Here is a 72,089-nt window from a genome sequence, read left to right on the forward strand (position 1 = left end):
ATCCAGATTGGAGTTTGCTAAAACTTACCTGAGGAACCCAAAATCCTTTTCGAAGAATGTGCTGTGGACAGACAAAACAAAATTACAGCCTTTTGGTAAAGCTCATTATTCTACTGTTTTCAGAAAAAGAAATGAGGCCTTTAGGTGCAGTCCAGTGTGTTTTTTTCTGCACGAAAAATGCATTTAATATTATTATACAGTATTTATAAAGCACCAACAGTTCGCTCAGCGCTGTACATCACAATGGGAGACAGAACATGCGACAGTACAATAACAATACAATATGATACACGAGGGGTTCGAGGGCCCTGCTCCTTGGACCTTACAATCTAGGAGGGAGGGGATAGTCATACAGGAGGAAATAGCTGTGGGGGATGGAGTGGTAGGAAGACTGGAGGAGGTCGGGAATTAGCAGGGGGTGGGATAGGCTTCTCTGAAGAGGTGGGTTTTTAGGGTGCGCCTAAAGGAGAGGAGAGTAGGTGATAGTCTGATGGATTGGGGTAGGGAGTTCCAGAGTATGGATGACGCCCTGGAGAAGTCCTGGAGGTGGGCATGGGAGGAAGATACTAGGGAACTAGAGAGAAGGAGGTCTTGTGAGGAGCGGAGAGTGCGTGTAGGGTGATACTTGGATATTAGGTCGGTGATGTTGTTTGGGGCAGTATGATGGACCGCTTTGTATGTCAGTGTTAGGATTTTGAATTTGATCCGTTGGGCAATCGGAAGCCAGTGGAGGGATTGGCAGAGGGGGTGGCGGAAATGGAGCTGTTGGTAAGGTGGATGAGTCTGGCTGCCCTATTCAGGATTGACTGAAGTGGGGATAGCCTGTGGTGAGGCAGGCCAGTGAGGAGGGAGTTGCAGTAATCGAGTCGTGATATGATGAGCGAGTGGATGAGCTGCTTAGTGGTTTCTGGGGTTAGGAACGTGCGTATTTTGGCGATGTTGTGGAGGTGGAGTCTGCATGAGTTTGTTAGTGACTGGACTTGGGGCTGGAAGGATAGATTGGAGTCAAGAATGACACCAAGTACTCTGGCCCGGCGGGGCGGGCCTGATGGTGGCATTGTTGGACGTGATGGAGAAGTCAGTGCTGGGTGGTGTGTGGGCTGGGGGGAAGACTAGGAGCTTGGTTTTGGAGAGGTTCAGTTTAAGGAAGTGGAGTGACATCCAATCTGATATGTCGTTTAGTAGACTTGTGATTCGGGCAGAGACTGATGGAGTGAGGCGAGGGGTAGAGAGATAGATTTGCGTGTCGTCGGCATAGAGGTGGTAGTTGAAGCCGTGAGAGTGTATGAGTTGACCAAGGGAGGAGGTGTAGATGGAGAAGAGAAGGGGCCCAAGGACAGAGCCTTGAGGGACCCCAACAGAGAGGGGGAGTGAGGGGGAGGTGGTAGCACTATAGGTAACACTGAAGGAGCGTTGTGATAGGTAGGGAGAGAGCAGAATCTCTGAGGCCAAGGAAGTGTAGTTTTTTGAGGAGGAGGGGGTGGTCAACTGTGTCGAAAGCCGCGGGGAGGTCGAGGAGTAGGAGCACTGAATAGTGGCCATTAGCGGTTAGCAGGTCATTGGAGAGTAAGGCGGTTTCGGTGGAGTGTAGGGGACGGAAGCTGGACTGTAGGGGATCAAGGAGGTTGTTGTAGTTGAGGTGGGAGCTTAGGCGATTGTAGACTAAGCGCTCGAGGAGTTTGGATGTGAATGGCAGCAGGGAGATGGGTCTAAGGTTGTTCGGGTTAGTGGGGTCCAGGGAGGGCTTTTTAAGTATGGGGTGATGTGCGCATGCTTCAGAGGGGAGGGGAATGCGCCGGAAGATAGGGAGAGATTAAAGATGTGGGTGAGGGAGCGTAGGATGGAGTAGGAAGGAGGTCGTAGGAGTTGTGAGGGGACAGGGTCACGATCGCGGCGTCAGACCCCAGACCTTCTCACCAAACTCGTGACCGAAGCACTAGCCGATCTAAAACCGCAATGTCACGTGCGTAACAATGCCACACCCAGCTGCACCCTGCACAACGATTTTCCAGCTAATTGGACCACAATCGATGTACCGGCAGCTTGAACGATTGTTACTGGGTCAGGTTAATTAGGCAATTAACCCTTCACACTGCCACCACCTCCTTTTTGTACAGAGAAAGAGGAAACTCGGCAATCTCAGCAATAACACTATAATGGTTGAGGTAATCGTCTGTATAACCCGGTTATACAGAGGGTTAAACAAACACAGTAGCGTTCTCCTTAGAGGCAGGAATTCGTAAATTGCAATAAAGCGCTATAGAAACAGTTCAACACTTTCAGAAGGAAAGATTTATTACTAAAAGGTCAAACGGGTGCAATAAAAATATTTACAGAAAAGAGGTAACTAAGATATATATATAAACATACAGAGACCAACAGCACAGCAAAGAGATATCAGAGAGAGGTGAAAGGGTTAAAGTACTTGCCAAAGTCCTGGGTTAGCAGATCCAACTTTCAGAGCAAAAAGGCACGGGTCTCCCCAGGTGGTATTGATGTTAAAATGGGAGACATCTTCAACATGCAAAAACCTATTTTAAAAAAACCAACGCAAAACCACGGTGACCAATGAAGGGAAGGAAAATAATAATAGAAAAAAAAGAAGATGGTTCAGCTATTCCCCACCACCCGTCCCACACACAACGCAGGGGGGGGGGGCCTCGCCGAGCTCGGGGAAACACCAGACGGGGGACAAACCAATCATCATAAAAATAACAAAAGAAAAAAAAAATATACACTTTATCTGTCCAGCAGCAAAACGAACTGGGAGGACTCGGCTGTGTTCAGTCATAGAAAAGGAACCTGATCTGTCACTACGGATTGTGGAGGAAGTTACACTCCCTACTGCTGTGCCAGCTGCTCCCCCCCAGGGGGGGTGACAAATAGAGTGACCCTGCCCCCTATAAGGAGGGGGTTCCCTGTAAAGAACAAATCATGTCTCCCCAGTTTGATTCGCTTAAATGCCCATACACTATACAACCTAATTGACCAAGCTGGCCATACGTTATAAAACCTAACTGGCCATGCACAGTGTTTCCATGTATTCAAGTTACCCTGGTTCACACCAGTGCAGTCAGTTTCAGTAAGTATCCAGTGTAGAAAAAAAGTAGAAAATGCTGCATTTTGGGTCTCCTCAGAGGTCATGGGTCTTACAGCAGGACAATGACCCAAAGCATGCATCAAAAAGCACCCATAAATGGTTTCAGACAAAGCAATGGAGAGTACTGAACTGTCCAGCAATGAGTCCAGATCTCAACCCCATAGAGCACCTGTGGACAGATGCTAAAGCAGCAGTTGGGAAAAGGAACCCTTCAAATCTGAGAGATCTGGAGCAGCGGGTGAAAGGAGAGCAGTCCAAAATTCCAGTAGAGAGGTAAGAAACTCATCGTTGGTTACAGGAAGGGATTGATTTCAACTATTTTTTCTAAGGGGTGTGCTACCAAATATTAAATTGAGGGTGCCGATAATTTTGTCCTATCCATCTTTGGGGTTCTGCATGGAATGTGTCAGATTTGGTTTTTTGTTTCTCCAATTTTTTTGCCATACCAATACAAACAAAATAAATAAACATGAGAATGACTAAACATTTGTAATTGCAACAATTTGCTGGGTGAAGTGGGGCATTATCTGACAGATCACCTTTTTAAATATTGATTACATTGCCTTTTAAGGATAAACATCAATCTAGAATACCATGTAAGATAGCCAACCTCGGACTTCCATCATGATGACGTCACATAGCCCCACCTATGACGCATTTTGTCACATGATGTATGACTTCCTCAAAAGAAAACCTAGATGATTTAGCTACATCCAATTTTGTCATGGTGGGGGATTATATATGACTGCAGGATGATGCAGCAGTTTGATTTTTATCCTCTTGATGAAGCCCAGTGATAATCTTGTATCAGAATTAATAACATTTTTATTTTATTTGGGTTCTTATTTTTATTATACTCTGGGCACATACATACTGTATATACATCCTGACAGTTTTTTTTAATTGTGGTCATGATTGGGAGGATTTGGGATTCAGTTTGGTCTGTGTCCTCGGTGCAGCTCACTTATTTAGCTGACTGCACCATATAAAACAGAGATATCACGAGTGGCAAAGACAAGTTCTTACAGGAAACATAGGGTGGAGCTTGCTCATGATGTTGTCATGCACTCCATGGGCCGGGAGTGGTGCCAGGCGGCATTGCCCATATTCTGTTAGATTGACATGCTGAATATACAGTATGCTTTGTGAATAGAGCTTTTTAATAAATTGTTTGGTTTTAGTTGATACTGGGTCATGGGATCTTTATTCCTTCCCCCTGAGTGACATGTGGTTCTGATCGAGCTGATGATATACTGCAACTCCAAAGAGTGTTCTGGAGCCATCTATGTGATGTCAAGTGCCAGAGGTGTATCCTAGGCAGAGGTTGCTGTGCTTGTGGGTTCAATATATCCATTCTACAACAACCTCCTATAATTTAGAGGTCTGTCTGTTTGGTAAGGAGTTTGTATTTCTGAAGGTGGTGGTTCACTAAGGAAAGTATCAGTAGTAGTTGGAATACTTCACAAGCACCAGTCTGAAATGATTTATTGACTGAATGAATTTATGTATTTTGAATTACTTATGCACTATGGCACTTTGTTGAACATTTGGGGTGTATGAAATTTATTTTCATCTTTATTTGACGCTCATGAATTGGTTTATGTATTTATAGATTTTCATGTCATATAAATAATTTGAGTTCATCTTGATATATTTAAAATAGAGTGTATATATTTTTAACATATTTATTGTTTGATTTGATCATGTATTTGAGCACTTAAGTTGAACATTTTTTATGAATTTTTTTTTATTTGATATAATTACGTTGAGTTGCAAACACATTTGGTTGAATTTTAAGAGACAGCACACCTATTCTGTATTATAATATGGTGCCAGGATTGTGTAAATTCCTAATCATCCTTTACTTGGAAATTCAGCATCAGACCAGAAAGAGGGGGAGACAAGAGAGCTGCTGAGTGGAGTTATGAAGTTCCGAGAAGGTCAAAGACAAGGTGCTGACCAGTAAAGCCCATTCTAGTTTTTTTTTTTTCCAATACTGGTTGTGTAAGAAGGGTAGGTACAAAAGAGGTGGAGCCTCTACAAAGAATGCCTGGCTGGAACTGGCTTTAGTACATTCAAAGTAACAAACCTGGATTTAACATGCAGATTAAAAAGTCATAGTAATTTCAGCACTCTTGTACTGCATACTAGTTCTATGTGGCATGCACAGCAATGAAGAAGTGGTATAATTGTGTGTATTAGATTTAGGCCATGACAAAAATATTGGTATTTTTAGAGTGGATACATTCACAGTAGGGGGTCAATTATGGCAATATGGTTCCCAAAACAAAAAGTGCTTACTTGGTCACACACATGCGCACATGGTAGCAGACCACTAAACTGCCATATTTGTCACAATGCAATACAGGGGCAATTGGGATAATAAAGAAGTACACCTTTAGTAAGGGCATAGCAACCACAGAGTACCTAATTTACATTTGTGTTTTTGTGCATTTAGCCATGTATACAGTACGTCCATACAGCGTCTAGAAGTATAAAATTCTTCATCCATTTTATCCACTAGAATACTTTTACACATACACATGTGTATTGTCTTGGAAATTCGCTTTAACGAATTTCTCCTTACCGTGAGTACTCGCAGTTGGATGCGCAGAAATCCCCCATAAAGCTGTGCGAATCTCGCTTACCACGACTGCAGCTAAACGCCACGATTCCTGCCCATCCAACTACTTTTAGCTTCTGTTGAGATGTGGGGGATGGAGCTCCGTTACCCTAGAATGATCACACGACACTCTAAGACTGCTGTTGGAATTCACATAAGGGCAGTTTTCATTCTCCCCTTTGGTTTTATTACAAATACACACACGCCCCCCCTAATGAATAAGGTCAAACCCATCCCACAGAACAATGCAATGGGGAGTGCCTATACACAGGATGTACATTCCGATTGGAGCATAGCCTTTCCTATTATCTATCACTGGTCCTCCCCCATGAGCCTTCTGAGGTCAGCAGACTTCCTCCCCTTCCCCCCATGAGCCCTCTATGGAGAGCATATCTCCTCCCCTTCCCCCCATGAGCCCTCTATGGAGAGCATATCTCCTCCCCTTCCCCCCATGAGCCCCCTATGGAGAGCATATTTCCCAGCTCCTAGCAGTATGTCCATTCCCTGTACAAGCATCCCCTAGGAACATCAGTCTGTACCTGGATGGGCCCGATACGATCTTTATTAAAACACATCCATCCGGATACAGTTTCAGGTCGGTAATGGGTTGTAAGATATGCATAAGCCTACACGTGGAGTTCGTACCGCTTGGCGCCTTGCGTTACGAAGTCCATGTGGTACTATGCTGCTGATATGTGGATACAGGCCCGCGGTCTACTGCCAGCGGCATTCGCATCGAATGCCGTGGTGGTATACACACCGGTCTATAAGCGCAGATCCGCCATCTCATCCATTACTGAGCTGAGTACTGTAATACATACATTGTACATGCGCATGGCCCAATTGCAGCCTTCAGAGCTTTAATTAAACCACAGGAGAGACATATGAATAACACTCATATATGACACATTTAAAGTTCAACCAACAATACAAAATTTCCATGACATTCCCTCCTGTTTTATCATATTCTCCTCGTGTCCCTTCTTGATCTTCTTCAGTTTTATGGGTGTAGTCTCAAAACCTCAAAGAGTTCCTGTAGTTGTCCCTGAGAATAAAGCTCCACGGGGTACCTGAAACAACAAGACCCGACGCAGACTCAACGCAAACAGGCTTGATTGAAGCAATGATCCTCAAGAGCGTTGGAACCTTCACTACAGGAAGGCTCTTGCAAAAACCACAAACAGACTTGTGGTATGAATAAGGCTTGTGATCCCACGGTGGTCTGGGGAGATCCAGCAACAGATTCTCAAATTTATTTATTTATTATCGAGTTTATATAGCGCCAAAGGGTTTGCTCAGCGCTGTACAATAGAGGGGGGACAATACATGAAACAGAACAGTAACATCAAACAGTACACAAGGGGTAAGAGGGCCCTACTCTTTCGAGCTTACAATCTAGGAGGGAGGGGGTAGAGGCACAGGAGGAAACGGCTGTGGGGGATGGAGTGGTAGGAGGAAGGAAGGGCAGCGGCTGTTAGGTGATGGTGGGGTAGGCTTCCCTGAAGAGGTGGGTTTTCAGGGAGCGCCTGAAGGTGAGGAGGGAAGGTGACAGTCTGATGGATTGGGGTAGTGAGTTCCAGAGGATGGAGGAGGACCTGGAGAAGTCTTGCAGTCGTGCGTGGGAGGAGGAGACCAGGGAGCAAGATAGAAGGAGGTCCTGTGAAGAGCGAAGGGTACGGGTAGGGTGGTACCTGGGAATCAGGTCGGTGAGGTAGTTAGGGGCAGTGTTGTGAATGGCCTTATAGGTCAGGGTGAGCAATTTGAATTTAATGCGTTGGGCAATGGGGAGCCAGTGGAGGGAGAGGCAGAGGGGGGTGGCAGAGGTGGAGCGGCTGGTGAGGTGGATGAGTCTGGCCGCTGAGTTCAGGATGGTCTGAAGCGGGGAGAGCCTGCACTGGGGTAGGCCGGTGAGGAGGGAGTTGCAGTAGTCAAGGCGTGAGATAATCAGGGAGTGTACTAGTAGTTTAGTGGTGTCTGGGGTAAGGAAGGAGCGTATCTTGGCGATGTTCCGGAGGTGGAGCCTGCTTGCGTTTGTAAGTGATTTGATATGAGGTTGAAAGGAAAGGTTTGAGTCCAGAATGACGCCAAGGACCTTGGCTTGCTGGGTGGGATTGATGATGGTGTTGTTGGTAGTGATGGAAAGGATGGGGGGGGGGCACGGGCTGGGGGGAAGACGAGAAGCTCGGTTTTGGAGAGGTTGAGCTTGAGGAAATGGAGCGACATCCAGTCAGAGATGTCGTTTAGGAGGTGAGTGATGCGGGCGGAGAATGTGGGGGTGAGGTGAGGGGTGGATAGGTAGATTTGAGTATCATCTGCGTAGAGGTGGTAATTGAAGCCGTGGGAGTGTATGAGTTTGCCAAGGGAGGAGGTGTAGATGGAGAAGAGAAGGGGTCCAAGGACAGAGCCCTGGGGGACCCCAACAGAGAGGGGGAGGGAAGAGGAGGTGGTATCGTTGTAGGAAACGCTGAAGGAGCGTTGGGATAGATAGGATGAGAACCAAGAGAGAGCGGTGTCTCTGATGCCAAGGGAGAGTAGTTTATTAAGGAGGAGGGGGTGGTCGACTGTGTCAAAGGCCGCGGAGAGGTCTAGGAGGAGGAGGACAGAGTAGTCGCCTTTGGCTTTGGCGGTTAGTAGATCATTGGTGATTTTGAGGAGGGCAGCTTCGGTGGAGTGTAGGGGACGGAAGCCGGACTGTAGTGGGTCAAGGAGGTTGCTGTCAGTTAGGTGGGCGCTTAGGTGATCGAAGACCAAGCGCTCAAGGAGCTTGGAAGTGAGTGGCAGCAGGGAAATTGGTCTGAGGTTGTTGAGGTCAGTAGGGTCCAGGGAGGGCTTTTTGAGTATGGGGGTGATGTGCGCATGTTTTAGGGGGGAGGGGAAGACGCCAGTAGAGAGGGAGAGATTGAAGATGTGGGTAAGGGAGCGGATGAGGGAAGAGGGGGGTGACCGGAGGAGTTGAGAGGAGATAGGGTCCAGGGGGCAGGTAGTGAGGCGGGCTTCTGAGAAGACTCTGGTGACTTCCTCAGTGGTAGTAGGGCTGAAGGAGTGCAGTGATGGGGGGGTTACGGTAGGCAGGGCCTTGGGTGTGGTGGGGGGCAGTGCCGTTGCGAGGTCAGAGAAGGGGAGAGATGAGGGGGTGATGGAAGGGGGGAGGCTAGATGGGGAGGTAGATTGCAAGTTGACTATGTGCTTGCGGATTGCGTCAATCTTGTTGTGGAGATGAGTGGCAATCTCGTGGGCGGTAAGTGAGGTACTGAGTGGAGGAGGGGGGGGAGAGAGCAGGGAGTTGAAGGTGGAGATGAGTCGGCGAGGGCAGGTGGAGAGGGTGTTAATCAGGTTAACGAAGTAGGCCTGCTTGGCGGCGTGGAGGGAGGAGGTGTAGGTGAGGAAGGCAGATTTGTAGAGGGAGAATGCATGAGGGGACCTGGTTTTGCGCCATAGTCTCTCCAGCGCATGACTGCGACGTTTGAGGCATTTAGAATGGTCGTTCTGCCATGGTTGGAGCGGTCTGGGTTTGATGTTGCGTGTGGTTAGGGGTGCCAGAGAGTCTAGGGTAGCTGATAGTGAGTCGTTGTACGCGGTGGTGGCTAGGTCAGGACATGACAGTGGAAGGATGCTGTCGTGTAAGCGGATGGCAGCCGAGTGGAGGGGGGCCGGGTGCAGGTTGCGGAGGTTGCGGCTGGTGATGGTTTGGCGCACTGGGGGGGGGAGTTAGGGGAAGGGGAGATGGAGAACATAAGGAGGTGGTGGTCGGAGAGAGGGAAGGGGGTGTTAGTGAAGTGGTTAAGGGTACAAAGGTGGGAGAAGACGAGGTCCAGGGTGTTCCCATTGATGTGGGTGGAGGATTGAGTGTATTGTGTGAGCGCGAAGGAGGAGGTTAGGTGGAGGAGTTATGAGGTAGCTGGGGTGTTGTCGTTGATGGGGATGTTGAAGTCCCCGAGGATGATGGTCGGTAGCTCAGAGGAGAGGAAGAAGGGAAGCCAGGCGGCGAAGTCATCCAGGAAGCGGGCTATGGATCCGGGGGGCCTGTAGATCACTGCGATCCTTAGGGGGGTGGGTGAGAAGAGCCGGATGCAGTGAGCCTCAAAGGAGGAGAAGGTTAGGGAGGGGGGGTTAGGGAGGACCTGGAAGGTGCTCAGCGGTGATAGGAGCAGGCCGACACCACCACCTTTGTGACCGCTCAGTCTTGGTGAATGGGACCAGACGAGACCTCCATGGGAGAGTGCCGCAGGGGAGGTAGTGTCAGTGGCCTGTACCCAGGTTTCGGTGATGGCTAGGAGGTTGAGGGAGCGGGAGATAAAGAGGTCATGGATGGCAGTTAGTTTGTTGCAAACCGAATGGGCGTTCAGAAGTGCAACCGAGAGAGGGGGGATGGATGCGGGGAGGAGGTGCACAGGTATGAGGTTGAGAGGGTTGCGGTGGCTGGCGGGGGCAGGGGGGTCCCTGGAGGGGGGGTTCCTGGAGGGGGGGAGAGGTGGTGAGGGGCCAGGGTTTGGGGAGATGTCCCCAGCGGATAGGAGAAGGAGAAGGGTGAGGAGGGTGGCATGGGAATGGGAGGTGTAGGAGCGTGTGAGTCTGGTAGTGGTGGCACGTGGGTCGACTGGGGAGTGGAGTACCAGGAAGAGGTGGTGAGTGCCGTAGTGGGGAGAGGGCAGAAGTGAAGGGGCAATGTAGAGCTCTTTTGGGGGGGTGAGCGGGTAGAGGGAGGCGATTTTTGGGATGGAGGAGAGGAAAACGAGGAGAAGTGCAGGTGGCATTCTGGGGTGAGTGCAGTGCTGTTCGGGTCAGGGGAGGTGAAGGGATACGGGTCAGGGCGAGGTGATGTGGAGAGTCTGTATCACCGTGGAGGAGTCCACTAGAGTCCTTCTGTAGCTGCAATCTGTGGGTGCAGTATGCTGGCGTCCGAGGGGTCATCAGTGGGTCCGGTGGATCGGCGAGTGGAGGGGTCATAGGGTGCGATGTCTGGGGGTGTTGGTAGGCACGACGACTGGTGATGCTGGTGGCTCGGTGACTGGAGATTCGCTGGGCGACGTCTTGATTCGCTGGGTGGTCCGGGTGTTGGGTGTCCAGAGGTGGTAGCTGGGTGCCCGGTAGCTGGGTGCTGGGTGTCCAGGGGTGGTAGCTGGGTGCCCGGTAGCTGGGTGTCCAGGGGTGGTAGCTGGGTGCCCGGTAGCTGGGTGTCCAGGGGTGGTAGCTGGGTGTCCGGTAGCTGGGTGCTGGGTGTCCAGGGGTGGTAGCTGGGTGTCCGGTAGCTGGGTGCTGGGTGTCCAGGGGTGGTAGCTGGGTGTCCGGTAGCTGGGTGCTGGGTGTCCAGGGGTGGTAGCTGGGTGCCCGGTAGCTAGGTGCAGGGTGTCCAGGGGTGGGCCCAGAACCGATGTGTGGGTTGGGCAGCGGAGCAGCGATCAGTGGGCCTGAGCTGGTTCCTGGTGGTCAGGGATGGACACAGGGCTAGTGGGGAGGGCCCTGCGGAGGCTGGCAGGTCTGTGGGGATCGGTGGTGGCAGCTTACCCGTTCTGGTGGTGCTGCCGTGCAGGTATCCTGGGGTGGTCCTGGGCTGCTGTCAGCTTGGTGGTCCTTGCTTGCTGTTCCTGGTGATCCAGGGTAGTCAACGAGGACCCAGGGCTGATGGGGAGGGCCCTGGGCAGGCAGGCAGGTCGGTGGTACCCGGTGGGCAGAGCGGAGACGGTCCGGGCGGATGTCCGGCGATGCGGTCCGGTCGTGGCTCGGCTGCGCCAAAAATTGAGGCCCCGGCTTCAGGTGCGCGGGTAGGCCGCGATTCCCGGAGCTCCGGGAAAAGGTCCAGAAGCCTTCCCTGGTGGTCGAGCTGGGCCGGGAGTGTCTTAGGGGCCCCGCTGGGGTCCGCTGCGGGCCGGATGGCAGCGGATTGGGGCTAGGAGCACAGGAGCTCCTAACGCATGTCTGCTCCCACCGCCATCTTGTTGACATCTGCAGACGGGGCCACACAAGGCTGGTCTCGACCCAGACAGTTTTCCAAATCGCAGACACAAACCATGATGAGGCTTGAAGCTTGCTTGGAAGTCTTGGAGAATGTGGTCTTCAGAGAGATAAATTAGAGGGAAGCCAGGACGTAATCTGTAGAGAAGGTGGTTGGTTGGTGAGGTCTTCCTCCGATCAGTGGTTGGAGTGGAATCCCAGGAGCGGGCATGGAGATGTGGTCGTCTGCCCGAGCTTGGCTTACACGGTCGATGAGGCAACAGGAACATCTCACCGCGGCATATAAGAGGCAGAGGAAAAAGAGAAGCATCAGGACATACACTCCCACTTCCTTCAACCAAGATCCGATGGAGAACAAGAAATCTCCCAATCCTCCCAAACCCTTGAACGGATTCCAACCCTCACTAGCTATAGCTCTAGCTTTTCCCTGTAGTTCACTAACTTTGTCCATATGGGCCTGGACCTTGTCATCGGTGTCTTCTATCCAAGTACAACAATCCTCTCCGATGAACTCACAGAACCCCCCTTTGGCGGCTAAAAGATAATCAAGGGCCATCTTCTCCTGAAGCACTAAAATTCCCATCTGCCGTTGTTCTTGGGCAATTTCTCTGACAGCCTCTACGGTCTCGTTAAACATACTATCCACGATGACAGAAAAATTGTTCAGGCGCTTCATAAGTTCTATTCCCCATCCTGTCCATGAGGGGAACCAAGCCCATGCCTGGTCGCCCTCAGAGAACAGCTCCCTGCGAACTCTCCCTGCCATCCTTACCTTCTTGTGGACCATCAACTCTTCATGATCCATCACTACATAGGATGCTGGGACTAGCTTTATGAGGGCACACGAATCTTTCGCGTTCTGGGGAAATGTTCTATAGGCTGCCGAACCACACAGAAAATAGTATGGACCTGTCAGAGCAGAGCAGGAGGAGTTCCTCGTTCGGCCTCTGGCACTGAGCAACAGTTGCACAGACTGGGGGATTGCTCCCTCAGTCTGCACATCACATCCGTCCTTCCAACACACGTGGTCTGGTCGGTCAGTGTGGTTACTCAGAAGGGAAGTCTGGTTAGTCAGATTGACAGTTATACCTCCCTCGCAGGTGGTAGTCCCAACAAACTTGTTACCTGTGCCAAAGCTGATGTTAAAGCACACCTGAGGGCTGCCTAGCTGTCCAGTTACCCATAATGGACTGACGAGGGTCCTACAGGAGCTAGAGCTAATATTGGTGCTAAAACTGATGTTACCTGCTAAAAATGTGTCATTAAGTTCTACCGACTTCCGGTTCCGGCGCCGGATGCTGTAACACGCGGGACCCGCGGCTCCCGGGATCCCGGCTATACAAATCCCGCTAACTGCCTCCGGGTCCCCGCTCTTCAGCCCTCGGGTGTCCCTTACCTTCTGGCAGTGGCCCCGGCATGGAGCGGTACCTTCTGCCGGCGCAGTCCGGCCACGAGTCGGCGGCTAGAGCGGAGGGGTGCGGCTCTCCCCCTCCTGCAGCCAAGATGGCCGACGATGCCTGTCACACTATGGACACAGGCAAGGAGCGAGATCACACTCAGGGAGCAGTTATAATGGAATCTCCCTCCAACCTCCTCACTGCCTCTGCACTCCCTTTTGGCACTGACTGCCTTAATGAGCAGTATAATATGATAGCACAGGCAGTGTCTTATATCTTGCTCCCTAATATCACTCAGGCTGTAGATAGAGCTGTCACAATGGGCATGGAACAGCTGAGAAAGGATCTATGCGATCATTCTAAACGATTGACTGAGGCTGAACAGCGTTTATCTGATTTAGAAGACGAAGTCCATTCAATGCAAGCGGGTACATCACAATCCAATAGTATACAGCAAAGTATTTTGGATAAAATCGAAGATTTGGAAAATCGATCACGTAGGAATAACCTACGCATTGTGGGTCTTCCTGAATCTTTTAATACTGGATCTCTCCCCGATTTATGCTCAACACGGATCCCGGCGGCATTAGGCCTATCCTCCTCCTGCCAGGTCGAGAGAGCTCACCGCCTGGGGCCTCCGTCTACCGAGCGCCGAACGCCACGCTCAGTGATTGTCCGCTATCTCAATTATGCTGACCGCGTAGCGATCCTCACCTCTTTCCGTAACTCACGCTCTTTGCAGATTGAGGGTCACAAATTACTGCTATTTGCGGACTACTCGCAGGAAGTGTCGCGTAAACGGAAAGCATTCCAACAAGTATGTGCCACTCTTTATCAGAAAGGAATAAAGTTCACATTGGCGTATCCGGCCACGTTACGGTTCACTGCACCATCTGGGGTCTCTAAATCTTTTGTCCATCCTGAAGAAGCCCACCAATATCTCCGAGATCACCTAGCCGAAGGGGATCCGGCATCACAGCAGGCGGGTAGAAATTTTGGGCCCAGAGATCAACGCAGTCCCCGCAAAGACCCACCTAAACGTCAACGCATCATTCCATCGTCCTCTAAAGCTCGTCCGCCTTGAAGGTCTAGGAGGCCATTGGTCTCTACATTAAAGCTTCAAGCTTTTCTCTTGATCCGATTGGCTCTGATGAAAGAGCTTTCTATTGGTATTCTTATTTTTGAATGGTATTTTTTTTTTGCATACTGAAAGCTCACACGTTCTAAAGTCTGAGCCTGTTCGATTGTTCAGCGCTAGATGTTCTATGTATTATTTGTTTGGCACAAGGCCTTTGCATTGTCGCCTACTTCAATGTCATGTTTTATTTACATATATGCCTGAATTTTACTTCATCCTTCCTGCATTTGCCTTGTTCCATACATCAGCGGTGCTGCGGGGGAGGGGTGCTGAGGCCGCTGTCGGGAGTTCATTTGAGGGACGCCCTCACGTATCCTTAGTATTTATAACTTGGTCCCAGGGGCAGGCTCCTCTCACTGCTACTCCCGGTCACGCTGATGTTGGTGGATACAGCATGCGGAATGACGTGAAGTCCTTTATACTGTTGTGGTATATTATATGTTTGGTATTTTTGTTGGGCTCTACTAGGGCCCCTGCTCTTGTCTTCGCTTTCTCTCCTCTTTTTTCTCTCCAATTTCACTTTTTCTTCTTTGGAGATCTCCGTCGTCTTCTGAGACCAGATTTACACCACCCACATCTGCCTAATGAAGCAGTGCTAATTGTTTCTACATCTCTAATTGGTAAGTCCCATATCTTCTTATCACATACCTTATCCCAGCTAGAATGACACGTATTTTTTCCTGGAATGTTAAAGGCCTCAGATCCCCTCACAAACGCATGGCAGTACTAAGACATTTGCGGCGCTTACGCGCGGATATAGCTCTACTCCAAGAGACTCATCTTACACAGCCTGACTTTGTCCGTATGCGAAAACTCTGGGTGGGTCACGTCTTCGGCTCCTCCTCCCTTAATAATAAAGCAGGGGTACTTATTCTTATTCACAAGAGACTTAATCCTGAATTGGTCTCTGTGGACGCAGATGCCGAAGGCCGTTTCATAGCAGCACATGTCAAAATAGGACCCCAAGAGTTGGTCCTTGCCAATATATATGCTCCTAACTCCCCGACGAGGCAGGTTTTTCAGGGCCTGTCTTCACGGCTGGCACCCTATATCCACAAGCCGCTTGTCATGGGAGGTGATTTTAATTCTGTTATGCAGGAGCAGGAGGATAAATCGCAAAGTGTTGACCGAGACTCTCGCTCTACTCAGCCTCCCCGTCCAACGCCCACATTACTTGGTAATTTCGTTGAAGCTATGCAATTTACTGATATATGGCGCTTGACTCACCCAGATGGTAGAGATTATACTTTCTATTCTCCCGTTCACCACTCTTTATCTCGAATCGATTATATTTTTTGCAACCCCACAACGTTGCAACATGTTGTATCATCTACTATACATGACATAGCCATATCGGATCACTCTCCAATTTCTATCATGATAAACTTCTCAGATCCTACACCGCACCCTAGGATATGGCGTTTCCCCTCGTTTTTGGCAAATAATCAGGAGCTTTCCCGGCAGCTACAAGATACCTGGGCAGATTTCCAATCTACTAATGCGGCTCATGTTTCTAATCCAAATTTATTTTGGGATACGGGGAAGGCGGTATTACGCGGTAAAATTATTGCTTTTACGTCCGCATATAAAAAAAGAATTCTGCACCATTTCACGGAGGCTAGTAACCTTCTTAGACTGACTCAGCGTAGGATGACGGACTCAAATACGCAGGACAATAGGACAGCTTGGGCGGACGCTAAGAACCAGTTCAACACTTGGGCGGCAGCACAGGAAACACTTCATCACTCATACCTTGACCTACAGTATCACAGGTTTGGTAACAAACCAGGCAAATTTTTGGCGCGCATGTGTAGGAAGCCTTTTACCCCCACGCAATTCACCTCTTTAAAGGATTCTCAGGGGATACTTAAACAATCTTCGGAAGAGATTATATCTATTCTGGAAAATTTTTACGCAAATTTATATGGGCCGGACCCTATAGACCAGGCACGGGCGCACTCCTTTCTTGACAGCGTACATCTACCACAAATTGATCCAATAGCACTGCAATCTTTAAATGCCCCGATATCGCAGGCGGATATTTGTCTAGCTATTAGTTCCTTAGCCAATGGTAAAGCTCCAGGCCCGGACGGGTACACTTCTGAATTTTATAAACTTATGGATAAAACCCTCTCTCCTACTCTACAGCTGGTATATCAGTCTATTCAGGAGAGCGGGATATATCTGCCATCAGCTTCGCAGGCCCACATTAAATTAATAGCAAAAAAAGGCAAGGATCCCTCGGACCCTGGTTCTTATCGACCGATTTCTCTCCTTAATCTAGATGCAAAGATTCTCTCCAAAATAGTAGCTAACCGTTTGGCCATCATTTTGCCCACCCTTATTCATCCTTCTCAAGCTGGCTTTATAAAGGGGCGCTCGGCCACCTCAAATATCCGCAAAGTGCTCACAGTTTTACATCAGGCTAAACATAACCCATTACAGGATCTAGCGATTGTTTCCCTCGACGCTGAAAAAGCGTTTGACAATGTAAGTTTTCAATGGCTTTATTCGGTCCTCACTAAATTTGGCTTTTCCGGACCATTCACGCGTTTAATTCAGGCTATGTATTCCGCCCCGACAGCTCAGGTAGTGGCGGCAGGGAAAATATCCAATCCCATTCCATTACATAAGGGTACAAGACAAGGCTGCCCATTGTCCCCCCTGCTTTTCAACTTAGCTTTAGAACCCTTAGCCCGCTTCCTGTTGTTTCAATCGCGACTTCATGGCATTCAAATTGCCCAACAGGATCTTCGTCTAGCTTTATTTGCGGACGACATACTAATATTCACCTCCAACCCGACTCTAGACTTACCGTACATTCAATCCGTTTTCGCAGATTTTTGATGCTGCTCGGGCCTCCGTATTAATTTTGCGAAAAGTGAGGTTCTGCCGTTATATCACGCTCGACTCCCTGAGTGGGCTGGCGACTCACTCTTTAAAATTAATACAAACCATATCACTTATCTAGGTATTAAAATTGGGAAATTAGCCTCGTCCCTTTATTCTCTTAACTATTCACCAGTAATTCAAAAAATTTTATGGGAATTGGAAATGTGGAAAGAACTGCCATTATCACTTATGGGTAGAGTCCACCTCTTCAAGATGACGAGTTTTCCGAAGCTTCTGTATCCTCTTCAAACTATTCCTCTCCTGCTCAAACATACGGATATAGTCAGGCTGAATAAAGCGATTTCTAGTTTCTTATGGAGGGGGCGCCATCCGCGAATAGCTATACATAAGTTGTTTCTTCCTAGATGTGAGGGTGGTCTGAGCCTTCCCAACATTAGGCTTTACAATCTATCTTGTATTTTACGGGTGTGTGTAGATTGGATCTCCCGTTCGTCCGTGTTTTCTAATTACCGACTCGAATCTGCCATGGTGAGCCCATATGATCTGTCGGCCCTCCTACATTCTAATTCTGCCTCACTTCCTCCGCATATTAAGCACAATCCACTCATACGGGACACCCTCTTCACATGGAGGGAGGTCAGACGTAGACTAGGAGTTTCTCCCTGGCTGTCTCGATATCTTCCTATTCATCACAATCCTTCCTTTTCTGTCTCTCAACAGTATGCAGCTTATGAAAAGTGGTATGACCAGGGTCTTAGATTTGTAAGTCAGTTGTATGACTCAGCAACAGGATCCCCCCTTCCGTTCCAACAAATTCTCAACGCGTTTGACTTACCTTCCCATCATTTTTTGTATATTTTGCAAGTTAGGAATTATGTGAATTCCATAGTACAAAACAAGTCTTCTCGCTTTTGTTCTACTATGATAGAAGTCCTTGTAAGGAATCAAAAATACAACATATCCAATATATATGGTCAACTATCTATGCACTATGCAAAACCGCTGGATTCTTATACTTCCATCAAAACGTGGATACGAGACTTTGACAATGCCTTCACCGCGGAGCAATTGCTCACAGGTTTTAATACTACCTGTGCGTTCAATATGAACGAATTTTGGAGGGAGCAGCAATTCAAAATTATGCACCATGCCTATATGCCTTGCCTGTACTCCCGAACAGACTCATTGATCTCTACATGCCCGCTCTGTGGTTCATATAAACCATCACTTCATCACAGATTCTGGAATTGTCCACGGGTCTGTGTCTTCTGGAACCAACTTTTGAACTTTGTGCTTTTCGTCACTACTCTCCAGTTACCTAGGGACCCGCTGCTTCTTCTCTTTGGCAATCTGGAAATATCAGTGTCTGCTGCCTCACACTGCCATCTTGCTTTGTTCAGAGCAACCAAACCATGGCTATCCATTTGCTTGATGGCGGCGAGAAGGTCTATTTTGAAAAAATGGGTCTCCAACTGTCCACCTACCATCTCAGACGTCAAATTGGAACTCAACTTTCTACTTCGATGGGATCGGCTTGGTCTGCATATAGCTCCTTCTACAACAGGAGTGGAAAAGTTCAACCGCAAGTGGGGTCAATATGTTTCAAAAGTTCTCCCAAGTCCAGAGCCCCAGCACCCCTCTCATGGTTCTCTAAGCTAGATGTAAGCTAGTTTCCAGGGTATTCCTGATGCATGGTGTTTCTATTGCTCAAGGGGTCAAATGATTGCAACATTATAAATGCTGTGTACCTCTCAGAAATCTCTTTTGCTCTCGCTTTGCTCCACTCCCACTTCGCCATTCTGGCTTATTAATCTCTCTCTCATTTTCCTGGCTGACCTATATGAAGTGGTCCCCTACTAGCACATCTATATACATACTGATGCGCTGCTTCTCACTATACTTTACTATCTCATTATACTTTACTATCTTATTACTTTATCAGTCTATTACTTTTTTATCCTAATCTCTTTATCCTGGCTTGTTTTCATGGTCCTCTGGCCTCAGACTTTTGGTACATAATTTCTTGTACTCCAGTTCTCCTTTTTTTTTTTTTTTTTTTCTTTCCCTTTTGGCATATTCTTTATATGCTGGCTTTTCCAACTCCCTGGTCTTATGTTCCTACTGCTATATCTCTATCCTATGTTTTTTACTTTCTTTTTTCACTTTTTACTCTCATGCACGATGACCTCCCTATCGGTCGATATGACAAATGGTTAACATCGCTTATTCTTTTGCTTTACGTATGTTTATATATATATATGTGATTTTTCGAAAACCTGCATACTTTAACTTCAAGCCCTTGTACCCTGACATATTACATATGCTATATTTTCCAATAGATACTCTTCTTTCCAAACTTCTCCATTCCCTCTCGGATTCTTTCGGGGCTTCTGTAATATGTTTATGAGTAAAATGTTATCCTGGAATTTATTCATCTGATTTGGCATGTTGCCACGCTATGAATACTGACAAACCTCATCGTTGGTTATTTTGTGTGTACAATAAAACCCAATAAAGCTTCTTTTAAAAAAAAAAAAAAGTTCTACCGACAAATGTCTACGTGGGGGCTGACCAGGGGTCCCTTGCTTTTTCATGCCGACGCGGATGTCATATAGGGCATGAACAGCGGCCATTGCGGACATGTGATGACTGGGTGGGGGCTTAGAGCATACCCAACAGTTGGTTTTGTTGGCGGTTCTTGCTAAACGCAGATGCATTTTAAATAAAAGGTTGGGGTATCTGCCGTCTTTTCCTCCGTTCACACACATGTAAGACATACAAACAAAAAGAAAAAGGAAAATGACACCCCTCATTCTCTGGTGTAGCTGAAAAGCTTCTTGCAGTGGCTTGCGTGCACCCAGTTGTCTCGTCCCTCGAGCTTGAGTGAGGTAGGTGTCGTCAGCTGGACTTGGTATGGTCCGGTGAACCGTGGCTCGAGTCCGGTTCTTTGATGTTTCTTTAGGACGACCCAATCACCTGGCTCAATAGAAAGAACACCTGTTATTGCATTTGGATCGGGGAGCAATTCGCGAACCCGATGGTGCATCTTCTGCAGCTCCCGTTGCAGAGATTGCACATAACCTGTAAGCTGTGAATGCAAAGACGACAACTGTTGAGGAAAGTACAACCCTGTTTTGGGAGGTCCCCCAAACAACACCTCGTAGGGTGACAGCCCATGTGGTTGCCGAGGGGCATTCCGGATGGAATAGAGGGCAATGGAGGGACACTCAGGCCAAGGTTTTTGGATATCGGCCATGATGTTGGAGATCCTGTTTTTAAGGATTCCGTTAAGACGTTCAACCTTACCGCTACTCTCGGGGTGATATGGGGTGTGTCGTTGCTGACTCCAGTTCCACCAAAGAAATGCAGTCGTGTCCTTTGGAAGAGAGGTTAGTAGTGGACAAAGAAGACATGTTAGCAGAAGAGGTGTTAGTATTGTTAGTCGTGTTGCAAAATTCAGCACTGTCGTTGCTGTCCTCCCCCCCCTTCTCATCTTCCAACACAGGAAGAAGAGAAGCTGGGTTAAGAATAGTGCATCGTTTGATAGTGAGGTTAGTAGGGGTTAGGAGGGCTTTCCCCTTAGAGGGGTACCTTGCCTTGGATGTCCTGTTTTCGCAGGACCGTTCTTGCTGCACTGGTGTCGGTGAGGCAAGGGAGGGGATATTTTAATTCCTCTAGAAAAAGATGGATCTGGGCCGACACCGATTTGTAAACTTCCTATGAGGATTCATAGGAGTTACTTACCATGGTGGTCACTGGGGCGGAGGACTCATCAGGAATGAACTGCCACTGATCTTTAGGTAATTGGGGACAGCTCCTCCTCATGTGCCCCGTTTGGTGGCACTGGAAGCACCTGGGAGGGGGCCTATCCTTCCTGTGACCCAGATCCCTTGGTTTTTCGTGTGGGGTCTGAGACATAAGAACTTTGGCCTTGTCCTGTTTTCTTCTATCCATTTCCCTCTCTATTGTCGCAAGAGTGGAAAGGATAGCAGGGATAGACATCTCATTATATTCGGGTCGGGCCAGAACCAGCCTTTCCCGAATTTTAGTATCGATGCCTTCCAAAAATTTGGCCCGCAACAGAATGTGCGTCGCAGTCACCTTTACCCCTTCAGTTGGAGCATCAGGTCCAACTTCCAGATCCGCATCCAGTGCCGTCTGTTTGAGACGGCGCCAGAAGCAGGCGCTTTCCTCATTAGGACCCTGGGTGAGCTTCATCATGTCCGTAGTAGAGGTAGCACCATACATTTCTGGAAGCTTTGCCTTTAGCTGTGTACAGAACTCTTTGCCCCCTGAAGTCATCTCTTCATGAGTGGTTATAGAGCACCCTGCAATCAGTGCACTGGCCACTTCCATGCCCATCTTCGCCCGCAGGATCTGTGCACAATCTGACCCACTCATACCATAGCTGAACTGGTTTTGTCCAAACATTCGAGCAAATCCTCTCGGATTGACTCGATAGTCCGGGAGCTCAGCCAGAATAGTGCGGATCTCTGCCGGGGTGAAGGGGACATGCCAAACTACCCGTTCCCCTAAAGTCCGTTCCCCCCTGTGCATTGGGAGGACCTTCAAAATGCTGCACCCTGACTGGATAAGCCTCAGTCCGGGAAGAGTGCAAGGGCTGGCCCAGCTTCATCGGTGGGCTTAGATTAACCACCTCGCTTACTGCACCTTCAGGTTTGAGGTCCCTCAGATCAGGGTATAGCTGGGGGGCAGGGGTCTGATCAGTGGTTCGTAGCGCTTTGATGCAATCCGCTCTGTTTCTTAACCGGGTGTCTATTCCCCTTGATTCACAGATAGTCTGCAAATCGGTTGTTGAGAAGGCTTCATAGTTGGAAACAGAAGGAGCTGGGGTGAAGCAGGGAGAAGGGAGAGGTAGAGGCTGAGGCATAGATACAGAAGACACGGAAGGTACGTCAAGAGTGACGTCACTAACAGAAGAGACAGGTGCAGTTATACTTATCTCAGCCACTGTTGGTTGTTCGGGAACCCCAGCAGACCCTGATCCTGCCTGCCTTAGTAGAGTCAGCCCTGAAAGAGCTTCCTCCACCTCTGACACTGGATCCTCCTGTTTTATTCCCTCTGGAGGCCAGGTATACATCACCTGGTTCTTCCGGACAGACACCAGTTTATGTATGCCCTGCTTCCCTAATTGGATTGACCTGTGAAGCCATAGCTGTGCGATCTCTAGTTCTGACGCCTGCATCCGTGGTTCAAATTCAGAGATGAATTTTTCCCACCTCCATGCGTCAAATGTACCTTCCCGGGGAATTTCCCATCTGGTACCCTTCGACCATTTATTCCACCTTTTGAGGGGTTCTGTAGACTTCCCCTCCAAACTCACCTTCATCAGTTGTGCAGCTGTCCTTACCCTGAAGAGGGCTGGTTCCCCCTCTCTCTTCATGGACTGACTACTGCCCATCGTGACTAGTCACTGGTATATATCCCGCGTCCGGGTACCTGTTTACCCTCTGGAGCACTCGGTGGGATCCTACAGAGAGGCCTGATTCCACCACTTTCCCAGCACAGCGTAATTTATGTGATTCTTATCGATCACCCGAAGCGCATCAAGTGGCGGTCAGACTGAGAGCACACCTCCCACTCCCACAGCGCAATTTATGTGATCCTGACCACCCAAAGTGTTTGTGGTAACCAGGCTAAGCGTTACACTTCCCTGGACCGCCCACTCGCACAGCGCAATTTATGTGGTTCTCATCACCCACTGTGTTTGGCAGGCCACACCGCACAATGATGAAAGTGGCTTTTCTCTCCCTGCACACAGTAGCTAACACAAGTCAAAACAAAAAGAGGGGTTCTTGGATGTTACTTCGGGGTCACTGGTTCTCCCGACACCTGCTAACTGACCTTTAGGAAATTTGTGTAAAGAAAAAAACTTTCCTAATACACACAGAAAAACCCATTTTCAACCTGAAAAACCGTTAAAAAGGACAAAGTGGATCCTTATGAAAAACACATTTCGCAGTAAAACAATTACACAGAGGTGAACCGAAAAACTGCGCCAAAAGTAACCTTGTTGCTGATGCAAAAATCACTCATACCAGTGCCGCTAAACGATCCACGTTACACACGCAATCTTCGCTGCAACCACCTAAAACCGTTTACACAAAAAGTCTGCTGGACGTGAAACACGTGATGCAGCAGCTTAAAACAAACCCGCTTTACACAAGAAAAACATAATCACTATACAAGAAATCTATGTGCAAAAACCCAGACTTCACCGCGCTCACTAAATGTGGAACACGTGAGGGAAAAACTCGCTTAACATACTTTAAATTGGCTGGCAATACGCAAATTTAAAGCTAAAAGCAAACAAATTAACCTGTAAAAAATTTGGATTAAAAACACAATATGGGTCAAAGCTGCATACACATTGCATAGAGATTACTGCACATGTGGTAGTCAACAAAATGGCCACCAACAGGGAACACATGTGGTAGTCAACAAAATGGCCACCAACAGGGAAAGCACATTGCATAGAGATTACTGCACATGTGTTAGTCAACAAAATGGCCACCAACAGGGAAAGCACATTGCAGACTCTAGCCTCATAAATTGCCTCTAACCTCTTACATAAAACAGACTTTTGGACAGAACATACACTGGACAATTACACAACAATATGCAGCACACATACAACACAATTTGGTATAATCACAGAACAGACATAAAACACCAACATATCACACTAACATGCACATGTAACAGAAAGGACCCCCTGCTGCATGCTTGCTGGGAGCAGTAGTACCACAAAACACTGCACAGACTATATACACACAAAAATCTTACAACAGTTAACAATTAACCTAAACCTTTCAGCACTGTAATAATTACCTCACGTGGAGGGGGGTAAAGCAATCACCACAGTACCTACAACCCGCAAATACTTACCTAACACTATGTAACAACTTTTACCCGCTAAAACATATACCCTTTTAATTTTTGGTTGGAAGATTTTTAAACTTGACCAAATCCAGCCAACCAAACCCACCCCTCTGCTGCTCTCCGCAGAGACAAACCCTTGTCTTTCACCCACAAATCAAGATTTTAGGACAAAACTAGGTCCTTGCTAAGCGGTAATTCTTGTTAGCTAACAGAGAGCGAAATCAGCCACACGAACGCACAAAAAGCGATCCTCTTAATGGCAGAGAGACCTGAAATGTGCCGGCATACTTTTTGCTAGTTCATGATGGCTCATTCCTCCCTTGTGCTCGGTTAGCTATCCCAGAATACGCGTTAGTATCCACCAGGCTCGCCAAACTGTCTTGGAAATTTGCTTTAACGAATTTCTCCTTACCGTGAGTACTCGCAGTTGGATGCGCAGAAATCCCCTATAAAGCTGTGCGAATCTCGCTTACCACGACTGCAGCTAAACGCCACGATTCCTGCCCATCCAACTACTTTTAGCTTCTGTTGAGATGTGGGGGATGGAGCTCCGTTACCCTAGAATGGGTGTCGGCAACCCGCGGCTCCAGAGCCGCATGCGGCTCTTTTTCATCTTTGCTGCGGCTCCGGAGCACACTGCCCACCAGGTGACAGGCAATAGGGTTTCAGTGGTCGGCAAGACGCGGATCGCAAGCCACATGCGGCTCTTCTGTGTGCCGGGCGCCCGCTCCCCTCCCTCCTCTCGGGCGGCCGCCTCAAAAGTCAGGACTCTTAATCCGACCCGCGGAGCGTGGAACATTGGCTGTCAGGATGTAGGCGGGGCAGCCAGGATGTAGGCGGGGCAGCGTGACGAACTCCTCTCCTCTCACAGTCCGCCCTGAAGACCGGAACACAGCGCGGGAACACAGCGAGAGGAACGCGCGGAGCAAAGGTAAATGAATTGAGACAATATGGGGAATGAATTACTATAGGGGGGATGAATTACTATAGGGGGGATGAATTACTATGGGGGATGAATTACTATAGGGGGGATGAATTACTATATGGGGGATGAATTACTATAGGGGGGATGAATTACTATAGGGGGGATGAATTACTATACGGCGTAGCTACTCAACGTGGTTCAGCTCCGCCTCGCCACGAGTACAGTGCCTGGTGACGTTGGGATTTGTTTTAAATGTTGCAATGGTTTTGCGGCTCCCAGTCTTTTTTTTCCCTTTGGAAACGGGTCCAAGTGGCTCTTTATGTCTTAAAAGTTGCAGACCCCTGCCCTAGAATGATCACACGACACTCTAAGGCTGCTGTTGGAATTCATATAAGGGCAGTTTTCATTCTCCCCTTTGGTTTTATTACAAATACACACACGCCCCCCCACATGAATAAGGTCAAACCCCTCCCACAGAACAATGCAATGGGGAGTGCCTATACACAGGATGTACATTCCGATTGGAGCATAGCCTTTCCTATTATCTATCACTGGTCCTCCCCCATGAGCCTTCTGAGGTCAGCAGACTTCCTCCCCTTCCCCCCATGAGCCCTCTATGGAGAGCATATCTCCTCCCCTTCCCCCCATGAGCCCTCTATGGAGAGCATATCTCCTCCCCTTCCCCCCATGAGCCCTCTATGGAGAGCATATTTCCCAGCTCCTAGCAGTATGTCCATTCCCTGTACAAGCATCCCCTAGGAACATCAGTCTGTACCTGGATGGGCCCGATACGATCTTAATTAAAACACATCCATCCGGATACAGTTTCAGGTCGGTAATGGGTTGTAAGATATGCATAAGCCTACACGTGGAGTTCGTACCGCTTGGCGTTACGAAGTCCATGTGGTACTATGCTGCTGATATGTGGATACAGGTCCGCGGTCTACTGCCAGCGGCATTCGCATCGAATGCCGTGGTGGTATACACACCGGTCTATAAGCGCAGATCCGCCATCTCATCCATTACTGAGCTGAGTACTGTAATACATACATTGTACATGCGCATGGCCCAATTACAGCCTTCAGAGCTTTAATTAAACCACACGAGAGACATATGAATAACACTCATATATGACACATTTAAAGTTCAACCAACAATACAAAATTTCCATGACAGTATACTTGTACGCGGGTTTACAAAAAATACACCAAAATACTAATTTCAAACACAGAATTTGGCTAATATGTAAGTGTCTCTAAATGCTGTCCTAAATTATGGGGATAAACAATGCTATTTTCATTGACACATTGGCTATGATAGATTTACATGTGGATCTGTAAAAAATTCAACCTAATACAGATCTGAACGCAGCATTTTTTTGCACCCAAAGTGCATGAGCCCTTAAAGATCATTGTCTGTCTGCAACAATTAAGTGATTGCTAGCTCTTCAATTGTTTATTGCTTAGCTACTGTTTTTATTTTTTAAAAATATGTTGCAGCTTTGCACTCATGTATTTTATTTTTCTTTTATTCTGCTTTCTTTACCTTTTGTATTGTTTTTTTTGTTATATATATATATATATATATATATATACAGTATATGCAGCTACGCCCTGCAAATGGCCATGACACCACTATTTAGATGTATCTGCCAGTGTTAGCAGGCCATTGTTTGCACTGCTTGTTTCATGTTATTTTGCATATTCAGATACCTCACACCTGCTCTGTTGTGTTTGTTCCCCAAACATGCCTCCCTAGCCAGTAGTTTGAGGTATTATGACCCTTATGGGTACTGTGATTGTTGAGTCTTCTAATCTTTAGCATTGTATATCTTGCACAAATGTGGATACGGACTTCTTTCATTATATTGTCTTTGTAATTGCAAAGCTCAAAATAAAGATTACAGTAAAAAAAAATTTGTTGTAGCTTAGGGTACATCAGGCAGTTGTTGCTGGCTATCCATTCAAGAGCTCAATGCATTATTTGAAAACCTGTAAAAACACAATGCACCATAAATAACACATACCTGCAACCCCTTGCTGTATACCCATATAACCAAATTTTTTAAAAATATCAGAGATAGAGCCCTTAGGCATGGTTTGATAGAAATGAGACAGCAGCAGGATGGTATGTAAGTGTAACCAAGTAGAATAAGGTGAAATGTGAAAACACAATAAAGGAATGTGCTTTGATACACTAGAAATTCAAGTGTATCTTCTTAGAGGCACTTCATAAAAAAGACCAGAAACAGGGCAGTGCTGTGAGTTGATTGAAGAAGAGGACTTAGACACAAGGCACTGTTTTGTTACTCTAAAAATAAAAGCATACCATTGCAGAGCACTACAGAAAAACTGACTAGCAGGATGACAACAGTTTATTGTATTCAAGTAGAATAGTCAAAATGGTGTAGGCACATGCAAGGCATGTGTATTTTTCACAATAAAATTGCAGTGTAGTATAACCAATTACAGTTGTGAAAGAAAAAAATTAAGAAGAGGCAGGACATTACGTGTTTTGCTGAAATAGGTCCAGACATGTAAACACAAGGCAGGTTTTTTGTCAGCAATTTTCTTTTTAAGTGGAAAGAAAAGATGCTAGATAGACTGAGCACACCTGAGGGCTGTAACCTGGAAGCCGTTCTGCAGCAAAGTCCATCACTCCTTGCCATATGTGCTGGTGAATACCAATACAACAACCAAAAGTATAAGCATGGAGACACAATGAAGTGAGAACATGACCAAATGCTGAGATAAAGGCCTTTCAGGCCTGTCAATTGCTTTTTTGGCAAAGAGAAGGAAAGGAAGGAGAAGGAGGAGGTGCCAGGAGGTGGAGATGTTAGCAACAGCAAGAACATGAAGGAAAATGTACTTTTCTTAGTTAAATGAATGTAAAATAAATTAATAGATTTTTTTCAGTAAAATTGCCAGTAGGTGCCTTTAAGTCTTTTGTCTTTTTTGGCCTTTATTACATTTAAAAGTCAGTTTCTCAATCACAAAGCTTCTCACTGCGCTAAACGACCTCTCTGGCGTGACATTTGCAGCAGAGCAAGCCAGTACCTCAAGTACATATTGAGCCAACTCCAGTCAGTGGTATATCCTAGACAACCAGTTGTCCATGGTTTTACCACCTTCAAATGTTTTAGTTACAGCCTTACCATATCTGCCTGTGTTTGCTTGACCAGACAAGAGTGGCCTTAATAGATTTTTTAATTTTTTTTTAAAAAAAGTAATAAGCATTTTAAAAATTATAAATATTTAGATTCTGAAAAGTTTAAAAAAAAAATAAAATAAAAATAATGAGTGATGGTGAGTGGGAATATTTTGAATTATAATGAGTCAGTACCGCACCACTGCTCCTCCGGGTGTATATGAATAACCAAACCAGTAAATGTGATAAACAGAATACAAAGAAAAGTCCACATACAGTGTCAATATAAAAAGTCCACATGTACAGTTGCAAGAAAAAGTATGTGAACCCTTTGGGATTACGTGGAGTTTTGCATGAATTGGGCATAAAATGTGCTCTGAACGTCATCTAAGTCACAACAATAGAAGAACATAGTCTGCTGTACATAATACTACACAAACATTAGATGTTGCCATGGTTTAATTGCACATAACATGTAAACATTCACAGTGCAGGGAGGAAAAAGTATGTGAGGTCCTAGCTTAATGACTTCTCCCAGAGCTAATTGGAGCCAGGAGTGAGCCAACCTTGACTCCAATCAGTGTGATAATATTGGATGTGTTGCTGACAGCTGTCCTGCCCTTAAAAAACACACACCTGTTGTGGGTTTACTGGTTTCAAGAAGCACTGTCTGATGTGAACCATGCCTCGCAGAAAAGAGCTCTCAGAAGACCTACGATCAAGAATTGTTGACTTGCATGAAGCTGGAAAGGGTTACAAAAGTATCTCCAAAAGCCTTGATGTTCACGTGTCCACGGTAAGACAGACTGTCTACAAATGGAGAAAGTTTAGCATTGTTGCTACTCTCCCTAGGCAAGATCGTCCTGTAAAAATGACTGCAAGAGCACAGCGCAGAATGCTGCATGAGGTAAAGAAGAATCCCAGAGTGTCAGCTAAAGACCTACAGAAATCTCTGGCACATGCTAACATTTTTGTTGACACATCTACAATAAGGAAAACATTAAACAAGAATGGAGTACATGAGAGGACACCACGGAGGAAGCCATTGCTGTCTAAAAAGAATATTAAAACACGTTTGAAGTTTGCAAAAGAGCACCTGGATGTTCCACAGCACTACTGGCAAAATATACTGTGGACAGATGAAACCAAGATTGAGTTGTTTGGGAAGAACACACAACACTATGTGTGGAGAAAAAAAGGCACAGCACACCAACATCAAAACCTCATCCCCACTGTGAAACATGGCGGAGGGAGCATCATGGTTTGGAGCTGTTTTGCTGCCTCAGGGCCTGGATGGATTGTTGTCATTGATGGGAAAATGAATTCCAGAGTTTATCAAGACATTTTGCAGGAAAACGTACGACCATCTGTCCACCAACTGAAGCTCCGCAGAGGATGGGTGATGCAACAGGACAATGACCCAAAGCATACAAGTAATTCAACAAAACAATGACTGCAACAGCACAGAATACACCTTCTGGAGTGGCCCAGTCAGAGTCCTGACCTCAACCCGATTGAAATTCTGTGGCATGACCTTAAGAGAGCGATTCACACCAGACATCCCAAGAATATTGCTACACTGAAACAGTTTTGTGAAGAGGAGTGGTCCAAAATTACTCCAGATCATTGTGCAGGTCTGATCTGCAACTACAGGAAACGTTTGGTTGAGGTTATTGCTGCCAAAGGAGGGTCAACCAGTTATTAAGTCAAAAGGTTCACATACTTTTTCCTCCCTGCACTGTGAATGTTTACATGTTATGTGCAATTAAACCATGGCAACATCTACTGTTTGTGTAGTATTATGTTCAGCAGACTGTGTTCTTCTATTGTTGTGACTTAGATGACGTTCAGAGCACATTTTATGCCCAATTCATGCAAAACTCCACGTAATCCCAAGGGGTTCACATACTTTTTCTTGCAACTGTAGTTCTCTTCAAAATACTCCCTGAACACTTGATCTATCTATTCTTTTGTGAAATGAACACAACATGTGCCGTACACACCGCCACCAATAGCAGCTCACCTCATAATTTGACCTATAGGCAAACATAGGCAAATATATGCACTTGTCATCAGATGTAATGACTATAAACCCATTCTCCTTTGGATCCGTTCCACAATTCCACTGACAATCATTCAGAAGTAAAACATACAGACCATCATAGTGCTTTCCATATAGTTCTCTAATTTATTAAAAAGCTAAAGTTAAAATCACACTCACAGGTAAAAGTGCACTGGTATTGGTGCACAACAGATAACTTGCATGTACAATAACTCAGACCACCATTGGGGGCATTGCCATCAGAGGCTGCAGCTTGTGGATGGATCACTCACTACTGTCTCCTTAAAGGATAAGTTCTCCTTTTGGACAAAAATAATAAATGCACATTTTTTTTGCAGGTAAAAAAATGTGCATTTATTATTTTTGTCCAAAGGAGACTGGAGAGCATTGCACCAGTAATCAGTAGATCACAGATGCCATGCAGGTCTCCTGCAGACCGGTCAGAATATCTGCTTGCCATACGAGATGTACGACCAAGCAGATATTCTGACAGGAAGCTTGAATGAACTACCACAGTGCTCCACAGCTATTACAAAATTACAAGTCGGAAGTCCGTGAGCGAATGAAGCGGCCGTGTGGGCGGAGCCCCACATGGCTGCGCTGTTTTCACATCTGACAAATAGTAGGGGGAGACTTCTTCTTGTATTATTATTATACAGGATTTATATAGCGCCAACAGTTTGCGCAGCGCTTTACAATATAAGGGAGACAGTACAATTACAATACATTTCAGTACAGAAGGAATAAGAGGGCCTGAGGGTATTATCTGTCAGAAAGAGGGGGGGGGGGGGTTGGCGGGTGCAGCTGAAGTGGGTTTTGGAAATTATATTACCTTGATTATATTTAGTAAGCCCCAAGTCCAGGAATACCAAAAATGTGTCTGCCAATAGGTAAAATTACTGTTACAGTATTGGACAAAAGAAGGAATGATGTCTGTTGAACCATACCAGATGACTATGATGTTATCAATATAACAAGTATAGTATACTAAGTGTTTACCAATAAGGTTGTTGGTCCAGATGAACTGTTTTTCCCATAAATAGGTTAAAATTAACCCCCATGGCTGTGCTAGTTCTTTGTAAACAGAAAGTATCTAGAAAATGAAAATAATCAGGTTCCAGTGCAAATCTTGTACTGGATATAAATTGCAACTGTGAGAAGTTGAGGGATTGATTGCCAGAAGTGGTCTAAAGTTGAAAGTCCTACTTCATGGGGCATGTAAGTGTAAAAGGAACTAACATCAAAAGATACCCAGATGTAGTCAGGATCCCTCTTTTGTTATACCGTCTCCGGAAGTTGTCTGAAATCTTTTGTATATGCAGGCAATGTGACCCCATAGGTTGCAAAGAGAAATAGATATATTTTCATATTTGATTTGTTAGCCAATCAATATTGGCAATGATGGAACATTAAAAGAAGGTGCAGCACTAAAAAAAGATAGTATGCATAATAAAGTGCAAAGTGATCACTAATACTTATATCATAGCCATCTGAATAAATAGCTAAAAGAAATAATATATATCAAATAAATAATGTGTAAGGTATATCACCACCAGGTGATAATAAATGGTGATAAATTATCCCAAAAAAGACGTGCGGATCTTTTCAAGATCACAATCAACGTGTATGGGCAACTGATCCAAGGGTGCCATATGAAGTGACTTAATAAGCAAAATGCGCACTCACCAGAAGTGCGCTATAAACACACATTTGAGATATTATCCTGTCTCATCAGGTATGCTCAGGTCATCTGCTCTCGGGTTCGGCCAGGTTTCAATACACCTTTAGGGTCCTTAGGCAGGTGTCACAGCGCCTGGTCACGTCTGCGTAAGGTTCTCTGGGGTCCCTTAGTATGTATCACCGTGTTGGGTCATCACTAAAGTGGGCTCATAAATGTTCAGGATGGCCACCAGAGGTGGCGTGACGTCCAGGATGCTGTAGCCCACTGGCGCGTTTCGTGCTAGGCACTTAGTCATAGGGTGCGGACTTACAGCAGAGGACATCCATACACTTCTATCTATCTTTGAAGATGGCGCTTGCGATTATCGCGCCTGCCATTTTGCCAAATCCCCGCGCATGCGCGGTATGTTGTGCGCCATTCTGCCGTAGACTGGGAGTTCCAGTTACATACCCCCGTGTCTTTGGCGGGTATGCACGCGCAGCGGCGCCATTTCATTGGCAGTTAACGCGGATTGATGAGACAGTTCAGCTGCTTTTAATATCGATTCACCATAGTATTCAATTAAGGGAAAAAAATTAGATCTGGAATAAGGGAATAGGTTGAGAATCCTTAATGTATATCTTTCAGCTATTTATTCAGATGGCTATGATATAAGTATTAATGATCACTTTGCACTTTATTATGCATACTGTCTTTTTTAGCGCAGCACCTTCTTTTAATATTCACATTTGAAGGTTGTTTTTGGTTACCTTTGGTGTTCCAGCGGCTATTTCTGGAAGTAGTGCTTGCTGATACTCTCTTTGCAATGATGGGTGGGACATCTTGAAAGTTGATCTATGTTCTAATGCACTTTTGGAATATGGAAGGAAAACTGGAATGATTTCTTGTATTTATTTATGATCCCCATGTTGGAGGCTTCCTCTGTAAGCATAGGGTTTGTATGCTGATAGGGGATCTTTGTGTAATTTTTTTATGTTTAATATTTTTATTGGTTTTAAATTTAAACGATTCAACATGACACTTCAGAAAATGCTGTGCAAAACAGCCAGAATTATAACTGCAAAACACTAGAGCGTACATTAACACATACAATATTTTAAGACAAAAGGATAATCAAGCTAGTAAACATCAGTACAAAAGTAGTATACATTGAAATCAACAGAGGTAACACCATATTTTATATGGCGAGGTGAAAGCCAAAGGCGTATCATTTCTCATAAACAGCAGTATCCGACAGCAGTGTAAGTGTCTCTTTAAGTCCTCATGCACACTGGACGTTTTTACAGCTGCTGTTTTTGGCTTTTGGTGTTTGTTTCTACAGTCAGTAAACTCCCCGGCATGTTATCCTATGTGTCCATGCTCACATAGGCTGTAATCAGCATACTTTGGCGGGGCATTTTTTAGCTGAAAAAAACTCCCAGAACTAGTGGGTTTCTAGAGGAATTTTTTAGCTGTAAATATGCTCCAATGCTGAAAAACATGGTAAAACATGGCAAAACGCAGTAAAATGCGGCAAACCAGTGTTTTTGGACTTTTTTTGAGCAAAAAACATTTTTTTAGTAAAAAAAACACTAAAATCTGCTAAAAAATACAAACGCAGGAAAATGCAGCTAAACGCTAACACTAAAAAATGTTGAAAAACTTGCATTTTTAACGTGACTTTACACAGTTAACACTACCAGCATTATTAAAACGCCCAGTGTGCACGGAACCTTAAATAATAATCTTTCTGATCCTATATCACTATTCCCCCTTCTTCGTCTGTAGACTGAATGACTATTGAGTTCTCCTTTAAAGATTTCATTTCCCTAAACTCTTTTGAAGAGAGGTTCTTCGTATACTTGCCTTCTCCTTTATTAATCAAATCCTTTTTACACAAAGAAACAATGTCTGCATAAACCGTTGATTGATAGGTTTTAATAGATTCATTTTTCACATGCTGAGGATAGAAAACTGACTGAGGGAAAAGAGGGCCACGGAAAAAGGATGTGCTATAAGGCAAACATTGTTGGCTGGAGTTTCTGGCTCAAAACCTTCCTCAAGCAAAGCATTTAATGCATCTAAGGCAATTTGGTTTGCCTGGTGCAAAATTCAGACCCTTTTGCAATAAGAAGGTCTGATTATCACTTAGGTTTTGAGAGGACAGGCTGATGATTTTGTAGCAGATCTTGTTTCTCTTACTTTTTTGTGCTTTTTTTCCTGCCTTGCATGGGTTTGATTGTCCATCAATCATCCAAATGCAGGAGAGCCAATCGGGGTTCCGCTGTCACTGGAGGTGGGGCTGCATCTTTCTCAAATAGGCTACCGATTGAACCCATGGGAGGTGGAAGACCTCATAACTCTTTACATCTGTGATTTGCTATTACAATAGTGTGCGTTTTCATTCACCTATTGCTACACTGCCTGCTGTCCCCTGCCATTAATGATGTCAGCTTATGATGAAAAGCGTTTGGTGGGATCTGTGATGTATGACGTCCATCTTGATGGTGTGTTTACAAGCGCTGTTTTACTGAATACCATGTGAGTGCAATACTTTTAATAAAGGTTATATTTTGGAACGTACTTCACTACGGGATATTTTTTCTATTTATACTATCCATATGAGGTACATTCTGCTTGTCATTTTGAAGTGATATTTCTGGGCCACATTGTATGGAGTCTGTCAACCGGACTTTGGAGGTTTATCAACTGAGTGAGACAGATAAAGCTATATGGAGCCAAGGTGTTCATTAATACATCAAGCAATTATGACCACTCTATAATTTTAGGGTCATTATTCTTTAATGTTCAATTAATATTTTATTTAGCTGCTCGGCACAAGCCAGCCAATTTTCAATAGCTCCCCCACTGAAATTTGTGTGACCACTCATGTGTCCTTAGGTGCACACCCCCGATCGGTTGATTCCAGAAGGTCCGGGAGCAAAAATATTTGGTTTTAAAAAGGAGCTCTGGTCTCAGGTTTATGGTGATATTTTTTCCTGTAAGTGTGTATTTGAGATAGATGATATGTATTTGGTATCTTATACAATATGTAGCATTGGTAATTAATAATGTATCTAATCTAATGTATTTAACATCCAGTTACCCCTTTCAAATGCCCCCTCAGGAAGATTTTGGAATGAAGTGATTGAAACCTGATATATCTAATATTGAGAAATCTTAAATGTTTATTGTTCATTATTTGTTTGTCAACAGCATACAGGAGAATATTTAACCACTTGCCCTCTAGAGGATTTACCCCCCTTAATGACCAGGCCTCTTTTTGCTACTTGGCGCTGCACTAATTCAACTGATAATTGCGCAGTCTTGCAATGCTGTACCCAAAAGAAATTTACGTCCTTTTTTTCACACAAATAGAAATTTCTTTCTGTGGTATTTGATCACCTGTGCGTGTTTTATTTTTCACGCTATAAACAAAAAAAGACCAAAAATTTTGAAGAAAAATTATATTTTTTATTTTCGGCTATAAAAAATATATAGTAAACTCAAAGTTAGTTATAAATTTAGACCAAAATGTATTCTGCTACATGTTTTTGGTTAAAAAAATCCCAATAAGTGTATATTGATTGCTATGTGTGAAAGTTATAGCGTCTACAAACTATGGTATAGATAATGGAATTTACACAGCTTTTCCTTCCTGACTGCCCATCATATTTCTTGAGGTGCTAAAATACTAGGATAGTACAAACACCCCCAAGTGACCCCTTTTCGGAAAGTAGACACTCTAAGCTATTTGCTAAGAGGCATATTGAGTCCATGGAAGATTTATTTTTTTTCCACAAGTTTCTGGAAAATGACAAAAACTTTTTTTTTTAATTTTACACAAAGTTGGCATTTAAATGATATATTTCTTGCAGAATCCATGGGTATGTGTGGAATTACACCCTAAAATACATTCTGCTACTTCTACTGAGTATGGGGATACCACATGTGAGACTTTTTGGGAGCCTAGCCACATACAGGAGCCTAAAATCCAATGACCACTTTGAAAGCCTGAAGGTGCATAACTTCCTCATTTCACTTCCTCACTACCTATCACAGTTTTGAAGGCCTTGAAATGCCAGGATAGCACCAAACCCCCCTAATGACCCCTTTTTGGAAAGTAGACACCCCAAGAAATTTAAAAAGAGGCATGGTGAGTATTTTGCAGATCTCATTTTTTCTCACAAGGTTTTAAAATATAATAATAGAAAAAATTCTTTGGGGTATCTACTTTTCAAAAAATGGTAATTTGGGGGGTTTGGTGCTATCCTGGCATTTCAGGGCCTCCAAAACTGTGATAGCTAGTCAGGAAGTGTAATGAGGAAATAAAGCCTTTTAAAAGCCTGAAGGTGCTTATTGGATTTTGGGGTACTGAAATTGGCTAGACTGTCAAAACGTCTTTCACACGTGGTACCTCCATACTCGGGAGAAGTAGCAGAATGTATTTTGGGGAGCAATTCCACATATACCAATGGAATGTGTGAGCAATAAATTATTTAAGTGACAATTTTGTGTAAAAAAATATAAAAATGTTTTTGTTTGTCATTTTCCAAAAACGTTTGGTAAAAAAATAAATTCTTCTATTAATTCAACATGCCTCTCAACAAATATTTCGGGGTGTCTACTTTTCAAAAAGGGGTCGTTTTAGGGTTGTTTTAGGGGGTGGGGGCATTTTATGCCCAGCATTAGAAGTTTATGCCACACATCACTCACACATCTGAAGACCAAGCCTTTTCTGACACTTTTTGTTCACATGAAAAAAATCTGTATTTTTTGTTAGGAAATTAAAACCCCAAACATTATATTTTTTTAAAAGCAAATACTCTAGTGAATAAAATTGTGGCTGCTGCAATTTTTTATGAAACATAGTACTCGCGCAGCGATTTTTTAAATGCAGTTGTTAAAAAAATACACTTTTTGTACTTTTAATGCACAAAAACACAATATATTGGCCAATTATTTGATTAGGTATAAAAGATAATGATATGCCGAGTAAATAGATACCAAACATTGCCGAGTAAATAGATGCTTTAAAACTGTGCATGCCCGTGCAATGGCGACAAACTGCATACCTTTTTAATATCCATAGGCAACATTTTAAAAGCCTTTACAAGCTACCATTTTAGATTTACAGAGGAGGTCTAGTGTTAGAATTACTGCCCCTGATCTGACGTTCGTGGCGATACCTCACATGCATGGTGAAACCGCTGTTTCCATACTGGCACAGTGGCAACGCTCACGAACACAGGTGCGCGTGTGAGCAGGGGGGCAAGTGTACTTTTTTTTTAAGTTATTTTGATTTTTTTAATTATTTTTACACTGTCCCTTCATTTCTTTTTTTTTTGTTGATCACTTTTAATGCTATCACAGGGAATGCAAATATCCCCTATAACTTCAATGGGTATTGTTATGTATTCTTTTTTGAGAAATCTGGGGTCTATCAGACTCTAGATATCTCCTCTGTCCTTACATTATCTAATCAAACCAAGATCGGTGTGATCAGATGCTTTCCCAATTTACAAATGGCGTTGTTTATATCCTGTGAAACTGAAGTGATGAAATGCTTCTAGCTTCTGATTTCTTAGGCTATAGAGATGATTGGCACCATTCTGGTTTCCCATCAGCTTTATGGTCAGCTGGCAGAAACACCGGCTGCATTCTCAGGTTCCCTCCTGATGTCACGGGACTGCCTGAGAAGGCCGTGGAAGGCAGTGGGGGAGGGGGGGGGCATTGTCTCCTGCTGCTTGTAAAAGCAATCCTGCAGCTAATTAGCCACTGGAATTGCTTTTACAAGAAAGCCGATCGCCAGCTGAAAACAATGATACCAAGATGATGCCTGCAGCTGTAGGCATCATCCTGGTATAACCATTCAAAGTCCAGTGATGTACCAGTACGCCGCTGGTCCTTGTTGTGTATATATGCTATGTTCTTTTTTTTTTTGTATGCAGCCTGTGGACTGAATGAAAAAAAGAGAAGAAATCTCTGCTAAAAAAAAAATGTGTGATATGTCCACCATTAAAATATACCACCTGTCAGGGATCCCGGCCGGTCACCAGTGCGCGCATGCGCAGATCGCCGATTCATCCGAGCCGGCGAGCACGGAGTTCTTGGTGATCGCAGTGGCGGACGCGCATGCGCACTAGCAATCGCGGCCGCACCAATGAGAGAACAGGGCGCCCTATTTAAACCTGCCCTGTGCATCTCCAAATTGCCGCAAGGTCTTGTTCCTGTTCCTGTGTTCCTGTTAGTACGTTTCCTTGTTGCCAAACTCTGCCTGTTCTGATTTATGCTGACCCTCTCCTGCTCTGACCCCGACTCGTCCCTCACCATTCCTCTGCCTGTAGTTACTGTTATTTTGGACCCTCTGTTACTGAACCCGGCGTGTGACCTGACTACTCTTTGCCTGCTGCTTGGTACCGCACCTGTCCCCACTGTTACCGACCCAGCTAGTCTGACCTCGCTCACTCCTAGCAGTCATCCATCCCACTCGGATCGGGACCTGTCAGCCCCTTCACAGCAGGCTCATCCTGGGCAGATACCCTCAGCGGGACCCCTCTACCACCACCGGGGGTGCCCAGGGGCGCGACCTGGTTCCAGTCTTGCACCAAGTCCATCCCCACCATCAGGGGCTCTGGTGAAAAGGCAGGCTGGGACTTAGACTCTGCGTCCTGGGAAATTCCATGCTGTGGACCACTAGAGATCCCGTTGGGCGGAGCCTGACAGTACCTTGCGGCCATGACTGAGCCTGGAAGGGGAACTTCCCCTCTGGATGACATCTGTCAACAGATGGAGACCCTTACACAAGGAGTTAGGGTCCTACAGGAGGGTTATACGGAGTTGGATGGTCGCATGCAGACCTTAGCTACACCTACCAGGGGGTCTGGGGAACCCACTAGGGAAACACTGGGGTTGTTACCTGTTCCAGAACCCCGTGTCCCCACACCAGAACGTTTTTTTGGAGACCGAAGTAGATTCAGGGCCTTTCGTAGCTCATGTCAGCTATACTTTAACCTCCAGCCTCGGGCCTTTTTCTCAGAATCGGTGAGGGTAGGGTTCATCATTTCCCTACTACAGGGTGAACCCCAAGACTGGGCTCACCGGCTCAAATCGAGACCCACTGTTGAGGTCGGTGACAGTATTTTTTGAGGCTATGGCACTCTTGTATAACGACCCTCTGCTCACAGCAACGGCCGAGAGGGCCCTATATACATTGAGGCAGGGTCACCGGATAGTGGAGGACTATGCCGCCGAATTCAGGTGTTGGCGTAGTGACAGCCAATGGAACGAGGCGGCCCTGCATCACCAGTTCCGCATAGGGTTAGCTGAGTCACTGAAGGACGAATTGGCCCGAATAGACATACCTAGTACTTTGGAGGCCTTAACAGCTTTGACTATTCAAATTGATCGCCGGTTGCGGGAGCGCAGGCAGGAAAGGTCCAACCAAGGACAGGGACCAACTGGAACACCCCCTCATGCTTTAACCCAGTCGCAGCAGGCAAGCCAGAATCAGGATGCTATGGATACACCCAAGACCGGGCCATCGAGAAGGATACGGCCGACACTTACACCTGAGGAATGCCAGAGGCGTCTGGCCAACCATCTCTGCCTCTACTGTGGGGGAGCAGGCCATGTGGTACGTACCTGTCCAGCCAAGAGGGGTAAGTGTTCCACTGTTTTCTCTATGGTCACTTCTAACAGTATGGGCAACACTAGTTATCTAGCGGTACCTGTGTCACTTCAGCTGCCTGGGAGAACTGTGGTGACCACAGCAATTGTGGACTCTGGGGCGTGTAGTTGCTTCATAGATTTGGACTTTGCAGCTCAGCAACAAATCCCCCTACAAACAAAAGAGGTGGGATTGAATATTTTGCTAGCAGATGGATCCCGTATTAGGTCAGGGGTGGTGGACCAGGAAACCCCACCTATCCGTACTACCGTATCGACCCATCATCAAGAACTCCTTCGGTTGGACGCCATAGCATCCCCATTATTCCCAATTATTTTGGGGCTCCCGTGGTTACGAGCCCACAATCCCCAGGTGGACTGGAAGACGGGTTCTATCCAGTTCCTCTCCACATATTGCCAGCAGCATTGCCTCCCTTGGACCTCCCCGATTCCGGAAGCCTTGTTGTGTCTAGAGACAGATGCGGAGCTGGCGCAAGTCATTCCTTCAGCCTACCATAGTTTTTTGGATGTGTTTAGCAAGAGGGGGGCGGACACTCTTCCCCAGCACCGAGCTTATGACTGCCCAATTGATCTCCTCCCAGGGTCAGAAATTCCATTTGGGAGGATATTCCCCTTATCCGAACGGGAATTAAGGGTGCTAAAAGAATATATTGATGAAAATCTCCATAAGGGGTTTATTAGACCCTCCACGTCACCAGCCGGGGCAGGCATTTTCTTTGTGGAAAAAAAGGACAAGTCCCTCCGGCCCTGCATAGATTACCGGGACTTCAATAAGGTCACAGTAAAGAACCGCTATCCGCTGCCACTAGTCCCCGAACTTTTTCAGAGGCTGAAGTCAGCATCTGTCTTCACTAAACTAGACTTGAGAGGTGCCTATAATTTAGACCGTATCAGAGAGGGGGACGAGTGGAAAACAGCATTCCGTACCAGATTTGGACACTTTGAATATTTGGTTATGCCCTTCGGCCTATGCAACGCTCCGGCCACCTTCCAGCATTTCATAAGCGATGTGTTCAGGGACTACCTGCATATCTTCGTCGTTGTGTACCTAAACGATATCCTTATCTTTTCCCCAACCTTGGAGGACCATAGAGGTCACGTGAGGCGCGTGTTAGAACGGCTTCGCCAACACAGCCTATATGCCAAGGCAGACAAGTGCTGTTTTGAACAGCATAGTATTTCTTTTTTTGGTCTAATCATCTCTACCACGGGAATAGCCATGGATCCCCAAAAAGTTTCGGCCATCTTGGATTGGCCAGCACCCACCGATAAAAAAGCGGTCCAACGCTTTATCGGCTTCGCAAATTTTTATAGAAAGTTCATTAAGAACTTTTCGGGCCTAGTGTCCCCTATCACCCAGCTGACTAGGCAGGGAGTTTGCTTCCAGTGGACACCTGAGGCACAGAGGGCATTCGAAGCCTTAAAAGAGTTGTTTACGGCAGCCCCTATTTTGAGCCACCCTGATCCGTCCTTACCATATATCTTGGAGGTAGACGCATCCGAGAATGCAGTCGGGGCGATCCTGTCTCAGAGAAAGGGCATCAAGGAGCCTATGCACCCGGTGGCCTTCTTCTCCAGGAAACTAACTCCTGCCGAAAGGAATTATGATATTGGGGATCGGGAACTCTTGGCGATCAAGGTGGCACTAGAGGAATGGAGATACTTGTTAGAGGGGGCGGTACACCCAATATTGATTATCACTGACCACAAGAACCTAGAATATTTGAGAACAGCTAAACGTCTAAGGCCACATCAAGCCAGGTGGGCACTGTTCTTTTCACGGTTCTCTTTCCACATCACCTATAGGCTAGGGTGAAAGAATAGGAAACCAGACGCATGTTTGGGGATCCCGAAGAGAGTCCCAAGCCAGACAATATCCTGTCCCCAGGGAATTTCCTAGTCCTCCAATCGGAGCTCTGTTCTAAATTGCAGACCGCGTCCGTAGGAATGCAAGATCTACCCGGTGTCCCCTTACTGAATAGGGAGGGACTTCTCTGGAAGGAGGATCAGATTGTGGTCCCTGAGGAAGCCCGTACATTAGTATTAGGATACTGCCACGATCACCCGCTGGCCGGGCACTTTGGGGTACGTAAGACCTTAGAGCTGCTGCAGCGTACTTTCTGGTGGCCTAATATGGCCAGGGAGTGCAACGCTTACGTGAAGACCTGTCCCGTTTGTCAGAGAAACAAACCAACTAGGAATAAGGCTTGGGGTCTTTTGCGTCCATTACCAATACCTGACAGACCATGGACAATGATTTCCATTGACTTTATTGTGGAACTTCCACCCTCTCAGGACCACACAGCAATCTTTGTGATTGTAGACCACCTGTCCAAGATGGCCCATTTTGTACCTCTAAAAGACACACCTACGGCTCTTGAGACAGCACGAGTTTTTATTAAGGAAGTGGTAAGACTCCACGGAATTCCCAGGGATATTGTATCTGACAGAGGGGTTCAGTTTACATCTAGGTTCTGGAAAGCTCTAGGTGAAACCCTGGGAATTAAGCTATCATTCTCCTCAGCTTACCACCCACAGACCAATGGCCAGACGGAGCGTACAAACCAGACCCTAGAGCAGTACCTCAGGTGCTATACCACCTTCCTCCAAAATGACTGGTTTACTCTCCTGCCACTTGCGGAATTCGCATATAACAATGCGAGTCACTCTGCTACAAGACAGTCCCCATTTTTCGCAAATTACGGGTTCCACCCTGTATTCCTGCCAGATCTGATCCCGGAGGTTGCAGTCCCGGCCACGCAGGATATGTTGAACTTTTTGTCGTCTAATAACAAGGTATTGCAGGAAGCAATGGCAAAGGCCCAGGGTGACAATAAGAGGGCATGCGCAGATCGCCGATTCATCCGAGCCGGCGAGCACGGAGTTCTCTGCGATCGCGCACTAGCGATCGCGGCCGCACCAATGAGAGAACAGGGCGCCCTATTTAAACCTTCCCTGTGCATCTCCAAATTGCCGCAAGGTCTTGTTCCTGCTCCTGTGTTCCTGTTAGTACGTTTCCTTGTTGCCAAACTCTGCCTGTTCTGATTTATGCTGACCCTCTCCTGCTCTGACCCCGGCTCGTCCCTGACCATTCCTCTGCCTGTAGTTACTGTTATTTTGGACCCTCTGTTACTGAACCCGGCGTGTGACCTGACTACTCTTTGCCTGCTGCTTGGTACCGCACCTGTCCCCACTGTTACCGACCCGGCTAGTCTGACCTCGCTCGGATCGGGACCTGTCAGCCCCTTCACAGCAGGCTCATCCTGGGCACATACCCTCAGCGGGACCCCTCTACCACCGCCGGGGGTGCCCAGGGGCGCGACCCGGTTCCAGTCTTGCACCAAGTCCATCCCCACCATCAGGGGCTCTGGTGAAAAGGCAGACTGGTACTTAGACTCCACGTCCTGGGAAATCCCGTGCTGTGGACCACTAGAGATCCCGTTGGGTGGAGCCTGACACCACCCTGCATCCACCCACTTCTAATGGTGGGCACACATTAGGTCAAACGATGCCACATGCGCCAGTTCCAAGATTGTACAAATGTCTAAATAGTGGCATGCTTGAATAAAAATTGTCCACGTATAAGTGGTACCCCATATGGAAAAAGGATGACACCAAGTCCCAAACTACCTTGCCACTGCTCCCCATGTAGCCTGGGCATCGCTCCGAAACGTATAAGTATAGCCTGTTGTTCTCTCACAGGTCTTCTACATCTTGACCCCATATCTGGCACACTTGCTGGGGAGAAATTGTTTGAATGCAAGGTGGCCAGAACAATGAATGAGGGACTCATCAACACAGATTAGGTATAGACATCCGCAAATTTTTGGTGAAGGTGAATTGCTATTTCCACCTGAATTCCGCGTTGGGCAGTGAATGGGGGAAGTATGGGTGCTGCAGAATTTGAGGGCTGCCAATCGGGATTTGCAAGCACATGCGGAAGGATACTAAGGGCTCTATGGGCCTATGTGCAAATTATTGGTGGTTGCGAGACAATACTTGTGCTCGCCACCGCACCAGCTTGTACTGCACTTCTGGGATGCGTCAAATCATACTGCAGTGCTGGTATTATTATTATTATACAGGATTTATATAGTGCCAACAGTTTGCCCAGCGCTTTACAATATAACGGGAGACAATACAGCAACAATACAGTTCAATACAAGAGGGTTAGGGGGACCTGATCCTGGGAGCTTACAATCTAAGAGGTATGTGAAAGACCAGGATGTACTAGGCTACTGGTGCTTGCCAGTTCACCAAAAGGTAGCGTGGCACTAGTACTGGCACTCTGCTGCATATGAGAGTCATCAAAATTTACTGGCAAGTGCTAAAAGAGATCAGGCCTGATTCTGCGAACATTGCGGTTTTGTGTGCAATGTATCAAGTGACAATGACCTACTGGCACTGCACTTGTTGGGGGAGAAGGGGGGGGTAAGCATAGGGGCTAAACGCAGGTGCTGGCAGGTGCCAGGGCTGATCCTGCTAATGCTGCATTTTTGGGGACGCTATACTAATGTGAACGCTGGTATAGTGCTGATGTGATCAAAGATATTGATCAGTTCAGACACTATACTAACAATCGAGGTTTATTGTGTATGAGCTTGTTCCTCGCAATGAAGGGGTTAAATGTGATTACTGGTGTACTGAAGGGCAATCTGATGCCATCTGGGAGGGGCGTGAAACCACAGGAGTGCGAATCATGTATATATATGTGATTTTGCGCACCTGTAGATACTGGATTTTTTTTTATACTAATAATAGTGGCAATCAGCAACTTATGGCGGCAATCAGCGACTTATGGCAGTGATAAGCGACTTATGGCAAGACTGCAGTGGACATTCTGACACTGGGGGGGAACTGACTTGGGGTCACTGACATCCCCAGCGACACCAATACAATGATCAGTGCATACAAAAACACTGACACTGTACCAATGGCACTGGGGAGGAAGAGGTTAACTTTGGAGACAATCAAAGGGTTAACTGTGTGAGGGGAGTGTTTTACTAGGGGGCGGGGGGTGTACCTCTGTTACACACTGTTCCGGAAGGCTGAACTCAGCGATCTCGCAACAGCGTGCTGAAAGCTGACAGGGAGGAGAGCTCCATTGAAAACAATGCAGCCTTCCTCCTCGTCAGTGTTTGCCAGCAATCGCCAGCCGGGACCCAGTGATTGACACTCGCGGCCGCGATCGGTGCCACTGGTAGGGCGGTCACACGCCCCCTACCCCAGAATGCAGGATCACGTTTATATACATGATCCTGCGCACAGGGACTGCCTTGTAGCAGTACAGGTGATACTCAAAAAATTTGAATATCGTGCAAAAGTTCATTTATAGCAGTAATGCAACTTAAAAGGTGAAACTAATATATGAGATAGACTCATTACATGCAAAGCAAGGTAGTTCAAGCCATGATTTGTCATAATTGTGGTGATTATGGCTTACAGCTCATGAAAACCCCAAATCCACAATCTCAGAAAATTACAATATTGTGAAAAGGTGCAATATTCTAGGCTCAAAGTGTCCCACTCTAATCAGCTAATTAAGCCATAACACCTGCAAAGGGTTCCTGAGCCTTTAAATGGTCTCTCAGTCTGGTTCAGTAGGAATCATAATCATGGAAAAGACTGCTGACCTGAGAGTTGTGCAGAAAACCATCATTGACACCCTCCATAAGGAGGGAAAGCCTCAAAAGGTAATTGCAAAAGAAGTTGGATGTTCCCAAAGTGGTGTATCAAAGCACATTAATAGAAAGTTATGTGGAAGGGAAAAGTGTGGAAGAAAAAGGTGCACAAGCAGCAGGGATGACTGCAGCCTGGAGAGGATTGCCAGGAAAAGGCCATTCAAAAGTGTTGGGTACTTTCACAAGGAGTGGACTGAGGCTGGAGTCAGTGCATCAAGAGCCACCACACACAGACGGATCCTGGACATGGGCTTCAAATGTCGTATTCCTCTTGTCAAGTCGCTCCTGAACAACAAACAATGTCAGAATTGGCTTACCTGGGCTAAAGAAAAACAGACCTGGTCTGTTGCTCAGTGGTCCAAAGTCCTCTTTTCTGATGAGAACAACTCTTGCATCTCATTTGGAAACCAAGGACCCAGAGTATGGAGGAAGAATGGAGAGGCACACACTTCAAGATGCTTGAAGTCCAGTGTGACGTTTCCACAGTCTGTGTTGATTTGGGGAGCCATGTCATCTGCTGGTGTTGGTCCACTGTGCTTCATTAAGTCCAGGGTCAACGCAGCCATCTACCAGGAGATTTTGGAGCACTTCATGCTTCCTTCCGCAGATGAGCTTTATGGGGATGCTTGCCCCATATTGGGCTGTCTTTCACATCTCAGTCCTGATTTTTATCAGGTCATCAACGCTTGTGGTCATCGGGGTCAAAAGGTGTGCAATTCGCAGTGGCAAAACAACTATAATGACTAAAAGTAATCCTTTATTTTATAACAATAAAAAAACAATTGAGCCAAACATTGAATTAGAATAATTATACAGGAAGATGATGGGGTGCACTCATGTGTTATTAAATTCTGGTGCACCTGATAAGAAATCCTTCAATAAAAAGGCTGAAGATGTAGGGAGATTGCGTGTTCTAATGCAGACACTGTGTCCATCAGTACTGCAGTGCAATGACAGATGAAGTATACGGTATACTGCACTAGTAGTTGCTGGGCTGCTGAGAGAGTAGTGGAGAGGGATGGCACACATCCAGGTCTTCATGGGGTTCAACACCAACGCTCTCAGCTGACAGTCAAGCCCATTATTTTTCTTTTTTTGGCTTTTTTCCTTTATTTTCATCTGGTGATCCAATCAGTAAGTGTGTTATTCTTCAACTTCCTCCAAATTCTCCAGACAAAATGGCAGTTAGAGGGTTGAGACAAGCCATTTAACACTGAAACAGGTGCTTACAATGGTCAACTGTTATTCATTTAGGTAAAACCTTTATCCCAAAAGGGAAAAAAATGTTTGTTTATAAAGTGTTGGATGGAGTTCAGCCTCAATTTGTGTGTAAAGGTCACCTAAATCTCCTAACGCATCTAACAATACCCTCCTCTCAGAGTGACAATCCAAAGGTGTATGCTTTATTACTTCATCCAGAATGCAGACATCATAAGACAGGAAGAGTGGTAATAGCTGGATCACTGGGTGAAATAAAGGAAAAAAGCCAAAAAAAAAAATAAAACAGCCAACATATCTAAGGATTGGTAAACTGCAATATATTTTATTTTTGTATTTGGGTTTAATACTGCTTAAGTTGTGGGTTTGTTAAACTTTCAATTGACACTGACCCTTGTATTCTTTGTTGTCCAGTAGGAGCCGTGTTTAAATTATTATCCTAGTTCAAATTTTCCTATATTCCTACCCAACTCTGTAAGTCCTCTGTAAAAAGCAATACATAGTAAACCAAGGAGAGGAAGGAAGAGTGTCCTGTGTCCTGCACTGTAGTCCAAGATATGGAATTTACAGGTAAGTCAAAATTCCTTTTATCTTAATCGTACAGTACAATGTTCAGGCAATATATTCATACACCATAGGACATCCCCAAGCAATGAATACAATAGATGAGGCAACATCTAGACCAGCGGTTCTCAACCTGGGGGTCGCGACCCCTTTGGGGGTCGAACGACCATTTCCCAGGGGTCGCCTAAGACCATCGGAAAACACATATTTCCGATGGTCTTAGGAACCGAGACACCGCTCCTCTCTCCGGCGATGTGTGGGCGGGATGATACGCTGCTCCTGTCACTTGGCCACACCTCCGGGATCGCTCAGCAGCTCCGCCTCCTCGCCGCTGATTGGCCACCGGAACTGTAGCTCAGGAGAGGCACACAGGCGGCCAATCACCGGCGAGGAGGTGGAGCTTGGAGAGGAGGAGCCGAGCGGCAGCGCACGTACATCAAAGAAGATCGAGGGAGCTGCCGGAGCGAGTGAAGAGGAGAGCGGCCAGAGAAGGAAGACAGCTGACAGGTAAGTGAGAGAGCGAGCCCAGGCTGTCACTAATACCAACGATGGGGCACTATTCCTCCCCCACCTGACACCAACGATGGGGCACTATTCCTCCCCCCACTGACACCAATGATGGGGCACTATTCCTCCCCCCACTGACACCAATGATGGGGCACTATTCCTCCCCCCACTGACACCAACGATGGGGCACTATTCCTCCCCCCACTGACACCAACGATGGGGCACTATTCCTCCCCCCACTGACACCAACGATGGGACACTATTTCCCCCCCCACTGACACCAACGATGGGACACTATTTCCCCCCCCCCCGACCCCAATGATGGGGCACTATTCTCCCCTCCACCACACTGACATCAATGATGGGGCACTATTCCTCCCACTGACACCAATGATGGGGCACTATTCCTCCCCCCACTGACACCAACGATGGGACACTATTTCCCCCCCCCCTTACCCCAATGATGGGGCACTATTCTCCCCTCCACCACACTGACATCAATGATGGGGCACTATTCCTCCCACTGACACCAATGATGGGGCACTATTCCTCCCCCCACTGACACCAACTATGGGACACTATTTCCCCCCCCCCCCGACCCCAATGATGGGGCACTATTCTCCCCTCCACCACACTGACATCAATGATGGGGCACTATTCCTCCCATTGACACCAATGATGGGACACTATTCCTCCCACTGACACCAATGATGGGGCACTATTCCTCCCACTGACACCAATGATGGGGCACTATTCCTCCCACTGACACCAATGATGTGGCACTATTCCTCCCACTGACACCAGTGATGGGGCACTACTCCCACTGACACCAGTGATGGGGCACTACTCCCCCCACTGACACCAGTGATGGGGCACTACTCCCCCACTGACACCAGTGATGGAGCACTATTCCTCCCACTGACACCAATGATGGGGCACTACTCCCCCCACTGACACCAATGATGGGGCACTACTCCCCCCACTGACACCAATGATGGGGCACTACTCCCACCGACACCAATGATGGGGCACTACTCCTCCCACCGACACCAATGATGGGGCACTACTCCTCCCACTGACACCAGTGATGGGGCACTACTCCCCCCACTGACACCAATGATGGGGCACTACTCCCCCCACTGACACCAATGATGGGACACTATTCCTCCCACTGACAGCAATGATGGGGCACTATTCCTCCCACTGACACCAATGATGGGGCACTATTCCTCCCACTGACACCAATGATGGGGCACTATTCCTCCCACTGACACCAATGATGGGGCACTATTCCTCCCACTGACACCAACGATGGGGCACTATTCCTCCCACTGACACCAACGATGGGGCACTATTCCTCCCACTGATACCAACGATGGGGCACTATTCCTCCCACTGACACCAACGATGGGGCACTATTCCTCCCACTGACACCAACGATGGGGCACTATTCCTCCCACTGACACCAGTGATGGGGCACTATTCCTCCCACTGACACCAGTGATGGGGCACTATTCCTCCCACTGACACCAGTGATGGGGCACTATTCCTCCCACTGACACCAGTGATGGGGCACTATTCCTCCCACTGACACCAGTGATGGGGCACTATTCCTCCCACTGATACCAACGATGGGGCACTATTCATCCCACTGACATCAGTGATGGGGCACTACTCCTTCCACTGACACCAATGATGTGGCACTACTCCTCCGACTGCAAAATTACAGTTATGAAGTAGCAACGAAAATAATTTTATGGTTGGGGGTCACCACAACATGAGGAACTGCATTAAGGGGTCGCGGCATTAGAAAGGTTGAGAACCACTGATCTAGACAAACAGGAATGTGTCAACTGACCCAAAAACCAATAAGGGTCAAAAGACCCAAGTTCAAAGTGCTGCTATGAGCCAGCCGAAAGCTGCACCTTGAGAAGATTGGATGTCTACCTGGTAAAACTTTAGGAAAGTATGAACAGAAGACCAGGTGGCAAGCCTTTCACTGTTTAGCTAGAGGCTTGCCACCAAAATGCACAATGGATAAGAAAGTAGAGTGCCCCTAGCGAGGTTCTGAAGAGAGAACAAACAGGGAATTCGTTTTTCTGTTGCAAGCAGTACTTTTAACTACATCCAGCCAATCTAAAAACAATTCTTTTGGATGCACAGAAGCAGGGCACAAGGATGGTAATGTCCTAATTGAAGTGGAATTCTGAAATCACTATTGGAAGAAAGGATTGTCTTGGGAATAAAAAAATCTTGTCGTTATAAAGTATGACAAAAAGATCTTTACAGGAAGTTCAGAATCATGTCTGACAGATGTTATAGCTATCAAAGGGGATAATTTGTTAGCAAGAACCTCAAACAGAATTTCCCTGATGGGTTTAAAATGTGTTTTTTGCAAGGCAAAGAGAACCAAATTAAGGTCCCAGGGAAGCACAGAGGGCAACAATGGGGACCTGATACGAGAAACATTTTGAGTAAAGGCTGTTACCTGCCTTTTAAGGTTGCTTAGAGCTAAGTTTTTCTCAATACCTGTTTTCAGAGAGCCAGAATGAGAAGCACAGAGTAATCTCTGGGACTGAATTGAGTTCACACCAGTCAAAATAAGATTTCCAGGTATGATAATAAATCTTCCTGGAGATGGCTTTTCGAGATTTTGAAATTCCTTTATTCTTTAAGACCTGGGTCTGTGTAATCAGGATCTTCCGGGTCAGTTTGGTGCAATTAGAATCACAAATTTTCTCTCTTGTTCTGTTTTGTGGATCAGGGGAGGCAGAATGTACATTAAAGCGAAGGCATAATAATTTTTAGGCCTGAGATGCCCTAATAATCCCCTGGTCTCAGTTCAGGCTAATGCCTGAACTGAGACCAGGGGATTATTAGGGCATCTCAGGCCAGGGCTAGAGGATCCCTGGTTATTACAACAAACAGTGGTAGCTTGTTGTTGAATCTTGAGGCTAGGATGTCCACATCTGGAATCCCATTCTCTGGCATATCAGATTAAACACATCTGGATGAAGAGATCATTCCCCTTTATCCAAGTTGTGGTGACTAAGATCATGGTAATTATCTACTCCTGGGATGTGGACTGCAGAAATCATTGGACAGTAAGTTTATGGCCACAAGAGAATTTTGTTTACTTCCTTCAAAGCAGCCAGGCTCCTTATGTGCCCTTGATGGTTGATATATGGCACCATGTTGGCAATATATGATTGTCTTCAGATAGGGGCTCTAGTGCTGCAGGGACAACCTGACTGCTCTGAGCTCCAGGATGTTGATGGGGAGCTTGGTTTTCTATCTTGACCATGTTCTAAGAACTGTAAAAGATTGGAACATTCCTCTCCAGCCTGATAAGCTTTTCAGTGGTAGGAAAGGAATTACTTCCCCGATGTTAGCAGAAAAAAAAAATGTAAATACATGGAAGGAGTGCCAGACCAAAAGTTCAAATTCATTTATTGATATTGTGCTAAAGACAGCCAACGCATTTCGGGGGGTCAAAGGAACTCCCTTTCATCATGGATTAAGTTAAAAATGAGAAACTTGAGTGGACTCAAAGTAAGGCTTTCCTGTTTGAATCTGTGCAGGGACGCTGATTGCTGGATTAGAAGAATTCTTGGACAGCAGTATCTGTATGAGCAGTTTGAGTCTTCATTGGATTCCCTCCTATTAGGGCTAGGATTGTGATCCACCAAGATGTTTTGCTCGAGATTGCTTGAATGGAATTGGGTGAAAGACACTGCCTTGAAGGAAGCGGCCACTAGGTCTGGAACTCTCGAGAAGAATCTCACTTTTGGATTTCTCTTAGAACTCAGTTCTTGAGCATGAGTTCTTACAGAAAGAATTTTCTTTTCCGGACTTTTGTTTTGGATGTGTCCAGAGTTAGAGCCAAATAAAATTGGGTACCTTACCCAATGTCTGGAGCATTTGAATTGTCCTGTGGACATTTTCTGACAACTGACCAGGACAGAATTCCTTCAAATGAAGGTTGTCTAGATAGCTCATGAGTTGACTTCCCTGGCTTCTGTGCAGGACCAGCAGAGGTGCAAAGCCCTTTGTGAACACTCTGGGAGCAGAGAACAGGCCAAAGGGCCATGTGACAAATTGGAAATTATTTTCTGTCACTGCGAAATGCAAAAAGTGCTGATGAAGTAACTAAATGGGAACATACAGATAGACATCTTGGATATCAACTCATTCCAGGTATTCCCCTTGTCTCAGGCAGTTACTGATTTTGTAGATTATATGTGGAAATTTGAAGTCTGAAGGAGTCTGTTGAGAGATTTTAGGTCCAAAATGTCACAAGTTAGCCTTCAGTTTCTTGTTTGTGTATTCTTACCTCCTTGCTGCAGTGCTGTTCCTGATCCCTTTCACATGTATGGTTTGTCTGTGCTCACCTATGGGCATCGTCTGCTGTTCTCTGGGTTTTATTTCCTTCCCTTCCATCACTTCCTGGCCCGCCTCCTTGTTTGCCTGCCTATATAAGACATGCTCAGTCTAGGCCACTTTGCCTGAGCAACTTCTTAGTTGTCTGAGCTCCTGTGTGTTCCTAACTCCTGTAGCCTGCATTTGACTACTCGTGTACTGACTCCGGGTTAAGGACAAACTAGCTGGAAGAACCATACCCACCACCCTGGATGACTTGATTGCTTTTAGCATCCAAATCGATGTCCGCTTCCAGGAGCGAGATCTGGAACGGTCTGGTCCACATCGCCCCCAAGTGGGTTCGTTAGCTCCTGTTTTCCAAAGATCCCCCGATTTATCTACCTCTGTTGCAGAGGTCTACCTCTATCTACCTCTGTTGTACCGACATCCAAAGAACCTATGCAGTTAGGTCGAACATTCCTCCCCCCACTGACACCAACGATGGGGCACTATTCCTCCCCCCACTGACACCAACGATGGGACACTATTTCCCCCCCCACTGACACCAACGATGGGACACTATTTCCCCCCCCCCCGACCCCAATGATGGGGCACTATTCTCCCCTCCACCACACTGACATCAATGATGGGGCACTATTCCTCCCACTGACACCAATGATGGGGCACTATTCCTCCCCCCACTGACACCAACGATGGGACACTATTTCCCCCCCCCCTTACCCCAATGATGGGGCACTATTCTCCCCTCCACCACACTGACATCAATGATGGGGCACTATTCCTCCCACTGACACCAATGATGGGGCACTATTCCTCCCCCCACTGACACCAACTATGGGACACTATTTCCCCCCCCCCCCGACCCCAATGATGGGGCACTATTCTCCCCTCCACCACACTGACATCAATGATGGGGCACTATTCCTCCCATTGACACCAATGATGGGACACTATTCCTCCCACTGACACCAATGATGGGGCACTATTCCTCCCACTGACACCAATGATGGGGCACTATTCCTCCCACTGACACCAATGATGTGGCACTATTCCTCCCACTGACACCAGTGATGGGGCACTACTCCCACTGACACCAGTGATGGGGCACTACTCCCCCCACTGACACCAGTGATGGGGCACTACTCCCCCACTGACACCAGTGATGGAGCACTATTCCTCCCACTGACACCAATGATGGGGCACTACTCCCCCCACTGACACCAATGATGGGGCACTACTCCCCCCACTGACACCAATGATGGGGCACTACTCCCACCGACACCAATGATGGGGCACTACTCCTCCCACCGACACCAATGATGGGGCACTACTCCTCCCACTGACACCAGTGATGGGGCACTACTCCCCCCACTGACACCAATGATGGGGCACTACTCCCCCCACTGACACCAATGATGGGACACTATTCCTCCCACTGACAGCAATGATGGGGCACTATTCCTCCCACTGACACCAATGATGGGGCACTATTCCTCCCACTGACACCAATGATGGGGCACTATTCCTCCCACTGACACCAATGATGGGGCACTATTCCTCCCACTGACACCAACGATGGGGCACTATTCCTCCCACTGACACCAACGATGGGGCACTATTCCTCCCACTGATACCAACGATGGGGCACTATTCCTCCCACTGACACCAACGATGGGGCACTATTCCTCCCACTGACACCAACGATGGGGCACTATTCCTCCCACTGACACCAGTGATGGGGCACTATTCCTCCCACTGACACCAGTGATGGGGCACTATTCCTCCCACTGACACCAGTGATGGGGCACTATTCCTCCCACTGACACCAGTGATGGGGCACTATTCCTCCCACTGACACCAGTGATGGGGCACTATTCCTCCCACTGATACCAACGATGGGGCACTATTCATCCCACTGACATCAGTGATGGGGCACTACTCCTTCCACTGACACCAATGATGTGGCACTACTCCTCCCACTGCAAAATTACAGTTATGAAGTAGCAACGAAAATAATTTTATGGTTGGGGGTCACCACAACATGAGGAACTGCATTAAGGGGTCGCGGCATTAGAAAGGTTGAGAACCACTGATCTAGACAAACAGGAATGTGTCAACTGACCCAAAAACCAATAAGGGTCAAAAGACCCAAGTTCAAAGTGCTGCTATGAGCCAGCCGAAAGCTGCACCTTGAGAAGATTGGATGTCTACCTGGTAAAACTTTAGGAAAGTATGAACAGAAGACCAGGTGGCAAGCCTTTCACTGTTTAGCTAGAGGCTTGCCACCAAAATGCACAATGGATAAGAAAGTAGAGTGCCCCTAGCGAGGTTCTGAAGAGAGAACAAACAGGGAATTCGTTTTTCTGTTGCAAGCAGTACTTTTAACTACATCCAGCCAATCTAAAAACAATTCTTTTGGATGCACAGAAGCAGGGCACAAGGATGGTAATGTCCTAATTGAAGTGGAATTCTGAAATCACTATTGGAAGAAAGGATTGTCTTGGGAATAAAAAAATCTTGTCGTTATAAAGTATGACAAAAAGATCTTTACAGGAAGTTCAGAATCATGTCTGACAGATGTTATAGCTATCAAAGGGGATAATTTGTTAGCAAGAACCTCAAACAGAATTTCCCTGATGGGTTTAAAATGTGTTTTTTGCAAGGCAAAGAGAACCAAATTAAGGTCCCAGGGAAGCACAGAGGGCAACAATGGGGACCTGATACAAGAAACATTTTGAGTAAAGGCTGTTACCTGCCTTTTAAGGTTGCTTAGAGCTAAGTTTTTCTCAATACCTGTTTTCAGAGAGCCAGAATGAGAAGCACAGAGTAATCTCTGGGACTGAATTGAGTTCACACCAGTCAAAATAAGATTTCCAGGTATGATAATAAATCTTCCTGGAGATGGCTTTTCGAGATTTTGAAATTCCTTTATTCTTTAAGACCTGGGTCTGTGTAATCAGGATCTTCCGGGTCAGTTTGGTGCAATTAGAATCACAAATTTTCTCTCTTGTTCTGTTTTGTGGATCAGGGGAGGCAGAATGTACATTAAAGCGAAGGCATAATAATTTTTAGGCCTGAGATGCCCTAATAATCCCCTGGTCTCAGTTCAGGCTAATGCCTGAACTGAGACCAGGGGATTATTAGGGCATCTCAGGCCAGGGCTAGAGGATCCCTGGTTATTACAACAAACAGTGGTAGCTTGTTGTTGAATCTTGAGGCTAGGATGTCCACATCTGGAATCCCATTCTCTGGCATATCAGATTAAACACATCTGGATGAAGAGATCATTCCCCTTTATCCAAGTTGTGGTGACTAAGATCATGGTAATTATCTACTCCTGGGATGTGGACTGCAGAAATCATTGGACAGTAAGTTTATGGCCACAAGAGAATTTTGTTTACTTCCTTCAAAGCAGCCAGGCTCCTTATGTGCCCTTGATGGTTGATATATGGCACCATGTTGGCAATATATGATTGTCTTCAGATAGGGGCTCTAGTGCTGCAGGGACAACCTGACTGCTCTGAGCTCCAGGATGTTGATGGGGAGCTTGGTTTTCTATCTTGACCATGTTCTAAGAACTGTAAAAGATTGGAACATTCCTCTCCAGCCTGATAAGCTTTTCAGTGGTAGGAAAGGAATTACTTCCCCGATGTTAGCAGAAAAAAAAAATGTAAATACATGGAAGGAGTGCCAGACCAAAAGTTCAAATTCATTTATTGATATTGTGCTAAAGACAGCCAACGCATTTCGGGGGGTCAAAGGAACTCCCTTTCATCATGGATTAAGTTAAAAATGAGAAACTTGAGTGGACTCAAAGTAAGGCTTTCCTGTTTGAATCTGTGCAGGGACGCTGATTGCTGGATTAGAAGAATTCTTGGACAGCAGTATCTGTATGAGCAGTTTGAGTCTTCATTGGATTCCCTCCTATTAGGGCTAGGATTGTGATCCACCAAGATGTTTTGCTCGAGATTGCTTGAATGGAATTGGGTGAAAGACACTGCCTTGAAGGAAGCGGCCACTAGGTCTGGAACTCTCGAGAAGAATCTCACTTTTGGATTTCTCTTAGAACTCAGTTCTTGAGCATGAGTTCTTACAGAAAGAATTTTCTTTTCCGGACTTTTGTTTTGGATGTGTCCAGAGTTAGAGCCAAATAAAATTGGGTACCTTACCCAATGTCTGGAGCATTTGAATTGTCCTGTGGACATTTTCTGACAACTGACCAGGACAGAATTCCTTCAAATGAAGGTTGTCTAGATAGCTCATGAGTTGACTTCCCTGGCTTCTGTGCAGGACCAGCAGAGGTGCAAAGCCCTTTGTGAACACTCTGGGAGCAGAGAACAGGCCAAAGGGCCATGTGACAAATTGGAAATTATTTTCTGTCACTGCGAAATGCAAAAAGTGCTGATGAAGTAACTAAATGGGAACATACAGATAGACATCTTGGATATCAACTCATTCCAGGTATTCCCCTTGTCTCAGGCAGTTACTGATTTTGTAGATTATATGTGGAAATTTGAAGTCTGAAGGAGTCTGTTGAGAGATTTTAGGTCCAAAATGTCACAAGTTAGCCTTCAGTTTCTTGTTTGTGTATTCTTACCTCCTTGCTGCAGTGCTGTTCCTGATCCCTTTCACATGTATGGTTTGTCTGTGCTCACCTATGGGCATCGTCTGCTGTTCTCTGGGTTTTATTTCCTTCCCTTCCATCACTTCCTGGCCCGCCTCCTTGTTTGCCTGCCTATATAAGACATGCTCAGTCTAGGCCACTTTGCCTGAGCAACTTCTTAGTTGTCTGAGCTCCTGTGTGTTCCTAACTCCTGTAGCCTGCATTTGACTACTCGTGTACTGACTCCGGGTTAAGGACAAACTAGCTGGAAGAACCATACCCACCACCCTGGATGACTTGATTGCTTTTAGCATCCAAATCGATGTCCGCTTCCAGGAGCGAGATCTGGAACGGTCTGGTCCACATCGCCCCCAAGTGGGTTCGTTAGCTCCTGTTTTCCAAAGATCCCCCGATTTATCTACCTCTGTTGCAGAGGTCTACCTCTATCTACCTCTGTTGTACCGACATCCAAAGAACCTATGCAGTTAGGTCGAACATGCCTCACTCCACAAAAGCAATCACGTCGCCTAAGACTTGGTCTATGCCTTTACTGTGGGGCTGAAGGTCATGTAATTAAGTCTTGTTTGGTTTGTCCGGGAAACTCTCAGGGTCTTGGTCACTATGAGGGTGGTTGTCACGTACCTGATGGGAGACCGAATTGACGAGGTCGGCCTCACTTGTGTCACTAGACCTGACCCCGCTGAGGTTGGAACAGAGGGAGTCTAGGGACCAGGGGGACAAGAGCGCCAGTGGTTGTTGCTTGCAGCTCTTGCAGGTGGTGACCTTGGTAGGCAGAATATCCTCTGATTTGAGCACCGTAATAGCAGACAGAGCAGGTTCTGTGTAGTGCCCGATGTGCAGCAGAGCAAGGTAGGTAGCCAGGACACAGGACAGGAGCAAGGTCATAGGATAGCCGGGGTCATCAACAGTCGGGCAGTGCGTTACAGAATCAGAGGGAAAAGCCAAAGTCAGGACCAGAGCCGAAGTCAGGAACCAGGAGCAGGAGAGTAATCGGAGTCAGGTCAGGAACAAGCTGGGTCAGCAACAAAGGAATCGTACAGAAGCAAGCAGAACACGGGGGAGCTGAAGACCAGTCAGCACTGAACTTGAGCAGGGGCGCTCCTTAAATAGCCCGTCTGGTGCCAATCTTTGCCGTGCGTGTGCACGCGTGTGCATGTGCGCAATCGCGCATTCCTGCGCGCCTGCGCACAACCGGCAATTCTTCTGTGGGATCTCTTTTGCGCATGCTTGTTCCCCATCGTGATTCTACTTGCCGGAAATCCCTTACAGTGGTGATCTAGACCAGAACCTGAACTCCGCTATCTTCCCTCGATTTATTACACCTGTCTCCATCCATTGGGCCCTGAACTCAGGTTTCTGCTTATGTGGACTCTGGGGCAGTCAGGAATTTCATCGAGCAATCATTGGCCGCTGAATTGGGTATTGCTCTTGTCCCCTTGATGACACCATTGTCAGTATCTGCAGTTGATGACTCTACGCCTTAGGACCTCTACGTTTCCGAACTAACTGCATAACTAGGCATGTGGGTGTTCTTCATCGTGAGGAAGTCTCTTTCCTAATCCTCCCTAAGTCCTCAAGTCCCATCATTCTTGGACTTCAGAGGTGGCAGAACACTCACCCTATCTTAACTGGAACTCTGACCAAGTATTGTCATGGGGGTCACAATGCCATTGGACTTGTCTCTCTAAAGTGCTTTCACCACTTTTTGTACCTGTGGCTGAGGTCATCACCTCTCCGATGCTCCCTTATCAGGGCTACCAAGATGTCTTTTGTAAGAAAGCTGCTGACTGTTTGCCTCCTATGATTGTGCTATAGACCTCCAACCTGGGTGTTAGGGATCCGGGTATGACCAGAGTTGTGTGGACTGACACAGGGAAACGCAGGCTTCAGATATAGTATAAACAATATAATTTATTTAAGACTAAACAATACATAAACTCAGTGCAAGACTAAACATAAACACAGTGCAAACAAACCAAACCAAAACCCCCAACAGATAACAAAAGAACAATACTAAGCGTAGTCGGGCAGGCCGGATCGGTAGCAAACGGGCAGGCAAGGTACAAAGGAGCAGGCAGAGCGTAGTCAGATGGGCCGGGTCAGGAACAATCAGGCAGACAAGGTACAAAGGAGCAGACTGGAGAGTGGTCAGGAATAGCAGAGGTCAGGACAGGCGGAGTTCAATCAGAGTCAGGGATCGAGCAGGATCAGACAGGAAGCAGGTACAGGGGCTCTTGGGAAAACATACACCAAGGCCCTGATCACAGGCCTGGCCATTCCTTAAATACACCTGTTGTAATCAGCTTCAGGTGATGGCTCATTGCAGGAGTGAGCCTCTGGTTGCTGAGAGCACCCGCTGGCCAGCCCTGGTACTGCAGCCCACAAGGCAGGTGTGTCCCACCACTATTGGTGAGTCCATTCCTGAGAGAGGGTGTGTTGCACTTGTCTGCTGAGCTCCAGAAAGGCCTGAGAAGCCTGGGGCTAAAGTGCCGTGCCCAGCCCAGGCAGGATGGCGGATCCTGGGCCTGGGTCCAGCGAGGAGAAGGCCCTGGAGGGGCCTAGTACCGGCCTCTCTTTTCCACCAGTAGAGGACCTGGGAACGGCCCCTAGGAAGGGGGAAGTTTATTCTGCCTACCGGGACCATGTGGCCGCTCGGGCCAGGTTAGTAGAGAAGGAGGAAGCCAAGCTCCAGAAGCTGACTCTGGAGCTAAAGAAGCTCCGGTCATCCTACGACCGTGTATGGTCTACAAAGCGGCAGGCCATGAAACGAAGCCTGCAGGAGCTGGAATTACATGTGTCCCAGCAGGGGAGGTATGTGGCGACGCTGCAGCGCAAGAGCGGTGTCCTCAGTGAAAAATATTTGAACGAAGCGAGATTTAAGGCTGCAAGAAGCCGCAGTGTTGCTGCGATGCGGGGTCCGGTGGAGGAGGCCTCCTCGGTGGAGGAATTGTCGGGGGAGTTGCTGGTGGATGGCGAGCAGGGGCAGGCTGAGCCCGCAGCACCCTCAGAGGAAATGGTGCCTAAAATGGAAGACAGCATGGTCGCAGGATCATCAGAGTCCCTCCCCCTGGGCAGCTGCCTGTGGATTGGGGGACCCAGGTGGAGGAGGCGGAGTTGGCAGGCGGATTGTGGTTCCTGGCAGAGGCGGTTGCAGAGCTGCGTGGAGCCGACTTCAGGTTTACGTCCGAGGACTCGGAGGAAGAAGCTGAAAGTGATGTCATCCCCCGCAAGCCGGCTAAGCCGGCGGTGAAAGAGCATGCTGCCTTTGTCATGCTGCACCGTATCCCCAAGGACGTGTTGGCAAAGGCAGGGGAGCCACTGTCGGTACAGAAGGAGAAGGACAATGCTGAGTGTGTTGGTGAGATGGTTGTGGACACTGGGGTAGCGGGTATAATGCCTGCAAAATTGTCTGAGGAGCAGGTTAGCCCTACAGTCCTGGCTAAGGGTGTTTCCCCTCCCGTGGCGGTCCCACTAGGCCCCGCCCCTTTGGGGGGCATGGTGGCCTCTGGTGTGCAACCAGCAGGTCCCCTGGTTTCTCCTCAGGGGGCTCCAGGTTCTCAGGTCCAGGCTCCAGCGGGTCAGGCTCAGGTGGGTTCTCCTGCTGGTAGGGGTGGTACCCAGCCCCAGGCTCCCCAAGGTCATGGCTAATCTGCGTCTGCTCCTTCAGTTGCTGCTGCTGGTGTGGCGGCTTCCCCTGGTCATGCCCCCTTGGTGTTGAGTGCCCCTGGGGCTAGATCGGGGCTCAGTTACTCCGCTGCAGTTAGGGGAAGTTAGGGGTCAGTAGGATCGGCCTGGGCAAGGGCAGGTAACCTACCCACTTCCGCTGCAAGGCGAAATGTTGTTCAGCTGAAATGGTCAGGGGAGGGACCCCCTCTTAGCAGGAGAGAAGTCATAGACCGCATATTAGAAATGGGCTTCCGTGCCGCGGATATTTTTGCGTTTATTGCTCCAGTTGGTACTGGAGAATATGACGTGTCCTTCATGTGGCCGGAATTGTTGGACCTCTTTTGGCAGAGGTATGAGGCCATCTTTGTCACCAGCCCTAGGTGGGTGGGCCTAACCTCGAGGCTCGTCTCTTGCCAGTCCCTGATTAAAAAAATAACGGTGCTGGTGAGAAATGAATCCATCCCAGCATCAGATATTGTGGTCTGGCTAAGCAGATATGGGGATGTGATGGGGCCCCTTGGGAAGATCAATGATGAGAGGGGATTATGGACAGGTGGGTGGACGACCACCGTCTGCTTAAAGGTGGTTGGAAATGTGCTCCAGCACATTCCCTCTTCCGCTTTTCTAGGAAAGGACCGCCTGATAATTTTTTATGAGGGTCAGCCGAGGGTCTGCCACCGGTGCGGGGGCAAGGGGCATTTTGCAGCCACCTGCCCCGTCATTAGATGTTCCCTGTGTCAGAATATAGGACACCTGGCCAGGGACTGCAATGTCATCCAATGCAATCTCTGCGGGGAGCTCGGGCATTCATACAACCAGTACCCGGAGGCCCTCCACAACCTTCCGGTGGGGGAGCTTGAAGCAGAGTTGGATCGGATAGATGCTGAAGAGGTAGAGGCGGCATTGGAGAGAGCGGCTTCGGTTGCTGTGGCGGCCCTTGTGAGGGAAGGGGAGGTTTCTGTGGCCCCTCCTGTCTCTGTCCCCCCTGTTTCATCTACCCCTTTGAAGTCCCCTGTTGTTCCTCCTCCCAGGAGTAAGAAACAGCTGAGGGAGGCTGCTAAAGGGGCCGGGATGGTTGAGGCTAGGTCTAGTCCCTCAGTGTCTGCTCCCCCCGTGCTCTTGCCGCTGCGGCGGAGTGGGAAGCCCGGAAGGGAGTCCTGGGAGTCCCAAGGTTCTGCTCCAGTAGGGGCTCAGGTGGAGGAGGGGTGGTCCCTGGTGGGTAGGCAGAGTAAGCCAGTTTTGTCCTCAGCGGGGTCGGTGTCCTCTTTAGAGGTGGGGGATGTGGCCCTGGGGAATAGGTTTGGAGCTTTGTCGGGGGAGGTGGAGGGGTCAGGTGATCTTGCTTCCCCGTTGGAGGACGAGGACGAGGATGCTGGGGGGTCTCTTAAGAGAGTGAGGGACCCTGCCAAGAAAGTCAAGAGGAGGATTAAGAAACGTCCCTCTCAATTGTCTTAATGGCAGTTCCCGCTCCGGTAAAGGTGGCAACTATTAATGTTGCCAGCTTGAAGTCTGTAAGTGCTAGAGAAACAGCCTTATTTTTGATCAGTGGGATGGAAGCTGATATTTTCTTTTTGCAGGAGACCAGGTTGCCCACCTTGGCTGATGTCCATCTGGCCAAGCGTGAGTGGAGGCGTGGGCCCTCCTACTGGTCTCTTGCGGCTGAGCCTTACAGCGGAGTCGCGGTGCTTTTTACCGGCATGGTAACGTGTCGGCGGATAATTGAGGTAGAGATCGGAAGATGTCTGATTCTGGATGTTCTCGTAAGGGGGCAAGAGCTCCGTCTCATTAATATCTATGGCCCACAGTCCAGGGGGACAGGAAGAACCTCTTTGCGAGGATTAAACCTTACCTCTTTTCATCCCGCCTGGTAGTCTTTGGAGGTGATTTTAACACCATTAGTAGGCCCAAGGACTGGAGAGGCTTCACTGACAGGCTGGGATATGATAGCAATTTTCTAAATGTTATAGTCAGGGAGGCAGGTCTGGTTGACAGATGGCACGGGTTTCACCTATAGGAGAGGTAATAGCCAGAGTAGGATAGACAGGTTTTTTTTTGAAGGAGAACTCTGCCTTCTCGGCACCTGAGTGTCGGATGGTGGAGTTTTCCGATCACCTTATGCTATCTGTCACCTTGAATATTTCAGACACGCCGCTGAGAGGAAAGGGAATCTGGAGGATGAATTCGTCTCTGCTGGAGGACGAGGAGGTGAGACGATCTTTCGAGGAGTTCTTTCAGGCGCAGGAGACGGTGCTGGATTTCTGCGGCAGTAAGTCTGAGTGGTGGGAGCTCACCAAAGTGCGGATCAGCAGGTTTTTCAAGGCTGTTGGTAAGAGACGGCAGTTTAAACAGTATAACGCCTACCAGCGGTTGCGGAGGAAGCTCAACCACCTTGTTTCTAGTGGTGGAGATTCGGGGGCAATCTCGGAGGTGAAGCTTCTCCTTAGGAAACTCCAGTATGATCGGCGTGCCTCTTTGGTTCTGGAGAGGGATTATGGGAAATACCACTCGCCCGACCCTTTCCAGAATTGCAAACGGAGTGCAGCAGTTAAGACGATCTCTGCTCTGAGGGATAGTACAGGGTCCCTGACTAAATCCAGGTCGGGGATTCTGGAGGTCTCCAGGTCCTTTTATGCGGATTTACTGAGTGAGAAGCACCTTGACCGGACAGGGATGTCGAGCTTTTTGGAATCCACGCCTGGTCTGGACAGTGATGTCCCTCTGGCGAGTTTGACTGGGGAGATTACTGCAGAAGAGGTGTCCAGAGCGATTGATAGTCTGGCCATTAAAAAGACTCCTGGGCCAGACGGTCTGACTGCCAAATTTTTTAAGGCTTTTAAATCCCGCCTGGCACCTCGTCTCGCGGAAGTGTATAACAGCTGTCCGGATGAGGGATCTCTCCCTCCTTCCATGAGACAGTCTGCAGTTATCCTCCTGTCAAAGGGTAAGGATCCTTCGGCTATTGAGAACTGGTGCCCCATCAGCCTCCTCAATGTCGATAGAAAGGTTCTGGCAAAGATCTTGTTCTGGCGCTTGTCGTCAGTGGCAGACAGTTTGCTTTCTTGTCAGCAGCATTGCTCGGTCCAGGGCAGGAGTACCATTACAGCGGTGTTAGCTGTCCGGGAGGCTCTGGAGCAATGTAAGGCTGAAGAATGGGGAAAATACTTGCTGGCGGTGGATCAGGCAAAGGCCTTTGATCGAGTTGATCACAAGTACCTCTGGCATCTCCTGGACCGGTATGGTTTGGAGGGGAGGTTCATCGGTTGGTTGAAGACATTGTACCAAGGGGCTGAGAGCTTCATGTTGGTGAATGGTTGGGTTGGGCAGCCCTTTGAGGTTGGATCTGGGGTGCGCCAGGGGTGCCCGCTGAGTCCCTTGCTCTATGCCTTTGCCATCGACCCCTTCGTCAGGAGGCTAGATGGCGGGGCGGTGAGCGGGGTGCCGGTGGATGCCACTAGAGATCCGCCTTTGAGAGTTGTGGCTTATGCTGATGACGTTTCTGTTTTCATTTCTGGACCAGAGGAGGTGCAGGAGGTGGTTTCAGTAATGGATCAGTATGCCGAGGCATCAGGTTCCAAGGTCAATCAGGACAAATGTGAAGTTCTCTGGATGGGCAGGGAGGGTGAGAGCTTCTCACTCCCGGGCGCCTTCCCGGTGCAAAGTGTTGGGCATCAATTTTGGCCCTGCTGATTACAGCAAGCAAAATTGGGTATCCAAGCTGTCGGATGCCGAGGTCAAAGTGAGATGCTGAAAGGGGTGGCGGCTCTCCTTGAGGGAAAGGGTTGATTTGATCAAGACTTTCCTGCTCCCAGTCTTTTTATACGTCAGCTTCGTTTGCCTCTTGCCAGAATCGCTCTATACGAGAATCTATAGCTGTGTCTTCCAGGGGGAATTGGCTAAACCTCGTCAAGAGGGACGTGAATTACTCATCCAGGCGGGAGGGTGGCCTAGGTATGGTCAACCCGGTGGTCTTTTTCTCTCTGATGTTCTTTAAACATAACTTTGGTAACATGTTGGCAGAGAGACCGCTTGCATGGGTAGGACTGTTCCGGATCTGGTTTGGACCCTTTCTGCGCAGTTGGGAGAGTGGTGGTCCAGTGAGAAGCCTGCGGGTCAAGCATGGTGAGCTCCCGGCTTATGTGGCCCCGTGCCTGAAGTTACTTCGGCGGTGGCATGTGACTGCGAAGGAGGTCCGGTCCCTCCCTAGGAGGCTCCTGGTGAGAGGATTGTGGCATCTGCTTTCCATGCGCCGCTGGCCTTGAGAGATTGCCCAGGCCATGTTATGAGGGAGGGTTTGCGGTTGATAAATCTGGAGCGGATCCCCCTGAAGTTGCGGGACCAGGCCTGGCTCGCCTTCCACGGCAGGCTCTACGTGAGGGGTAACCTGAAGTACCGTCCTCCGGATGACCGTGGTTGTCCGAGGTTGGAGTGTGGGGGTGAAGTGGATACTATGGTCCACTTCTTGCTTCAGTGCCCCTTTAACGTGGAGGTTTATAAACAGGTGGGAGGGACTCTGGGTGTTCCTTTTCTCCATCGCATGTCGTATGCGGAGTGGGTGTATGGAGCATTCGAGTGTCGCATGGGTTTTGATTTGGACACCTTGTTTTTAGTCAGCTTAGTTGTCCGTTATTACACTTGGATTTCACAGTGTCAGGTCTCCATTCGGCAGAAGGTCCTCCCTGTTCAGGTGGTGGAGAGTGACATCCTTGGTGAGGTGGGGAAAATTTGGGGTCTTGAGAAAGACAGGCTGTGGGGCAGGACTTGGATGGAGGCGTGGAGGAACATCAAGCCTGTTGCTGCGGTCTGTTGATCTCGAGTGGTGGAATCTGTCCCTGGTTTCAGTCTCTGTTCACTCCCTAGATTTAGCGTTTCGGATTTTTTTTGGTAGCCTTTTCTGGTAGGTTGTAAGGGTCAGACGTGGAAGGTCTGCGGGTTCCTTAGTCCTTCTCCTGCAGTGTATATATTCTGCTATGTTAGTCGGTTGATGGTCTGTATGGTTTGGGCCATAAAGGCCGCAAGCAGCAGTTAGTATGGAAATTGTTTATGTGTCTCTGCTGGGCCATAAAGGCTCCTTTGGGGGATTTCTCCTGTGCCTTCCCTTGCAGGGGTCTTGGCCATAAAGGCCCTTGTATACATATTGTATATAGTGTATATAAGTTTACGTGTTCCCTTTTAGGATTGGGACTTTTTATTTGCTTGTATATAAGTATATAGTTATGTGATTCCTTTTCAGGAGATGGACTTTAAGTTATAGCCATGAAGGCTAAGTTTATTATTGGTTTGTTTTTCTTCCCCCAGGGACTTTTTGGGACTTTTCAGTTCTTTGGTTGAGTTTTTTTTTTATTTATGTTTTTGTACTTTTATATTTAAAATTGATGGGGTTGGTTTATGTATGCCATTAATACATAAATAAAAAATCTCCATTCCTGACACTGGGACTTCTCCACCTCAAGGTAAAGTTTACCCTCTCTCCATTCCTGAGACTAAAGCCATGTCTGAGTACTTCCAGGAAAATCTGCAGAAAGGATTTATCCGTAAGTCCAATTCTCCTTCTGGGGCTGGCTTCTTCTTTGTGGAGAAAAAAAGATGGTACACTCCGGCCCTACATTGATTATAGAGGTCTCAAAGCTATCACAGTTAAGAATCGGTACCCTTTACCTCTGATTTTCGAACTCTTTGACAGACTCCGGGATGCTCGAATTTTCACTAAGCTAGACCTCTGTGCAGCATATGATCTGGTTAAGATCCATGAGAGTGATGAGTGGAAAACAGCTTTCAATACTAGAGGCAGGCATTATGAGTATCTTGTAATGCCCTTTGGCTTGTGTAATGCCCCAGCTGTCTTTCAGAACTTTCGTAATGACATTTTTTCTGTTCTCCTGTATGTTTGTGTTGTCTATCTGGAGGACATACTCTTTTTTTCTCCAGATTTAAAAACTCATTGTCAGCACGTATGTACGATTCTTCTACATCTTCAGGACCACTGCCTGTATGCAAAGTCAGAGAAGTGCCTCTTCAAACAAACCCAGGTTCCTTTTCTAGGCTACATAGTCATGGATAAAGGGCTGCTTATAGATCCTGACAAACTCCAAGCTATCTCCAACTGGCCTCAGCCCTCTGGTTTAAAAGACACACAGCACTTCTTGGGATTCACCAACTTCTATCACCAGTTCATTCCTGACTATTCACTTCTTTGACCCGGAAGGATTCCTACGCCAGAACCTGGTCTCCTGAGGCAGTCGTGGCATTCCAAAAACTAAAATCCACCTTCCTCTCTGCATCTATTCTCATACATCTTCCAGCCTTTCTTCTTGGAGGTAGATGCTAAATCTTTGGGAGTGGGTGCCGTCCTTCTCCAAATGCATGAAGGTAAGCTCCGTCCTTGTGCCTTCTTCTCGATGCCGAAAAGAATTACACCATTAGTGATCGGGAACTGCTGGCGATAAAGCTGGCACTGCAAGAATGGCGACATCTGCTGGAGGGATCTCCACGTCGTATCCTGATTTATACTGATCATAAGAACCTCCAGTATCTCCAATCCGCCCGGTATTTAAACTCCAGACAAGTGCGATGGGCTCTCTTCTTTGCCAGATTTAACTTCGACATTACCTTCTGACCCATTTCCAAAAATGCCCGTGCAGATGCCTTGTCCAGATCATTTGATGTTGCTGACTCTGAGGGGTTTATTTACTAAAGCTGGAGAGTGCAAAATCAGACTCACCTCTGCATAGAAACCAATCAGCTTCCAGGTTTCATTGCCAAAGCTTCATTGAACAAGCTGAGGTTAGAAGCTGATTGGTTTCTATGCAGAAGGGAGTCTAATTTTGGACTCTCCAGCTTTAGTAAATAAACCCCTGAGTGTCATGTTGAACCGGAACCTATCATTTCTTCCAATCATATCCTGGCCACCACTCATTGCTTGCTCCATTTGTGTGCCTTCTAATTCCTCCACGTCTGCCCCAGCAGGTCTCCTTTTACCTCTACCTGTTTCAGATGAACCTTGGCATTGCATTTCCATGGACTTTATTTCTGGACTACCCTCTTCAGCAGGTTCCACTATTATCTGGGTGGTTGTGGACAGGTTTTCTAAAATGTGCTACCTAACTCCACTTCCAGGACTACTTTCTGCCGTCACATTGGCTTCCAACTTCATTAAGGAAATCTTCAGTCTGCATGGTATGCCCTCGCATACTGTTTCTGATAGAGGTGTTCGATTTACAGCTCGCTTCTGGAGGGCTCTGGCCACATCCTTCGGAATCAAGTTGGACTTCTCCTCGGCCTTTCATCCGCAGTATAATGGCCAAACTGAAAGGGTCAACCAGAACACTGAACGTTATATTCGTGCCTTCCTTTCGACCCATCAGGATGATTGGGTAGACCTTCTACTCTGGGCAGAGTTTGCCCTTAATAAGTGCCAGTACACTTGAGTCTCCATTTTTCACTGTGTATGGTCATCATCCTTCTGTGCCATTTCCTGTTCCCATCTCCTCTGCAGTGCCCACGGTTTCAGACAAACAACGATCATTCAATTACATCTGGGCAGAGGTTTCCAAGAATTTACGTGTGACAGCTTCCAAGTACAAAATAGCTGCAGATCGCCATCGCCGCGTGAGTCACAAATTTCTCCCTGGCGTCAAGGTTTGGCTCTCTACCAAGAATATCCGTCTACGAGTACCGTCTATGAAATTTTCTCCTCGGTTCATTGGTCCCTTTACCATCTTCCGCCAGGTCAATCCTGTTGCTTTTAAACTTTGCCTCCCTTCACATCTGAGAATCCCTAATGTTTTCCATCTTTCTCTTCTGAGACCGTACATCATCAACAGGTTTTCCTGTCCTCATCGTCACCCTTCCCCAATAGTGAGTACTTCGGATCAGTATGAAGTCAAGCAAATCTTGGATTCCAAATTCATCAGAGGGAAGCTTTTGTATCTAATTGACTGGAAGGTATATGGTCCTGAAAAGAGGTGTTGGATTTCTTCCACTGATGTTTCTGCACCCCGTCTGGTGGAATTTTTTCATCAGAAGTTTCCCCTTAAGCCTGGTCCTAAAAAAAGTGGGGAGACCTCTTAAGGGGGGGGGGGGTACTTTCACACGTTAGCCTTCAGTTTCTTGTTTGTGTATTCTTACCTCCTTGCTGCAGTGCTGTTCCTGATCCCTTTCACATGTATGGTTTGTCTGTGCTCACCTATAGACATCATCTGCTGTTCTCTGGGTTTTATTTCCTTCCCTTCCATCACTTCCTGGCCCGCCTCCTTGTTTGCCTGCCTATATAAGACATGTTCAGTCTAAGACATTTTTCCTGAGCAACTTCTTAGTTGTCTGAGCTCCTGTGTGTTCCTAACTCCTGTATACTTCATTTGACTACTCGTGTACCGACCCCAGCTTCATTCTCTGACTGTGCTTGTTTTCTGCCCATCCTGACCTTGGCTAGTCTATCGGATTTCCGTTTGTCTCCTCCCATTGTACTCTGCTCTTACAAGTGGTCTCCACATCCTCAGCTGGGTGTACCTGGGGGCCTCAACCTGGTCCCAGCTTGCTGCAAGTCCATCCCCACCATCAGGGGCTCTGGTGAAGAAGCAGGCTGGGGTTTAGACTCCACGCCCTGGGGAACCCCAAGTTGACTATCTAACAGGGCTCACTACCATGGGTGCTTGACACAAAATGGGGCCAATATCCCTGTTGGGTTTTGGTACCATGCACAGGTTTTGGTATAAATCTTTGAACCTTTTGTGGGGAGGTACTGGCACAACGACTCCCTGGAACAAAAAGTGGTTTAGGGCATTTTGCAAATCTAACTGTCTTTGGAAAGTCTTTGTCTGATTTGAGAGAAGGAGCAGACTATTGAACTCTATTTTGTAGTCTCTTGAAACCACCGATTGAACCCACCAGTCTGGAAAATCTGTGACCCAGAGACAGGCAAGCTATAACAGACATCCACTCTGAGAAGTATCTCAGAGGCATCCCTTCATTTTGAAGACAGCTTTGTGGAAGGCATTGAGCCTTTGAAAGGCCAAGCCTTTGTGATAAAAGGAAGGGCTGAACATATGCTTTGTGGTTGAAGTTGAAGCCTGAATAGAATAGACAGATGTTTTGAGGAGTTAGGGGCTCTTAAGGAAGAGGTTTTTGGAATCTTCCTTTGTGGAAGTAAACTTTTTCCTCCAGTGGCCTCTTACATAAATTGGTCAAGTGCCTCAACAAACAGGTGTCTTCTTTGGAAGGGTATACATGTAATGCGCCTTTTGCAGGCCACTTCAGTTGTCAAAGCTTTAAGCCATAAGATTCAGTGGATGCAAATTGATATTAGAGGCATTCTGGACATTTGCCTCATGACATGTTTTAGGGCATTCACACAAAAAAGCAGAGCAGAAGGCAATTGCTGTATTTGCTCTGTAACAGCACAATCTTGGCTGTTCATTGTTCTAGTTCCGTTAGCTGAAGTTTGACACACTGAAAAAGCTGGTTGCAGAACAGGCCCTGCAAAATTAAAGAGCGCATTTAGGAACATCTCATACTTTCTATCTATAGAATTTTTTTATTCTGTACAAGGAACATCTTCAGTGGGTACAGTGAGATATTTCTTTGGGACAGAGATGGTAGGATCAACCACAGGAATAGCCCATTTATTTGCTAACTCTTTTTTCCACTGGATAAAGTTTAGCAAAGATTTTGGAGAAAGTGAAAATCTTTTCAGGAGTGACCCAGTTGTTAGAGACTACAGATTCTATCTCATGAAAGGGCAATGTTTTGAAACATATTGCAGGACTGTTTGTACCCCCAAGAGGCAGAGGTGGCTCTAGGCTTTGTGAGGCCTTAGGCAAAATTTAGGCCCCACTCACGCCCATAATGGTTACCGACTCGGCCTGTCTAACCACGCTTCTGCTCAGCCATCCATCCATCCATCCTGCTCGGACCCATCCGCCTCTTCACATCAGGCTCTCATCCTGCAGATACCTCTGGCGGATCCCTCTACCATGGGTGGGTGTACTCAGGGGCCGCGACCTGGTCTCTGTCTGCTCCAAGTCCATCCCCACCATCAGGGGCCCTGGTGAACAAGCAGACTGGGACTTAGACTCCGCGCTCTGGGGAATCCTATTCCGTGGGTTGCTAGAGGTACCGCCAGGCGGTTCATTACAGTACCATACGGCCATGACAGAGCCTGGAAGAGGACCATCCCCACTAGAGGACATATGCCAGCACCTGGCGGCTCTGACCCAAGCCATCAAAACGCTGCAGGAGGGATACACACATCTTGAGAACCACATCCAGACGCTAGCCGCACCGGCCACTACATCTCAGAGTCTGGCTACTCCTGCTTCGGCCAGAGAATCTTCGGGGCCACCTACTGGAGCAATAGCCACGTTGCCTCCTCTGGAACCCCGCGTTCCATTGCCAGAACGTTTCAGCGGGGATCGAGCAAGATTCAGGGCCTTCTGGAACGCATGTCTGCTGTACTTTAGCCTGCAGCTGTGTACATTTTCTATGGAATCAGTTAAGGTGGGATTCATCGTGTCTCTGCACCAGGATGAACCCCAGGGCTGGGCTCACCGACTGATGGAAACCCGCGATTCCCAACTGGAGATGGTAACGAACTTCTTTGACGCAATGGCAGTGTTGTATGATGACCCACAGCGGGCAGCCTCCGCAGAAACGGCCCTGTACTCTCTCAGACAAGGCCGCCGGGCAGCGGAGGAGTATGCTTTGGAATTCAGACGATGGATGGGGGACACCCGGTGGAACGACACTGCATTACACCACCAGTTCCGCATAGGGCTGTCCGAGGCTCTTAAGGACGAATTAGCTCGGGTAGGCCTGCCCGATTCCTTGGAGGACCTCATTACCTTAGCCATCCAAATTGACCGCAGACTGCAGGAACACAGATTTGAGAGGACCTGCCAGGGTCAGAGAGCTACATGGGCACCCCCTCGGGTCTCAGTCCAACCTCTGCTGGGAGGAAACCGGATATCGGAGTCTGATGATGCCCCCGAATGCATGCAGCTTGGATTGGCTCGGCCATCATTGTCAGCCGAGGAACGCCAGAGAAGACGGTCTAGGAATCTTTGCCTTTACTGTGGAGAAGCCGGTTATATGGTGCGATCCTGCCCAGTGAAACTGAGTAAGTCTGCTTCTGTTTTTTCTTCTGTATCCGCTGAAGGTCTCAACCAGTCCAATTACTTAGCCATACCTGTTTCCTTTCAGCTCCCAGGAAAAACCGTGTCGGTGACGGCAATAATTGATTCCGGGGCATGCAGTTGTTTTGTGGACTTAGATTTTGCCAACCAACAGAAAATCCCCCTCCAGACCAGGGAACGTGGGCTTAACATATTTTTGGCTGACGGGCCACGTATCAAGTTGTGGTTGGTAGACCGGGAGACTCCCCCTATCTGCACTGCAGTAGATGGCCACCATCGGGAGTTCCTCCGCCTGGACGCTATAGCCTCCCCTCTTTTCCCAGTCATTCTGGGGCTTCCTTGGTTGCAAGCCCATAACCCCCAGATTGATTGGGAGACCAGGTCCATTCAGTTCCTATCCCCATATTACCGGGAACACTGCTATGCCTCGGCCCCCGCGGCTCCCTAAGTCCTCCTATGCGTGGACGGAGATGCCGACCTAATTCAGGCCATCCCTCCGGCCTACCACAATTTTCTTGATGTTTTTAGTAAACGAGGAGCAGACATCCTTCCTCCACACCGAACATATGACTGTCCCATTGACCTCCTACCTGGTTCTGAGATTCCGTTTGGTCGGATTTTCCCCCTATCCGAGCTAGAACTGGGGGTGCTCAAGGAATATATCGATGAGAACCTCCAAAAGGGGTTCATCCACCCCTCCACGTCACCAGCCGGGGCTGGAATCTTTTTTGTCAAAAAAAAAAAGATAAGTCCCTGCCGCCCTGCATTGATTATCGCGATTTGAACAAAATCACGATAAAAAATCGCTACCCACTGCCTCTGGTCCCAGAAATCTTCCAGAGGTTAAAATCAGCAGTGATCTTTACGAAACTAG

Source organism: Staurois parvus, unplaced genomic scaffold (genome assembly GCF_062004578.1).
Source record: "Staurois parvus isolate SC_StPar_1 unplaced genomic scaffold, SC_StPar_1.0 ptg000108l, whole genome shotgun sequence".
Taxonomy (NCBI): Eukaryota; Metazoa; Chordata; class Amphibia; order Anura; family Ranidae; genus Staurois; species Staurois parvus.